Source organism: Amblyomma maculatum, chromosome 5, assembly GCF_055883805.1.
Source record: "Amblyomma maculatum isolate TAMU_Amacu chromosome 5, ASM5588380v1, whole genome shotgun sequence".
Classification (NCBI taxonomy): Eukaryota; Metazoa; Arthropoda; class Arachnida; order Ixodida; family Ixodidae; genus Amblyomma; species Amblyomma maculatum.
In genome coordinates this window covers 83190492-83262580 of record NC_139348.1, presented here as the reverse complement: position 1 = coordinate 83262580, position 72089 = coordinate 83190492, and the positions used below count along the sequence as shown (strand labels likewise).

Sequence of the window (72089 nt, the reverse complement as noted above, 5' to 3'; positions counted from 1 at the left end):
CTTGCTCAGTACTATATTTGCTCAACTAATGGCTTTTCCTTTTTTGCTCCTGGCAGTGCTATCCATATGGGATTGCACCGCAATGCCGACCCCGTTGTGCCTGCTATCCAGAATTTGGTAGACCCCATGTAGGAATGTGCTTTGACCCTTCGGTACCGCGACCTCAGGGCTACAGTCCATCTGTAGGAACAAGTTCAATTGGCCAAGTTGGGCATGGTGCTTACACAGCCCATCAACATTGAATAAATGAGTTCAATAAAACGTGTCTTCAGTGCATGCTTATTGAGCTGAGAAGTTTAATAAAAAAGTAAACTCACACTGGGCTATTCTGCGTGTCTCTCCTTTTAGCTGATATTTAAGCCAACTAATTTTGACAATGAGCTAAAATTGCTTGCGCCGAACACACATACTTACTCCGAATCGCCATGTGAGGGGTGTCGGTCGCAGCCACATCAACGATGGCGTATTTCATGACCTCTAAATAAGCCGACTAAAGCGTTCCTGATGACGTTGCTCATATATTATGAACTAAGGATGAGCCGTACGCTTGCCTCGGAACAGAGGATTGATCTATTTGACACGTTCTGAAAGAAACCTAATGCAGAAACAAGCTGGAAGGAAGAAAAAGAAGGGCTTCCCATTTTGTGTCGGCCCTGTGTTCTGCCTTGTTCCTTGTTTTTTGCCTCATATCATGAAACTGAGGAGATTGTCTGGTCGCGTCAGCATTATGTTTTTTGTTGTTCCAAACAGTTATTCTCGGTTTAGGACTCGTCCTCAGTCAACGTGACCGAATATCTAATGCATGTTCCAGGCTTTACGGCAAGAGCAGAAACAGGTTTCTGTTGCTGTTTTTTGTGGCGCTTGCGCAGACCCCTTTACTACTTTTCTACTATCTATACTTTTCTATACTTTTCTACTATCGGTTATCCTCCCTTCTCACTGCATCCCCTGCCCGTGCTCATTTTCTGTTCTTGATTTAGACTAGAGTGTCATGATTTCTAATAATTTTTAACCCACTATACACGCTCCATATCTCTTAAAGGATCCTAGAGCCTTATTTAAACACATTGTTCCATCTTTTCGTTGCATAGATTGAGTTTTTCGGACGCCATTGGCGGTGGACGTACAGTGCATATTGTGTTCATGCTAAAGGAGCGCGAAAAGACGAACACTGCAGCGAAGACAACACGACCCAAGCACTCACTAGCAGAAGAACGGTTTATTTGGGGAAAAACAGCTTAAGAACACAAGAAAGGGGAACAAAAATTGGGCATTGTATTTTGTTTGTATTTTTTTTTCTTCTTCTGATCTTAGGCTGTTTTTCCCTAAGTAAACCACTCAGTTGAAAGTGAACGCTTGTGTCGTGTTGTCGTCTTTGCCGTGTCCGGGTTTTATCTCTCGTATATCATGAATACTTACCAAATCACCCAACTCCTCATGTTAAAGCGTGTATTGTGGTATTTAATACTTTAAGTGCTCTAGAAAACTAGTTGATGGTACTGATGATGTCATTACGCAGTGGCCCTTTCGGCACCGGATGCGACTACATTGGTTGGGAGCTTGATGATTGGATCAACGATAAAATTATAGCTAAAGGGGGTCAAAAGTAAATATATGTTCCATCACGTATGAGAGCACCCCCCCCCCCCCCCCTCGCCCTGGTCGACTGTTCTCTCATATACTTGCGTTCTCTATTAAACCTGCAAAACGAGCATGTATGCTTCTTCATCAAAGCCCTTCAAAATATTACAAAATTGCACAGCTAGAGGATGCGGCTGTTGCTCCGCCTCGGAGAATTTAGCCCCTCTCAAGCACGGATGGCTTTGACACGTATAGCTAGCCTCTACAATGTGTAACATCCTGCCTGCGCCGTGGGTTTCTCTCTTGTGATATCTCGCGGATGTTTGTGCTGCCATGAGCACGAAAACTACGCGATACCATGCTACTCGAGCACGGCAAAGCGCTAGACTATTGTCCTTTCATATATTTCCCTCTCGGTATGAACGAAAAAGAATGTGGGTGGAAGTCCTGGATGTTCACGAGTAACACAAACTGGGGTTGTGAAACATGTCCTTTCATATTGCCGCCTGCATGCATATGACGCTGCGATACCTATTATCTTGCGACATCGAGGAAGCATTTCAAATGGCGGTCACTCTCGATGGGAAGAATTGCCCAATTCTGACTTCTATCGCATTTGTTTGTAATATGCGCCGCGGCTTAGGTACTAAAATTGTGTGAATGGCATCATATACATGCGTATTATTCACAGATGCATAAAACGACATTACATATAAGCAGCCTGTCATCGCCCCTTTAAGCAATTAGATTGAGAACATGTTGATAAATGCTTCCTAAATTCATTTCTAGATGCATTAAACTGATATGCAATTTTGCCGTAGTAAGATTTGTAACGTCATCGTTAAAGGCACGCAGAGGTAGAGGAGTGGGCATAGGAAATAAGTCATGTTTATATAGCAAGAATAAAAGGGGTCGAAGCATGGTGCCCTGTAGAACAGCGGAAATGATCACCTCGGTGGCTAATGTAGTATTTTACCAGTGAAACTCTTAATAACCTCCCTTAACCACCGGATACGATCATCCTCAAGTGTATCCTATAAAGTTCGACCCGAAAGGGTGTTTCTAATATCGTTGATAAACTAAAGGATCCATCCTGGGCGGGAACCGATTACATCATTGCTAAGGTGCTCAGAAACACTAAACATGTCTGCAGCTTAGTTTTATCGCTCATATTTCAGCAGTCGAAGCATCAATACCATTCTCTTGGACTAGACAATCGAGAATGTCACTCCTATCTTCAAAAAAGATAATTCCTCTTTCCCGAGCAACTACAGACCGATAACTCTCACAAGTGTTTGTTGAAAAAATATAAAGCGTCTTATTACCACTTTGCAACTTTCCTATCATATGTTGACTATTTCCATCCTTATCAGCACGACTTCCACCAATGATACAATTGTGAATACCACGAAACCTTTCGATACATATCCGCATCGCCACCTGCTGCGCAAATTGTCTAATTTAACCTTCATATAACCACGTGGATCACAAATTTCCTAACAAATCCCTGTTGTCACCTACTCCTATTCATTTACAACTTTCCACGTCCGATCATGTCTTCGCCAAGGTACTTCACTAGGCTACCTAATTTTCCTAATTTATATTCATGATTATTAAATTACATAACATCTAACATACGACTGTTTTATAAATAACCATTCTGACAATACTTTACTACAGGATGATGAACCAAAAGTGCAAGAATGGTGATATCTGGTTCATAAAAGTAAAGGTCAATAAACCTTTGATGCCTCCTTCGTAGATGTAACTGCTCACCTCCGAGCTACCACCTTTATGGTCCTCCAAAATCGACACTATTCAATACCTAACAAGGGAGGCCAAATTGCCATCATGTTAATCCTACACATCGTTTGTCAGCCCTAAGCAACGCTACGCCCATTCTGTATTAGATGCTTACCGAACTCATTTGACCAATTTAGTGGAACCTATTCAAATTGATCTTCACGACCGGATCTCTCAGATTACTTATATCGCTCCAGTATAGCCCCAAACTGGAAATTCTCATTCTAGATGTGCGCCGGAAACTGGCTCGCCTTTCGTTTAATCGCAAGGTTTACAACAGCTTTCCAACTGACAAACTTTTTCTAGCCCTTCCGTCATTTCACCGTCTACACACCAAAGCTGTCTACCTCCAGCGAGCAGATACCGCAACATTCCTCAAATCATTTTTCTCCCCACTGCCCTCGATTAGAAGGACCTTAACGGAGACATCGCCTCACAACCGACATTCAACGTTTCAAAACTGCCATCGATGGCCATTTTGTGAAATGTGCCGCACCTCAAGTCCACCCCTTATGTATAGCCCTCAAATAAGGCCGTTGAGGGATTCGGTAAATAATTCAATCTTCGATCGCTATGAGCCTGCGTTTATGGACGATTCGATGGTAATTCAAAATCTCTCTTAGAAAGTTCTGAAAAGCAAATTGAGTACGAAAATTCCTGAAACTGCGTTCTCTCAAGCCCTTAGAACATCAGGGGGACACCTCGGCTCCGCAGTTAAGAGTGTTGCGCGTGAGCGTTTCATGCGTTAGCATTTAACGCGTTAGCGTTAGCCAGGCGATATCCTGTAAACATGAAAAACGCTAAATAGCAAATTTTAGTTATTTTGGACACCCGCTAATGCTGCCGTCCCTGGTAAATCAGGCGGCTCACGAGCTAGCCCGAGCTCTCTACTTCCGGGTAGCCGTCGAGCCCCCCAAACACTGTGTATACGACGCGCGTCTGCAAAATTACGGGTAAATCATCAACGAATATAAATTGGCACGTAGACTGGTACCCCCGTCAGATGCTAGCCTAAATAATAGAGAAGCAGTCGTGTGAACCTACTGCCGTTCCCATAAAACTGCAGCAACGGAAGGGCCGGGTGCGTCACTCAAAACTAAAACACAAGCTTACGTGTTGAAAGACCATGAAGCGCAGTACGGAAACTGAAATGAAATATTAATAAACTAGTTTTTTGCAATAAAATTAGTAGCTATAAAGAGCGTAATACATTCGTGGTGTCCGTCGCGCCATCTTTGCGACATTAAATACATTAACTTGAAAAATCGGAGACGCGTAAATCCGTTTAAAAAGAGTTTAAAGCACGTTAAAAGGCGATTGCGGCTGACAGCTGTCTCTTTACGCAGCATAAAGGTAACATACACTCACTTAAGACTAAAATTGACTACCGTTAACGTAATTGTATAGTGTAACCGTTGTCAAACCGCCACATCCTTGCTGCTTTTGCGGCTGGTTGCTGCAGTTAAAAACAAAAAACATGGTATTATACAACCTAAAGGGTACGTACCCCAGAACATATGGTCGTAAATTATTTTATTGTTTTGAATTTCAAAAATAAAACCTTGTACCTACAAGATTCGAACACATGTCTTACAATTAGATACGTGGTGCGAATCTATTTCGCCCAGAACTCTTTTTTTCTTTATTTCTTGTTACCGATATTATTTACATTAGGGCAAAATCAGAGTCCAATACCGCAAAGAGCGCTATTAAAAGTAAGGGTTCACAAACAATACCGCAAAGAGCGCTATTAAAAGTAAGGGTTCACAAAGTTTCAAAAACGCTTTAGGTTAGTCAGTGCGATCTTTAAATGCGCTCTTATTGGTTCTGTGTCAATGTACTAAAGATGGTTCGACGGACGCAACTGGAATGTCTAGAGAATTACTGCAAGCAATTTCAATCCAGAAAACTATTTTATTGCGTATGCATTTTAGTTTATGCACTTCAAGTATACTAAAAAGCATAGAGCTTTATGAACTTCCTTTTTGTTGTGTTTTATTTTTAGTGGCACCCCCCGGTACCTCCGTTGCTGCAGTTTTCAGGGAATGGCAATACGCATCGCGTGGAGGTGGCTACGATCTAATACCTTTATGAATCCGGTTTGAATGTTTCACCCGCTACCATAACTTAGGGACAATAATCTGTGCAAACACAGGGGGGGGGGGGGGGGGGGACAGGGACCTGCGACCACATATTTTCGGAGTGCCCACAACCACACCCAGTCGAAAAAAAACTACAGAAAATTTCTGATGTTACGACAGAATTTCTGTGCGGTTTTTGACGGGAAACCTGTTGTGACAACAGAACATTCTGTCGTAACATCAGAAATTTCTGTAGTTACAACAGAAAAGTGCTACAGAACTACAGACAACAAAGATATACTACAGAAAAACTACAGAACTACAGAAAAGTACTACAGAACTACAGAAAAGTCTGATGGTTACGACAGAGCTACAGGACTTTTTGTCGTATTTTTGACACAGTTCTGTAGTTTTTTTCGACTGGGCAGGGATAGGACCAAATATACCATGTAGAGAAGCCTGGGATACCCCGCCGCGGAGCGCGGACCCTGCGATCCAGCACCACACCGTCCATCTGGCGGAAGAGGCAGCGACAAGCCAAAGGCTACCTGCCAGCCTCTAATCCGCGGGCGCACGACTCCCCGTCTTCCCCGGCACGCGTGCCGGGGGTGGGGACGAAGATACCATTTTTCGATGGAAATACAAATTCTGCAACCAACCAACCATATGTAAAGGCGACCGCATGGCGGCGTCTACAGGCGTCTACACGCATGGTCTGGGCCTGTCATGTCTAGAAAAATGAGAAACAGGACAGAAACAATGTGGCCACGAAGTGACCCTCAATCGCGTAATTTGGGAATGCGCTAGCTCCCCGAGGGCTAAGACAAAATAGATATTAAATAAGCCTGGAAAACCCTTCTGTGGAGCGAGGACCCAAATGTACAAAAGCATGCCACCCGCCTGTGGAAGAGGCCACGAGCAGGAAAAACCTCTTTGCCTGCCTCCAATCACGGAGGTCCCGGCCCCCGTCCCATAGGCCTGCGCGCGGGGCGAGGAGTATGGGCCTCCATTCTGGGGGAAATAAATTTGTTGTCAAACACACACACACACACACACACACACACGCACACACACACACACACACGCACGCACACACACACACACACACACACACACACACACACACACACACACACACACACACACACACACACACACACACACACACACACACACACAAACATGCATATACGAAGCTGGCTCCGCCCGGCGTACGATGCAGGCATCCGTGCGGCGCCTTTCATTTGCCGCTTCTTCGAAGACCGTACTACACACTAAACAGAAGTAGACCCGGATGTCTAGGAGGCGTTAGTACAGCAGACATCATCGGCGTTTCAAATTGATTTACACGATAGAAAAGGCGCAGTATCTGTCACAATTATCCGCGGATACAGGTACCACCTTAACCCCACTCGGGAGGACTGCGATGCGACCCTGCTCGGCTGCTGTGACCTACAGGCCCAAAGGGCCTTGGGCGAGGGCACCAGGGCAATGACCGATGCCACTGGGGTTCCTTACTATGGACCCCACCTAGTATTTAAAAGGGCCGGATCTAAAAAGATCCGGATCGTGCATACCTCAACCACTTTTGACTCGTCAAACGTGTTTAACCACTACCATGCTGTAAAAGAAGGGAGGAAAGATAGTGTGAAAGAAGAGAGGGAGATGGAGGTGCCGTATTAGAGGTTTTCGGTCTACGCGCCTTCTGCCAAGCAACCACTGTAGGATCAGACGAGCTAAGCTTTTCGGCTCTCCTACAACGTTCAGCAGTCGCTTTACTATCCTTCTTCATGGCTGACTGCTCACTGGCTGCTGCGCGCCGCTAGCCATATATATACACCACAAACCACGCAGATAGCGATGTTTTCTCTAGACAGCTCAACTGCGCCGTAAGGGAAGGGGGAAGGTGAGAGTGAAAGTGGAAAGAGAGAAAGAGGAGCCGTAGTGGAGGGCTATGGAATAATTTCGACCACCTGGGGATCTTTAACGTGCGCTGACATCGCAGATAGCGATTAGTAGTAGCCAATACACAATACCGATGTGTAATCGCTACTGCGCATCAGAGATGCGAGAAGAGAGCGAGGGAGACTGTCGGCGAAACGATGGAGAGCGCGAAGAGACGGCTCCAGCGCGCCAGCTGTGCGCCATGTGACGTCGCCTGTTCCTCGCGTATGCGCTGATTGGCCTTTCCAGAGCTTTGAGAAATGGCTCAGCAACTAGCGTAGTGTTGATTTCGCAAAAAAAATAACCAAAAAATGGCACTATCACAGGCACTAGAACCACAAAAGGTATTTTGCGTTAGTATAGGATATTTATCTACTCAGAAAAGTTGCAGTTTACCTTACGGAAATCCCATATCTGCTCCAGATATGGAACATGTGCTGCCAGATACAAATATATAGGCAGCAAATAAGACCTTATCTGGACCAGATAAGGTCATCATCATCATCATCATCAGCCTGACTATACCTACTGCAGGGCGAAGGCCTCTCCATATTTCTCCACTTAACCCGGTTCTGTGCTAGCTGCATCCACTTGACCCCTGCGAACTTCTTAATCTCATCCGCCCACCTAACTTTCTGCCGCCCCCTGCAACGCTTTCCTTCCCTTGGAATCCAGTTTGTTACCCTCAGTGACCATCGGTTATCCTCTATTCGCACTACATGTCCTGCCCATGTCCATTTCTTCTTAATTTCCACTAGAATGTCGGTAACTTGAGTTATTTCTCTGACCCACTGCACGCTTCCTATCTCTTAATGTTACCCCTGCCACTTTTCGTTCCATAGCCCTCTGGGTTGTCCTCAACTTAAGTAGAACTCTCTTGGTTAGCCTCCACGTTTCAGCGCCATAGGTGAGTACAGGTAAGATGGAACTGTTATATACTTTCCTCTTTAGCGTACCGGTAAGCTGCTAGACATAATCTGCGATTGCTTGCCAAATGCGCTCCATCCCAAGCTTATTTTTCTTGTTGTTTCCTTTTCATGATCCTGATCTGCGGTTACTACCTGTCTTAAGTAGGCGTATTCGCCTACTACTTCCAGTACTTCGCTACCTATTGTACACTGCTGTTCCTTCCCGAGGCTGTTAAACATTACCTTAGTCTTCTGCATATTGATTTTCAAGCCTACCTTTCTACTTTTCCTGTCTAGGTCATCAATCATTATTTGTAGTTCATCTCCCGAGTTGCTTAGCAAGGCAATGTCATCAGCAAATCGCAGATTACTGAGGTATTCTCCATCATCATCAGCCTGATTATACCCACTGCAGGGCGAAGGCCTCTCCCATATTTCTCCACTTAACCCGGTTCTGTGCTAGCTGCATCCACTTGACCCCTGCGAACTTCTTAATCTCATCCGCCCACCTAACTTTCTGCCGCCCCCTGCAACGCTTTCCTTCCCTTGGAATCCAGTTTGTTACCCTCAGTGACCATCGGTTATCCTCACTTCGCACTACATGTCCTGCCCATGTCCATTTCTTCTTCTTAATTTCCACTAGAATGTCGGTAACTTGAGTTATTTCTCTGACCCACTCTGCACGCTTTCTATCTCTTAATGTTACCCCTACCATTTTTCGTTCCATAGCCCTCTGGGTTGTCCTCAACTTAAGTAGAACTCTCTTGGTTAGCCTCCACGTTTCAGCCCCATAGGTGAATACAGGCAAGATGCAACTCTTGTATACTTTCCTTTTGAGCGATACCGGTAAGCTGCTAGTCATAATCTGCGAGTGCTTGCCAAATGCGCTCCATCCCAATCTTATTCTTCTTGTTATTTCCTTTTCATGGTCAGGATCTGCGGTTACTACCTGTCCTAAGTATACATATTCGCCTACTGCTTCCAGTATTTCGCTACCTAATGTAAACTGCTGTTCCTTCCCGAGGCTGTTGAACATTACCTTAGTCTACTGCATATTGATTTTCAAGCCTACATTTCTACTTTTACTGTCTAGGTCATCAATCATTATTTGCAGTTCATCCCCCGAGTTGCTTAGCAAGGCAATGTCATCAGCAAACCGCAGATTACTGAGGTATTCTCCATCTACCCTTATCCCTAACTGCTCCCATTCCAAGTCTCTGAATACTTCCTCTAAACAAGCTGTGAATAGTACTGGGGAGATTGTGTCTCCTTGCCTAACACCTCTCTTTATGGGAACTTTGTTACTTTCTTTATGCAGAACTATGGTTGCTGTGCAGCCACTATATATATCTTCCAGCACTTTCACGTACGGCTCGTCTACCCCCTGATTTCGCAATGCCTGCATCACCGCAGAGGTTTCAACTGAGTCAAATGCTTTTTCGTAATCAATGAATGCTATGTATAAGGGCTGGTTATATTCCGAGCATTTTTCTATCACCTGATTGATGGTATGGATATGATCGATAGTAGAGTACCGTTTCCGAAACCCTGCTTGATCCTTCGCTTGATTGCAGTCTAAGGTTGTCCTGATTCTATTAGCGATTACATTAGTAAATACTTTATACGTAACAGACAGTAAGCTGATTGGTCTGTAATTTTTAAGGTCTTTAGAGTCCCCTTTCTTGTGAATGAGGATAATGTTCGCATTCTTCCATGGTTCCGGTACCGTCGATGACACCAGGCACTGTGTATGCAGGGTGGCCAGTTTTTCTAGCACGATATCCCCCCGTCCTTTAGCAAATCTGTAGTTATCTGATCCTCTCCAGCTGATTTCCCCCTTTTCATAGTTTCTAGTGCTTTCTTGACCTCGTCCTTCGTCACTGGTGGAACGTCGGACTGTTTTTCCCTACCGCCAATCTCATTACGGTCCTGACCCTTATCCCTAACTGCTCCCATTCCAAGTCTCTGATTACTTCCTTTAAGCAAGCTGTGAATAGTACTGGGGAGATTGTGTCTCCTTGCCTAACACCTTTCTTTATGGGAATTTTGTAACTTTCTTTATGCAGAACTATGGTTGCTGTGCAGCCACTGTATATATCTTCCAACACTTTCACGTGCGGCTCGGCTACCCCCTGATTTCGCAATGCCTGCATCACCGCCGAGGTTTCAACTGAGTCAAATGCTTTTTCGTAATCAATGATTGCTATGTATAAGGGCTGGTTATATTCCGAGCATTTTTCTATCACCTGATTGATGGTACGGATATGATCGATAGTAGAGTACCGTTTCCGAAACCCTACTTGATCCTCTGCTTGATTGAAGTCTAAGGTTGTCCTGATTCTATTAGCGATTACCTCAGTAAATACTTTATACGTAACAGATAGTAAGCTGATTGGTCTGTAATTTTTAAGGTCCTTAGAGTCCTCTTTCTTATGAATGAGGATAATGTTTGCATTCTTCCATGGTTCCGGTACCGTCGATGACACCAAGCACTGCGTATAAAGGGTAACCAGATTTCTAACACGATATCCCCCCGTCCTTCTGCAAATACGTAGTTATCTGATCCTCTCCAGCTATGGATATGGATAAGGTCATATATGCGCAAAATGTTGCCCTTATATGGCTCAGATTTGGCCATATCGTGCAACATATAATCCATATCTGAACGGGTGATGGGACCATATAAGGCTTGATCAGGGGCATATATGGTATCCTCGCGACCTTATGTGGCCTGATAAAGGGCATATATGGCATCGTCATGACCTTATATAGACAGACCAGGGGCATCAACAGGACTCTATATGCCTGGCATCAACAGGACTTTATATAACCTCATCGGGGCCTTAATTATATACGCACCATAGTGATTGTACATTAGCAATATATGGCTTTCATCTACCTTTTGCAAATATTGGCATCATGTGGTCGAGCTTCAATGTTTCTACACTCAGCATGGCCTGCATGCATAGTGTTAATTGTATCCAATTTAGAAAATAGCTACGACTCCTAATATTTCAAATATTCTGCAGATTTCGCTGCACTATAATTATTACAGCATGTGTTCCTTAATCGAGGAGGGCGCTGGGTTATGGCTACATGCTCCTCTTTCCGTCTACTAACTCGCATTTTCATTTAAAATGCGGCGGCAGTCCGGTGCACAAATGCATGGTCGGTTAAGTTGAGCAATTCAAAATATCAAGAAAATGATGGCAGTTTAGTATACGGCCCCCTCCGAGCTGTCTAGATGGTGACACCCTCAGAGACAGCTGGCGGTTGCTACGTGGAGGGCCGCACTAGCTAGACAGCGACTCCTCTCCCGCGCTCCCCCCTCTTCCCTCTGAAACCGCGGCGGCCCCTGCGTCGCGGGCTCACATTTCTTCTCTCCTCCTCGCTGCCACGCTCTATACCGCGTAGGCCGCGAGCTCCCCGCCGTTTTGTGTGCGCTTGCTTCTCTTCCCTCCCCTTTCAACTCCATGCGCCTAAGCACTTGTCTCGTTCCTTTCGCGGTGGCAGGCATCCGAGTTCGGTGCGACTGGCGGGCGTGCTGCATGTTGTGTATGCTGGTGTGTGTGTGTGTGCCAGCGCCTGTGCGTTATTAGCTGTGTGCATGTAACAAAAATGTGACAGAACACCTACAAGAGCTTCAGTCTGACTGTCGGCACAGAGGAAATTAATTTGTCCCACTGTGGGTGGAAGCTGCCTCCCCAGCCTTGGCAGCGAACCTGATGGTCGATTGAGCTTTTCGAAGCTTCTGCACTGGGTGTCCCGGCCAAATCTTCACCATTGCGTCGGATCGCGCCCTCATCGTGCCGCCTCATCTTCACGCCCGATCACCAAAACCGTGAGCGTGAGACTTCTTGTCGGGAACTAGCACTTTCCAGCCTCAGGATATTGTTCACTTTATTATTTTGATGGAAAAATTTTTTCCAATGAGTAAATTGAATGGTAATTGCCAGTATGTGATATTTTTTCGTACATTTCGTTGCTAATTTTCTTTCGCTCCAGCAATTTTAACAAATTTCAGTGGGTGGATAGGGTCCTTTGTTTATTATTATTATTATTATTATTATTATTATTATTATTATTTGCAATTCCTAAGTAGCTTCATGTTTGATTTGGTTTAGAGGCAGAGCTGTTGCTGTCATGACAAATGCCATCGGACATGCTTTTTTCTTTGTTTTCTCTCTTAATTTCAAAAGCAACCACGAGTTATGCCCGTTTGCTCATTATTCACTGCAGTCTCTGCTTAAGGTAACATCACTGCTTCCTGACAGCCTATATGTACTTTGCTAAGGTTTAGGTATTATCAGCAGTCCCAGCAGTGTGTGTTTTATCGCCCTGCGGTTTAGCGGTATCTTTTCCGGGTATCGACAAACCTTTAAATTCCTTTTCAATAGGCTAGTTCGATTACTAGCCATTTTATTTATATTCGCAAGTAAACCAGCTCAAACTAAAAGCATTTACTGGTTAAAGCTCTGTGTGTAAAAGAGTAGAAAAATGTAGTATCTAATTTAATAGGTTAATGTCTTTCACTTTAGCTTCTCGTGTAGACATTACCCAGTCAAAATGCACTACAGGAATTTACGACAGATATTTTCTGTAGTGTGTCGTATTTTTGGCATGTCGTATTTGTGTTGTCTACCTTCTGTTGCAATTCTGTAGTCTGTCTTGTGTAGTGTGTCGCAGTTCTGTAGTCTGTCTTGTGTAGTGTGTCGCGATTCTGTAATCTGTCTTCTGCTGTGTCGCGATTCTGTAGTCTGTCTTGTTCCGCGTCGTATTTCTGTAGTCTGTCTTGTGTCGCGTCGTATTTCTGTAGTCTGTCTCCTGTAGTGTCGTATTTCTGTAGTCTATCCTGTGCTGTACTCGTTAGTCCTACCGTCCCTGTCAAGGACGCTGTTGTCAATTAACATGCAGCTGTAGAGCAGCAGTCTGGCTCCGAGCATTCCATTCACTCTCACGTACGGTCAGGGAAAAAACAACTTACTTGGAGCATTAATCGACTAGATTTATTTTCCCATATATACAACCAGGTTCCCTCCTTGCAGGTCCCTCTTCAATTCATCAGGTCCTTCTTGTACTGGGACTCCTTGTGCAGACAGTCCTAGCTGAAGAAAAAGTGACACTGTAAGCCCACAATAACCACATGTAAACTTTACAGAAGTCGCTAATTAGAGAAATATATACTTGTTAACTGTGGTTCATTGCATTGTTTAAGATGGACAACCATGAGGGTTAGCTATCAATGGATGCTTGGCAGTGCAACCCCCCTTGCCATAACGAAACTGAAACACTTGACACAGGAAATGTGACAATAGCTAATGAGTAAGGAACGGCTAGGTGTCACCTGACACCGCCCCGATGCAATATTGTACAGCCGAACGTCGTTATATCGAACCCGGATATATGGAATTTTGGTTATATCGAACTCACGAAATATCCCCTTGAAAATCCCATGTAAAAGTATAGGAAATCCGCGTCATATATCGAACTCAATTTCACCGATCGTTCTATATATTGAACCTTGCACCACACACCACACACCTTCCCCAAAGATGATCGCATCACCCTTGGCCTTTTGCTGCGTGACGTTTTCAAGCCACGCGCGGAAGGAATGAGAGGGGACAGTTCGGCGACGGCTGGTCTGGGCAGCGCCGCGCATCTGCAGTTGTCGTTTCCCGCGCACCAACACATGACGTTTGAAAGCCATGTGCGTGGGTGCGCCCATTCTTTTGCCGAGCTATCTCTATCCTTCAGCACGCGCAACGCATGCGCCAAGCCAGCTCAGCCCGTTTTCAGACAGACGTCAGATGCTTTCTCCAGCGTGTTGCGAACCCTCTGCGTGCAGCGGCGCGGCGGCAGATGCAGACGTGGCTATGACGCCTGCGGATGTTAAGCAGCAGCAGCTATCTGTTTTTTTTTCTTTCTTTTTTTCTTTTTCGACAGTCATCCTTTCTTATTGTTGTGCTGTACGCGCGGCGTAGCGTAAGATATGGCGGCTGCAGACGTTAAGAAGCGACAGGGGTTTTTTTTTGCGGGGATGTTTTATTTTATTTCTTACAGTTTATCCTTGCATGTATGAATCAGCGAAAGCAGGCGGTCAGCTGCTGCGATCATGATGCCTGCCCCAAGCGCAGCGTGATAAATCGAACCAGGCTTGTGCAATCAAGCCATCACGGGCACTCTGCCAAGTTCGCTCCCCGCCACCGCAGGAGCTATCAAAAGATAAACGCACCCTGACTTTATCGCTGCGCAGAATCTTGGCGCGCTGCCAATGAGCTGTGGATGAGACGACCGAAACGGACTGCCGCCGCGGCGACACAGAAACCTTGTTTTGAGCTGCCGCGGTGGCTGGAGTGGCGAGAGGGACGCAGTTTCAACAAGTTCGAAAATTTTCGCTCTGTCGCTGCCGCTTGTCGCTGAGATCGCTCAGTCGCTTGCATGTGGCCGAGCTGGCCTTTACGTTTTTTTTTTCTTCAACTTCTCGGGTGCAAAAGTGGAGGGTGGGTTCATTATGCAAGTGGATCGATTACGCGACAAATACTGTACGGGTTTTCGCATCGTAAGTGCTGTCACAAGCGATTTCTGTATATCGAACTATTTCGCCGATATATCTGGGTTCGACTGTATAAACGCATGTAAGGGCCACACCCGTGTGTGGGCCTCACCCCATATTTCCCGAAGCAAATATGGGTGAGTTGTCTCAGGCAGCATCTCTGGCGCTGTAGTAATTTCAAATGACAGAGTCCGTGAATAAAGGAAAGATAAAGCATTGCATGCTGTGATGCGCTGATCGAGATATGTTAAAGCCCTACCGTGCGTGGGGAAAAACAAATATCCGCTCTAACCAAGAGTGCCAATGACGCTAGTCAATGTGCAAGAATTCACTGCGTGGAAAGCACGTCTTCACACCTGCTAAAAAATTAATCCATGCCATCTCAACAGTCAAACTTGTTTGCTCTACTACGTTAAAGGAAGCTGGTGAACAGTGCCGCTTCCGCCGGCGCTATGCGAAAGACACTCAACATCTGCCAGGCTCCTGACAGTCATCGGCTCTTGCACAGGAATCCCATTACCCGTGCACTGGCTGCTTACATCTGACTGGTTGTGTGGTAGCTTCAGTATTTTTTTCCATAACAGCAGAAATGCTGCAACCGGTGTGCATCCTTATAGCAGTAAAGCAGCTCGCCAACTTCAATAACTCTGACTTGATGAAGTGCTTTATTGCCGAATGAGTGGGTCTCAAACCTTGCAGGAAGCTTATGCAGGCCCAGACTGAGGTGTATATTAAATAAATAAATGAACGCAATGCTAACGCGCGACTGAACTGCCTAGGAAAGCATAATATGGCAGCATTTCAATGTACGTCATCCTACTTACTTCGTCATATGGGCGCTTCGGAGAGGCAGCGCCACGGTATGTGCTCGCGCCCAATATCACTATACTAGGCAAAAGAAAAGAAATGACAGCGAAAACGTGCAGTGTATTCCAGGGCATGAGTATTCCATACAGATTGTAAGGAAATTTCATTTTAAACCAGCCAAAGGACGAGACACAGGGAAGAAGAGAACAGACAAGGCTGACTACCAACTGAATGTTCCAACTCGCCCACTCATCAACCTTAATTTGTTGCAAGGAAATGTAGCCACGCTTACAAGGTATGCGAGCACATGAGCTTACCCAATCTTTTCATGCACATAAGAATATTGCCTTGAATAGACACTTACCGGCGCAAGTCGCAGCACTTTTGTGCCAGATACCGGGTCACCTTCTTGTGCCGCTTCTCAAGCTCTTCACCCGAGCAGCCCCTCTTTTTTAAATAGTGCCAGAAGGAATCTGCAGACAGGACAATAAGTAACGTATGTCAGTGTGGCTGAGTATAAAAATTATTACTCTGGGCTAATAGCTCTTGAAACGAAGCCTCACACATTTGTGTATAACACTATATTTACAATACACCCAACAAAACAAGAGAGAAAGAGAAGCCCTGCAGCATTTAAAACCCACTGACTTGCTACTCTGCATAGGTTTGGGAATTTTGGAAAAATGGAAGGTGAAGTACAGCCAATTGTACATCATACAAAAAATTCAGCCCCCGAATTTGAGGTAACAGGCATCAAAGTCTTACGTGACAAATGGGATAAAAATTTTATCACAAGGACAGAGTGCAGTGATGAAGAATGATGAACAAGGTTGAGTGCTTTTCTAGAACACAACACCATATAAATAGTCTTAGTCAAATATTTAGGGGAATCCCCCAAGGTGGAGTAGATTTGTAATAAGGAAGTAATTACTGATTGCATCCACCCAAGTGCAGCCATACAGCTACAAAGGAAAGCTATACAGCTTTCTCAGAAACTTCGTAGTTAAAGAAAAATTCGTCCTGATGCGGAATCGAACCCAGCACCACCGTCTTTCCGGGGCAGTCGCTCTACCGACTGAGCTAACCAGGACAGTCAGCAGAGCAGACGGTAGGGCAAGAGCGAATTGATCTATAACTCGAAGTGGGAATAGTGTTGGTCAAAAATTTAGGGGTGGATGCAATGATTAATTACTTCCTTATTACACATAGTCAAATGAGCACACTGTGCGTCTATGCTGCCTTTAACAAGATAACTGCCAAATTCACCAACGTGCCTCGACTCGCCGCACTGCCTACACCCTGTGAAGTGGAGAAAACCGCTCCTACACTCAACTGAAATTCAAGAACGCGACTAAGCATTTCTTTTGGCAAGGAGCTCGTCAGGAACCTTTCTCCAAACATCACTTGAGGAAGTGTGAATGGTATATAAAGATTAGATTAGGGCAAAAAGTTAGGTGTGAAATAGCATGCCACTCTATTTAAATGTAAATTTTGTCAGGCTGTAACATTTCAAGAACCTCCACAAAGAACCACAGTGTTTGCAGTTTAGTAAAACATCTTTTACATGCTGCATGACAAAAGCAGCAGTGAAATACTGCAAGAAATGCTTACACATCTGGCCAGCTTTTCTGCCAGTGATGTAGTGTCTGTGTAGGTGTTGAGAATAGTATGAAAAACCACCATTCAGATTTCTTGCGAAATTTCTTGCTTGCAGAGGCCAGAGACAAAGCTGAAGATTGAAATTGCTGTCGGTTTATAGGGCCTGTAAGGTCGTCAACAGTGCATGGTTGCTTGGGTTTTTTTTTGTGTGTATTTGTTTCCTCCCGTTTCGGGGAGCCGGCCCATGCGTTGCGCGAGTGAAGCAGCACCCGTACCCACAGAGGGGGGACCTTTTTCTTATTTTTTGGTTACTGTGTGAAATGTCACTGCGTGTGCGCGTTGTCTGTTTTATGTCTTTCTTGAGGGGCAGGGGGTTCCACGCATTGAAAAGCGTTTGGCCGTTCTGTGTTCGGCCTGTTGGTGGACCTCATCGAGTGCCTATTGGGTGTTCGTACATTTTTTTCTTTGGTATGTGTAAGAGGCAGCCGTAAATCTCGTGTATGTCCTCGAGAGTGGCATGCCAGTGGTGGAAAGGCCAGGGTTGAGACACTTAGGCGAACTGTATCTCGGCTACGGATTCCATGAAACTGTGAACGGCGGCAGTGGGACGCCAAGGACGTTTTCGCAGAAAAGTGAGACTGCACGAGAACGGCGAGTTGCGGGGGTAGCCTGGGAGTTGCAGCCTGAGCGAGGGAGAAGACGGACGATCTCCCGTACGCTCACTTGGGACAATGGACTGTCCTAAGCCGGAGGGCGACCCAACTCTTTTGTCTCTTCTGCTCTTTTTCGATTGTGTTGTATGTGTTCATCTGGCCAACCTTTACATGTTAACTAAAGAAGTTTGTTCATTTAGTTCGGCCCATTGGAAAAACTGTCTCGGCAAAGCAAGGAGACGGCACTATCAGCAACGAGAAGAAAAAAACGGAACTTCAAGAAACAACTAAAGAAGTTTACTGGGCCTAAGGTTCCAAAGCAATTCAAGCTACAAGGAATGCTATATTGAAGGGTACAGGACAGTTTTCGACCATCTGGTGTTTTGTAGGTTATGCCGCTTCTAGCATTTTGCTTCCATTGAAACGCGACTGCTACGGCTGGGATCGATCCAGCTTCTTTCAGGTCAGCAGGCAAGTACCGTACCACTGAGACACTGCAGCAGCAATAGTGAAATAGACTGCCCAAAAGCAAACAGCCCACTATGGTTGGACATCAGCTGGGAGCTCTAACTTAAAATGCACTTGAAAAGCCCGCTTCTCTAAGGGGGGATGAGGGTCTTAAACCTAACTTTTTTAGTTATGGCTAGAATCTCACAAAACTCTGCACTCTGCAAACAGATGTGGTTCGCTCCACTGAGTTCAAAAATGCAATCATAACTGAGCTGGTTGCCGTAGATACAAAGTTCTCTAAACAAAACCCAGAGCATATTTACTGAATTTCAGCTTTATTGAACTTTCTCATTGCATTTTGTTGTTTTTAATTATATGGATTGATAGCTAAACGCCTCCCATACCCAATGACATCCTTCATTTTCCTCAAAGGCACGTCGTCCTCACATACCATACTAGCGTAATGAACCCACCTTTTTCAAGAAAAATTGGTGACAGTTTTGGGGGTAAGGTTCATTATGTGGGCATATTTTTTTTGCGAGTCGTCCACTCTCCAATTAATCGGTCATCAATAAAAGCATGCGGTCAGCTGCGATTATGACACCTCGATTTTTTGCTTCAAAAGGTGTTTGCTGCTTCATGCGTTCCAATGATTTGTGGCAGTGGACAGCGCCCACCGAGCCCGATCATGGCATGTACTGATACGGCCGGACTGAATGCAGCGGAGAGTGCAATTGCATTCAGTCCGGCCATACTCATGAAAACCAGCAGCTTGTGCAACCGCGAGTAGCTGCTAGCTTACCAGTCAAGGGCCCTGACACTGCCAAGCACCCCTCCCCCCCCCCCCTTTAGTACTAGAGCTTACTTCAAATGATATGCACTTAGATGATATCGCTGTGAAGCATCTTGGTACGTTGCCATGAAATGCTCTATGGGCTACGACGGCAGAAAACGAAGAGATGCGCACTATAACTTTTTTTTAAATTCCCAGCGGCAAAAGTCGGTGGTGGATTCATGATGCGAGTGGGTTCATTATGAGAGTATTTACGGTAAATATATTTGTGGGAGGGGAGGGTGGAGGCTGTTCGAGGAAAATCTGCCCCTTGTACAAGTGAGCCATGAGCACAAAAGAGCAAAGGAAATAAGGAAACGATGGTTTGGTAATAATAATAAAGAGGTCGGGAGGAGGGGGGGGGGGAGCATGTGTTAAGCTACGCTACCACACCGGTTGCCCTCTACACCCCGGGACACCACTGATAGCAATACAGCAGAGTGGTCAGTGAAAATATATGGATTGCGAGATCCAAGCAACACTTCACACTGCAGGTGTCGAAACTACATCAACCGTCTCGTTTTCAGAGTTCACAGATGTGGACCACAAGTTGGAACTGTGCGCTGGCCTCACAGATGCAGAAATTATTCACCAAGTGCTTGTGGAGTCTGAGAGAGATGACGACTCCCCTACAGCAGCGCAGCCGACACAAGCTGAGCTGATGCAAGCGGTCGCATCCGTTTCGTCGGCTTACGGTGACACTACGACTCTCGCCGAAATTCAGGCGGACTCGTTAGCACGGAAACGGAGCGTCGTGCGGAAAAGCATTTATGACTTTTTCAGGCCTCAAAGTCAATAATAGGCAAATAATTGAGCTTTTTTGGTGCACACTTGTTTTTTCGGACATTTTCGCGGTTTGTTGAGAGTCCGGAAAATCAGTCATCGACTATATAGCCCACAGGAAAGTTTTAAAAAATTAGTTTTTAAAAATAGAGTGAAAGTTACAAGCATTTTTTTTTCTGGAGGGGGGGGGGGGGGGGGAGGAGGAACAAGCGGTGGTCAACAATAACCCACATCCCAGAGCATAGTCTCTTTATTCTCCACGCCATTGGTCACGCTTTGCTTAGCCAGCGGCTGTTGCGCATTTGACAGGTGCTGTCTTACACTAGTCAACTCAGTTGCACAGTTGGCCTGCTTTGTGTTGGCACCATGAGTGCGATTCGGCAGCAGTCTTTCACATTGAAAGAGAAGCTAGAGATTATAGCCACTGCGGAAGAATCGGCAACAGAGCTGAAAAACAACATCGCCCATTTTTTAGCAGTTTAAGAACCGCGTCTCCCCTTAATAGCGTCATATAAAGCGCAGTGTGATGAACTAGAAAAAAAAAACTAGAATTAAGGCATCGATCAGCTACAACTAAGCTCAGCGGCAGTGGAAGGTGCGCACATCAGAGGCTATCCACAGTCATGCTCGCAGAACAATATCTTGCTATAAATTCCGTGCCGAATGAACTGAGGCCGTCACTTAGCCGTCGGCACACATTTCCCTGTATCCATAATGTTTACGGATTTATTTAATAGTTTTGTTTACAGATTGAACAAAATCCACACTGCTATGTCCAACAAATCTACAGGCAAACTGGTGGTCTAGATAGTGTTGCTGCAACTTCGAGGTTCTCAATGAAAACCTGACACTTTTCCTTAACTTGAGGAGTAACTCGAGTGGAGGCTGGCTTCTGAAGTACAAAACAGACCTCGAGAGCTACTCGGAGTAGAAGTTAGAGTACAGGTGTGTTTATATCAGCAGCATAGGACCTAATATACAAAGCAATGAATCGCATTGTAAACAAAACAAAAACTATAGGATACTTGGTACGAACTGATAATAAAATGCATGCAGTTGAAAGTAGATTTACTAGAATACACGGTGCACTATAGGCTAGACCAACTGTTTTTGGCTTACCTGACACTGAAGCCACCTTCATGGGGGAGAGTGGTGGGTACTTCTTCGTCGCCGCCTTAGAAATAGCGTTGTTGGACAGTGTGCCTGTGAGACTTCTCTCTGCCAGCACCTCACTGCCCCACAGGCAGACTGCCAACTGCTTACAGAAGGTGGAGTCCATGGGCGAATTTTGTAGTCGCTCCCATGTGCCACTGCTGAGGTAATTCCCATGACCCACATGGACCTGAAGAACAGATAAGAGCATAGTACAAATGGTTTGTAACATTGTCTTAAATGCCAGAACTCATCTGACCTACAACTCCTGTATAACGAGCATATCTGTGTTTGTGTCCTATAAGGTAAAGCGAAACAAGTGTAGAAATGTATGAAGATAGAAATTACAATTTTTATTGCGAAAGCAATACTACTCTAGGTTTCGAGCCTTCAGCGTAACACGCCGGTAGCCACGTCACACCCCACATGACACACGGGCTGGCAGGAGCTGCCAACTTGGGTCTCTCATTTCACATGGGACGGTTATGTCAGAATCAGCCTGCTAGGACCCTGGCATTCACGTTACCCCTATAGGCCACTAAGGCACGTTCATACGGCTTGGTTAGAGCGGGGCTTGAGGAAGAAGAAAAAGAGAACTCTCAGTCACCTGTAACTAATGCTTTCACTCAATATTTGATTCAGCAGCGTTGAATCCTTGTAATTTTTTATTCGATTTCTGAGTAACAGCAGAGTCCTTCAATGCTCACTGTCATGAAATTCGTCTGTAACGCTATGGGAGGGCTTGTCTCATGGCTGCTGCACCGCAATGCTGCTGGGCAGTGAAGGGCACCAGTAGAGCTGAACACTGTTGCAACCAAGGAGCAAGCCCATTAGCTGTTCATTTGACAACCAATTTGCTGTTTACTATACTTTCCATTCAGGTAATGTAACTGATGTACACATGAGACCACATCAAGCACATTTTTACGTATCTACATGCATAAGAGGAGCGACCGATGAAACTTTTGCTGGTCCCCTGCCCTCATGCAATGAAATGAAGCTGGTGAGGGAGACGAAGCGGGCATTAGTGGGGCATTAACAGGTGGGTTCCCCTTTGCCTTGAAATATGTGTGCATTTTTGGAGAACATTTAATATTATCAGACCCAAATAACCAGCACCAGCCCGCTTCCTTGATGCATAGACAAAAATAGTAGTACTATTTGCAAGTGATTTCAATGATTACGGGGATGGATTCAGAATTTCACACCTGGCGTTGGCTGCGGTAAGGTATAGCATATAACATAGTACTTGTGTACTATAGCCCACACGAAAGTTGAAAAAGTTAGTTCTTAAAAATGGAGTGCAGGTTATATGCAAATCTTTTTTTTTTGGGGGGGGGGGGGTGAAGAAGGCGATGGTCGACTATAACCCACATGGCGAAAGCAATGAACTACACTCTTTGCCTTGACATTAAAAATTTGAATGCTTCTGAAGGCTGACTTTATAGTATGCCCTAAGAAAGAATCTCTTTCTTCCCCTTCACAGACAACAAAGTAGAAGATGAAGAAACTGGCAATACTGCTTACCTCTCCTACATCAATCAGGTCCCCAACAGTTGTGTCGATTTCCCGTGCTGCAGGCCCAAGAGCTGCACAAAAATAGGAAAAATCATAAAAAATATTCTTTTATGGGCTGAAAAGACTGCATCATTAAGTGCTACATCATTTGATCCAGTATATAGCAGGCACTCATTTGCATCGGTTTATGCTTACATTCACATGGTGGTAATAGCGTCTGGAAGACAGTGAAAGGCTTTCAACAGAATTCTCTAGCAGGCTGAGTGTGCGCACAGTTAAAACGCACTAAAGAGCATTCTGGAAAACTTTGTTCTCGCTTTGATTTTTTGGGCTACCATGCATAAAAAACTTTCGTGACTGACAACAGCTAATTGAGCCCACGGAAATTAAAACACCTGAGGACTCTGCTTTCCATAAAGCTCTGGCCACAGGGGGATGTGCTCCACTGCCTGCTCCAGTGGAAGAGCAGGCTTCCCTTCTTTACTTGTGATGCATCACTCATCATGCTTCCCCTTTCTCAAAGTCCTATGTCTGCCCCACTTCCCAGTTTTGCAATTCCACCACATCCATGGATCGAGATTTTTTTGTGTGACCTGTGGGACACCATCGTGCTTTGTTGAAATGTTGTTTGGATTGCGAGAGCATATATTCCACATATTTTCACCGATCACTCAGCTGTATTGCTATCAGTGGTTTCCTGGGGTGTAAAGGGCGACCGGTGTGGTAGCGTAGCTTAACACAAGCCCCCCCCCCCCCCCCCCCCCCCCCTTCTTGACCCTCTTTATTATTATTATTACCAAACCATCGTTTCCTTATTTCCTTTGCTTCATTTGCTCTTTTGTGCTCATCGCTCACTTCTATCAGGGGGAGATTTTTCTCGGACAGCCTTCACCCTCCTCTCCCACAAATATATTTACCCTAAATACTCGCGTAATGAACCCACTCACATCAGGAACCCACGACCGACTTTTGCCGCTGAGAATTAAAAAAGAGGCTGTAGTGCGCATCTCTACTTTTCCCCACTCGCGGTTGCACAAGCTGCTGGTTTTCATGACCATGGCCGGTGCTGCGAACTGCTAAATGCTTCGCCAGCGCCACGTGTGCCCGCCTCCGCTCTGCTCGTCATCACTAAGCGTCACGGCAGCCTCTGCTTGCAGCTTTCCTTTCGTTCTTCTTTCTTCTTTGGCTTGGTATAAAAACCGAAGCCACGCAATAAACCGAGTTCTTTCTGCCCCAGCCATTAGTCTCGTTGGGCTCTAACGGGTTCGCCGCCGCCGACCCGTTGGCAGGCGAACGCCGGCCGCTGGCGTTTGCAACAGTGGCGACGAGGATTCCCATAACACAAGGGTCTGTCGATAGTATCCAGGCCTCGGACCTTCCTGCAGCCATGGGCCACCACGTGCCCGAGTTCGACGACGTGAAAGATAAGTGGCAATCGTACCTCGTCAAAGTTGAAGCCTATTTCGAAGCTAACCAAGTAACTGACGATGCCAAGAAAAGAGCCTTGCTAGTCGCCGCGCTTGGGTCAAGAACCATTGATATTCTTTGCGGACAAGTCGCCCCACAGAAGCCAAACTTTGAGCTATCAGTCAGTAGTAGACGAGTTAAGCAAGTACTACGACCCTACGCCGAACGAGATTTCCGAAAGCTTCAAGTTCTTTCACCGGCAACAGCACGAAGGGGAGTCAGTACAAGATTTTATTGTCGAAATACGACGAATTGCTCAGAACTGCAACTTTGCAACAATGCTCGACAGGATGTTGAGAGACCGCATCGTATGTGGCGTCCGTTCGAAGAACTTGCAAGAACAATTGCTAGCAAAAAAAAAGATCTTACCTTAGCTGAAGCGACAGCACTTGCGATAGCATACGAGCATGCAGAGCTTGATTCGCAGAAGATAAGCCACGAAGAAGCCTCCTCTGACTTGCTAGCATTAAAGATGCCGCGGCGTTGGCGCGCGAAGCGGAACGCGAGTGACAAGCAGTGCGAGCGTTGTGGAAACAGCGGTCATGATAATGCCGCCTGCTCGATGCGTCACCGACGCTGTTACAGTTGTGGCACACAAGGCCACTTGGCTCGAATGTGCCGAAAGGAAAGAAACCATTCGGTGAACGTCACAGCGCATACAGAGAGCGATAGCGAAACTAGTGCAGCCCAGCTATGGTCAGTGACTACAAACGAACTGTTGGTGCCACCAATTAGAAAAACTTTCAGCTGGAATGGCATCAAGCTGTTAATGGATATAGATACCGGATCGCCAGTGTGTGTCATTACTAGGACAACCTACGAAGCACACAGTAATCAATGGCCAGAGTTGCAGAAACCGACGATTAAATTGTCTTGCTATCTGGGGAGACTGCCGGTACTCTGAGTGTTGCCTATGCGGGTGCGCTATAAGACTGCAGCTGTCGATTGCAACCTCATCGTCTTAGATTGCGAAGGACCCCTACTTTGTGGCCGGGATTTGCTGCAGAAACTCGAAACCAAAGAAGCAGCTGTGCTGCATGTTCTGCGTTCGCCACAGGACCGCAACTTGACCCCTGCTGTACAGACTGCCGTTCTGGAGGACTACGCAGACTTATTCACGGAGGCCCTGGGAAGCATGACAGGTCCACCAGTGCACCTGCAGGTCAAGCCACAAGCACAGCCGAAGTTCTGCAAGGCAAGAAAAGTACCTTACGCTCTACGCGATAAAGTTTCAGAGGAATTGGACAGGCTTGTGGCAGCTGGCATAATATCACCGGTCACTTACGCAGAATGGGCCACACCTATTGTACCAGTTCTCAAGAAAGATGGGCGAGTGCGCATATGTGGAGATTTTAAGGTTACGCTGAACTTAGTGTGCTAAATGGAACAGTACCCGCTGCCAGTTATAGATGATATTTTTGCTCAGTTGGGAGGAGGGCAGCGATTCAGCGTATTGGACTTGAGGGATGCCTACAATCAGATTGAGCTAGACGAAGAATCCCGCCAGTTGGCCGTAATCAACACCCACAAAGGGTTGTTTTGTTTCAATCGCTTGCCTTTTGGAATTGCTTCTGCACCGGCCATATTCCAGAGGCGTATCGAAACTGTTCTGCAAGGCTTGCCCGGGGTACAAGCATACCTCGATGACGTTCTGATTGCGGAAAACCACGATGGCGAAAGCAATCACCTCAAGGCGGTTCTTCAGCGCTTTCGTGAGCATCGCATCAAGCTGCGTGCTGACAAGTGTCGATTTCACGAGACGTCTGTCACTTATCTCAGTCACCGTATTGATGCGGACGGACTGCATCCGACTGAAAAAGCTGTTGATGCCATCAAATCAGCCCCCTCCCCCCAAAATGTGAGCGAGCTGCGCTCGTTTCTGGGCATGGTAACGTTCTACAACAAGTTTTTGCCTGACATGGCTACGTTGCTAGCCCCCCTGTACCGGTTGCTCGAAAAGGGTGTTAAGTGGGTGTGGAGTTCTAAGGAAGATGCATTTTCCTTAGCGAAGGAGGCGCTGTCCACGGCCCCGGTGCTCACGCACTTCGACCCGAAACAAGAGCTATTTTTAGAATGCGATGCATCACCCTATGGTGTTGGGGCCACGCTTTCCCATTGCATAGATGGCGAACATCGTCCGATTGGATTTCGCTCGCGCTCGTTAAACGCCGCTGAAAGGAATTATTCTCACATTGAGCGGGAGGCCCTGGCTTTAGCTTTCGGTGTGCAGCGTTTTCGAGACTATCTACTCGGGCGGGAGTTCACGCTCATTACAGACCATAAGCCCTTGTTGGGTCTCCTAAAGCATGACAGGCAAACGTCCATCATGGCAGCTGCTCGAATACAGAGATGGGCCATTCTGCTTGGCGCATACAAGTATAAGTTACAGTACAAACCTGGTAAGCACATGTTCGTCGCGGATGCCTTAAGCCGCCTACCGCTACCATCTCAGCAGGTTCCCGAGGATTCGGAGGACGAGGCAGAGTACGTGTTGACCTTGGACGCCTGGGACCAGCCTGCCGTGCCCCTAAAGGAGTTGCAAGTGCTCACGCAAGCAGACGCAGTGCTCTCGAAGGTCTGTAGGTGTGTCTTGGAGGGTTGGCCGAGGCACTTGGTTATGGAAGGGAGGGAGATGGCGGACTACTCGAAAAGGCGACACGAGCTGTCCGTTAGTCAGAACCTGCTCTACTGGGGCCCCCGTGTTGTGATTCCGGTAGCAGCCAGAGGAAGATTTTTGAAGTTATTACACGCAGCACACCAAGGGGCATGAAGACCGTTGCGCGGTCTACTTTCTGGTGGCCCAGTCTCAACACAGATATTAAACGGGTGGCTGCTGGGTGTCAAACCTGCGTTCAAGCGCTTCCAATGCCGCCTACCCACACACCTGTTAGCTGGCCAGAGACGCAGGAAAGATGGTCGCGGTTGCACATTGATTTTACGGGGCCTATTCAAAACAAGATGATCCTGGTCATCGTAGACTCGCATAGCAAGTGGATTGAGGCCATACCCCTATCCAACGCCATTTCCTGCACCACAGTCAAGGCCCTCCGGGCAATTTTCAGTCAGTTTGGTCTACCCCGCACAGTTGTCTCTGACAATGGGACGCCTTTTATCGGTTGGGAATTTGCCCAATTTATGGAGCGGAACGGCATCACACACATTCGAACACCGCCGTATCACCCACAAAGCAATGGTTTGGCTGAACGCGCTGTACGAACCATTAAAGATGGACTTAAAAGGTGCTCAGAAGGGGATATAACGAAGGCCCTGGCAAGATTATTGTGCAGCTATAGAAGCACGCCGCTACCCTCAGGGTGCTCGCCATCCGAAATGTTGCTCGGGTACAGATTGCGCACGAGACTAGATATGTGCTTCCCGCCCAGGTGCAAGACAGTCGACCAGGCCCAGTCACGGGAAGACGCCGGCTGGAGCTTTGCCCCAGGAGATCCTGTATACATCCGCAACTATAGCAGCGGCGAGAAATGGACGCCGGGCAAGGTCAAGGAAACCACGGGCTCGCGTGTCGTGAAAGTGGAGACAGACAACGGGGTTGTTCACCGTCACATGGACCAGCTCCGCAGAAGAAGCACCGATGCACCCATTGCTGCTTCAACTCCCCCTGCTTGCCCTGGAGTACCTGCGGATCACTCAGACGTGGAGCTGGAGAGAACGGAGGCTCCCACAGCCAGCGACATCGAGGGTCCGGTGCTGCGGCGGTCAACACGTGTCAGGAGGCCCGTAGTAAGATATGGATTCCAAGAAAAGGGGGATGCTGCGAACTGCTAAATGCTTCGCCAGCGCCACGTGTGCCCGCCTCCGCTCTGCTCGTCATCACCAAGCGTCACGGCAGTCTCTGCTTGCAGCTTTCCTTTCGTTCTTCTTTTTTCTTTGGCTTGGTATAAAAACCCAAGCAACACAATAAACCGAGTTCTTTCTGCCCCAGCCATCAGTCTCGTTGGGCTCTAACGGGTTCGCCGCCGCCGACCCGTTGGCAGGCGAACGCCGGCCGCTGGCGTTTGCAACAGCCGGACTGAATGCAATGGCACTCTCCGCTGCATTCAGTCCGGCCGTGTCAGTACACGCCATGATCGGGCTCGGTGGGCGCTGTCCACTGCCATAAATCATTGGAACGCATGAAGCAGCAAACACCTTTTGAAGCGAAAAATCAATAATAATAATAAATCAAGGTGTTGTAATTGCAGCTGACTGCGTGCTTTCATTGATGACTGATAAAAGAGCGGACGACTCTCAAAAAAAAAAAAAATCCCACATAATGAACTCTACCCCCCAAATCTGTCATGAATTTTTCTTGACAAAGGTGGGTTGATTACGCTAGTAAATACGGTATATCTTGCACAAGCTGAAAAGGAGAGGGTATGATGCATATATTTTTGAAAGAGGCGCACTTGTGAAGAAATAAACTAAGCGGTTTTTGACGGACATGATGTTCTGGATTGCTGCGCTAAAATTAAAGGGGCGTATAAAAACCACAAAAAATGCAGATTTGAGTCTAGAAACACTTGGACAGATAGTCGCACAAATAGCTGAAATGTGCATTGAGCCGCCGCCAATGAGTACTCCTTCAGGCGAGCATAAATCGTTTGTGTCTGAATCATTTATCAGAAAGATGAATTGTGCCTTTTTTGAAACCTCCATGACACACGAAAGTTTTCGAATTTGACGAGCATTTTTGCACCGTGTATGAGAGCACATCAATAAGACAACCACAAATGATGCAGCGAAGACGTCCCTTGAATGCCCAAGAGGTCACCTTTCAAGTCGGAACATGTTCTGAAGGTTACCCACAAGACCACACATCCAATCAGAAGTAAACCTGCTTGCAGTCATTGATCTTGGTATTCAGAGAAACCACACTTCAAATTATATATTTGATTTCTATTTTCAAGGCATTAATACTGGTTTGGAAAGCATGGAATAAATTCACCCAAAAACAGCTGTTTAACATATTTCTAAGCTCTATTTCAAGTTTCCTTCAGCACATTATGAGCAGAAACATACCTTTCGACCGTCTTGCTCCCTGCTGTGGGCTGGACTTGGCAGCAAAAGGAGCTTCGCACCCCGGAATGTTAACTGTTCATGGAGCAAAAATGACACATTAGCCTGAGCACTGAAATATCTTGCACACAAAAGGACTTTTCAAATGAGGAGCAGTAGCACAGCATTCCTACACTTTGACAGAGTAATACGATAATCTTAAAAGTGACAGAACACTTCAAATGGCCTCAATTAACCCGCCAGTGTGGCAAGAATTATTCATGGCCTGTCAAGCCAACAAATGTTTTCACTATGAAAACAAGCCATCAATGTATATTGTGCACCTGACGCCCCTTAATAAAGACGCAGTGATGTGATTGGCTCAGATCACTTTGACGCAGCCAAAGGAGCCTTCTGGCACAGATATACAAAAACATTTTCCAGTGCATAAGTTGCATTTTTTAGACTTTTTGTCATGCGCAACTAATATAAAATGAAAAATGGCATGACACCATAAATCATATTTTGTTCCAAGTAGAGTGAGAATTGATTGATTGATAAACTTTATTGGGGGAAATTGGGGTTAGGGGCAGTGAGCTCATTATTTTGAACCTCATAAATTGAAATTTCTAGATAATCCGAACTGCATGACATGGTCTGTGCAAGCTTCAAAGGAGTCAATGCAAAGCATAGACCATTCATGTGAGCCTGAATGAATGAATTTGAAATGACCTATACACCCCTGAATCTGGGCTGCCTGCACATGAGGAAACCAAGGAATTTTGGCAATATGTGGGTGCAAACATAACGAGGCAAAAAGAAAAAGAAGACACTGGATGTGCACCATTCTTATAACTCGTTTACTGGAAAAGAGCACATTGGCTTAAATCTAGTGACGCAATCAAAGACAAAAATGATTTTATTATATTTAAACAAATGTGCTCTTTGTCAATAAACCAGCTGTGAGAACAGTGTATGTCCTGTGTTTTCTTTTCCTTTGCGCCTTGTTATGTTTGCACTCATATATTTCCATTATGAACAACTTCCACTAGCTCCACCTACCTTACTAAACCAAGAAATGCTCTCGCGAGGCTGTACTGTTACTTTGGAGGTATGGAGAGGGCAAATATGCCAGGGGGAGCTCGGAGCGAAAGACGAAGTGAATCGGCTCCTCACTCGCAGGACGTACCTGGAACTCGGACCGTGGAATTTCACCTCTACCGGCTCAGTTAAGCTAGCCCCAGTCACCAACATCCTGACAGATCTGGTGGAGGTGAGGTCCGATATCCCATACCCCTCCGCTAAGCAGGAGTGCTAGTCATATATTCGAGGAAATGCCTGCTCACCGCACCAGCCGCAAGCAACGAGTCCTACCACCCAAGCTTTCCCCATCGGCCATGACTACCGGCAGCCACGACATCGTTGCAATACAGACCGTTTACAGAGAGTAGTTCCACTCTCCCTAACAGGTGGAGCCACTGGGACAGCTGTCATTGCTGGCCTTCGGAACGCATCAGCGTGCAGTGCAAAGTGCTGCTGCGCATCTTGTGTAAGAATGCCGGCTGACTGTTAAACACCACTGCTTTGATGCAGGTGTCATCTGTATTGTCGAAGTATTCTGCGAGGAAGTAGAGATAATGACCCTGTTGTTTATTGGCGGAAGAACAGACTATACTTTCTACATAAGGTGCACATCATGGCCTAGACCACCGTTTTTCTCGGAGGTCTATCACGAGTTCATATTCCTTTCTGGGACAAGAAAGTGCCTGTGAATTGTAGAGAAAGACTATACCTGACGCACCAGCTCATTTTAGCACCAGCAGTACCCATAAGAATGCAAGACCGACCCTGAAGTTTTCTGAGTAGTTGTACATTGCGTCTTTGCACTGCTGCCACGATATTTTCGCAGGGCATTAAGAAGTACCTTGACGTGGCTACTAACATCTATGCATTTATAAGAATTGATTGTGCAGAGAAGGAAACTCAGTGTGGGCATATCAGTGAATCTGCTTACTTTAATTAAGTACTGTTCCCAGAGATTTGCGGGATCGAATCCCGGCCTCGGCAGCTGCTTTTCCCTGGAGCCAAAAACTCAGGAGCCCGTGTGCTGTGCAATATCAGTGCACATTAAAGAACCGCAGGGGATGAGAATTTCCGCAGTCCTCCACTCATAACCTGAGTCACTTTGGGTTATTAATGAAGAAAAAAAGCTAACAGTTGGCGAGGCCAAGGAAAGCATTGGGGATTCTACTTTACATCCTTTTTTTTTTACTTCGGTAATCGCATAAATTAGTAATGTAATCGGTTTAGGCGAAAAATAAACACAAAGTAGAAGGAAAAACAACATACCGATGGTGGGAACCGAGCCCACGACCTCCGAATATAGCGTCCGGTGCTCTTCCAACTGAGCTACATCGGCCGCTGTCCTACCTGCTACTTTCTTGGGTATTAATGTTGCCTGTATACGAACCTTGATAGTGTTCACCAGCGCCACCCTCAACCACAGCGGTGGACGTGGAACGTCCTGTGTTACCGCCAGCGTCACGTAGAACGTGATCTAGAGCGAGGGCGGAAGCTGTGCTAGAACCCTCTTACGCTACCTATGGCTTCAAGACTGCCAGAGCCGAGACCCCCCTAAGCTACAAGCAGATAAATGAAGGGGAAAGAAGGGTGCTCGTCATAATACATGAAGGAAAAAAACTAATAGTCGGCGAGGCCAAGGAAAGCATTGGGGATTGTACTTTACATCCTTTTTTTTTTTACTTCGGTAATCGCATAAATTAGTAATGTAATCGGTTTAGGCGAAAAATAAACACAAAGTAGAAGGAAAAACAACATACCGATGGTGGGAACCGAGTCCACGACCTCCGAATATAGCGTCCGGTGCTCTTCCAACTGAGCTACATCGGCCGCTGTCCCACCCGCTACTTTCTTGGGTATTAATGTTGCCTGTATACGAACCTTGAGAGTGTTCACCAGCGCCAGTCCTGTGTTACCGCCAGCGTCACGTATAACGTGATCTAGAGCGAGGGCGGAAACTGTGCTAGAACCCTCTTACGCTACCTATGGCTTCAAGACTGCCAGAGCCGAGACCCCCCTAAGCTACAATCAGATAAATGAAGGGGAAAGAAGGGTGCTCGTCATAATACATGAAGGAAAAAAAACTAATAGTCGGCGAGGCCAAGGAAAGCATTGGGGATTGTACTTTACATCCTTTTTTTTTTTTACTTCGGTAATCGCATAAATTAGTAATGTAATCGGTTTAGGCGAAAAATAAACACAAAGTAGAAGGAAAAACAACATACCGATGGTGGGAACCGAGCCCACGACCTCCAAATATAGCGTCCGGTGCTCTTCCAACTGAGCTACATCGGCCGCTGTCCCACCTGCTACTTTCTTGGGTATTAATGTTGCCTGTATACGAACCTTGAGAGCGTTCACCAGCGCCACCCTCAACCACAGCGGTGGACGTGGAACGTCCTGTGTTACCGCCAGCGTCACGTAGAACGTGATCTAGAGCGAGGGCGGAAGCTGTGCTAGAACCCTCTTACGCTACCTATGGCTTCAAGACTGCCAGAGCCGAGACCCCCCTAAGCTACAAGCAGATAAATGAAAGGGAAAGAAGGGTGCTCGTCATAATACATGAAGGAAAAAAACTAATAGTCGGCGAGGCCAAGGAAAGCATTGGGGATTGTACTTTACATCCTTTTTTTTTTTTACTTCGGTAATCGCATAAATTAGTAATGTAATCGGTTTAGGCGAAAAATAAACACAAAGTAGAAGGAAAAACAACATACCGATGATGGGAACCGAGCCCACGACCTCCGAATATAGCGTCCGGTTCTCTTCCAACTGAGCTACATCGGCCGCTGTCCCACCCGCTACTTTCTTGGGTATTAATGTTGCCTGTATACGAACCTTGAGAGTGTTCACCAGCGCCACCCTTAACCATAGCGGTGGACGTAGAACGTGATCTAGAGCGAGGGCGGAAGCTGTGCTAGAACCCTCTTACACTACCTATGGCTTCAAGACTGCCAGAGCCTCACAAACCAAACCAAGCTTAGACAAGCACTGCTGCAATACATGCAATAACTGCTGCTTGTATAAAACTAATGCATGGGTTAATGATAAATTTACCATAATAAGATTTTTTATATCCCCGCTTGCTTGGGCTGCCTACTGTGGGTTCTGAATTCCTGTGCAGTTTCCAGTCACTTTTGCCCGAGCACAGGTGAACACCACTGAGTGCAAAGCAGACGGCCGACGGGTTTGTCGAAACGTTCTAACCAATGCAGACAGTTAGGAGGACGCAGAAAGTGAACTACGTGGTTAAATTAAACATTTCTTAGCACCTACACATACTATTGGCATTCACATGAAATTTTTTGGCTGTCTACAAGCTCACTGCCCCCAGAGATAGCGGGTACGTCGCACCGTGCCGCTGAGTACCAGTGCTCCGGAAGCCATCAAACCAAAATGCCGGTGATGGCGAAAGGGTCACGTGATCAAATATGGCAGCGCCCATGCACTCGTACTGTAAAGGGTCTATACAAGCACAGTGATGTTTGAGGGTGGAAATCACATGCGTCGTAGCATCTTGCTGTGCCACAATGTAGATTTCCCCCGCATCTGTCCACGTAGCATTTTCATTCTTACAGCGTACCGAAACTTTCTGTATGTCACGCGCTGCTCCTTGTTTCTGCGGTAAAGCCTCCTCACATGCAATGCCACATGCGAGGAAGCACAAGTGGAACCATTTTGGACTATGAAAGAAGCCGTAGATAACTGCCATTGTGGAGGAGTTCTGTTTCCACCACTTCCAGTGGCTAGCACGAAATGAAACATTAAATAGAACTGTGAGAGACTGTTGTTGTGAAGTAGTGTTTGCCTTGAAAAGAGACAACAGTTGCCTAGGTCTCACAAAACAAATTGCTAATGTGTAAACAAATTTCAGCCGTCTTGTGGAGCCATTCAATAACTCAACATTCAGATGATTCAGATTTTTTTCCACTCGCTTGAAGACCTAATAAACAACATTTTACTCTGATTGCCTCTTCATTGCCCACCACTTTGATCAGAAGCGGATATACCAATCCTGAACAGCATTTTTTCCCCTGAATACTGCTTTCTGTTTCATGAATTGCTATTACGGATGACCTGCTTGATGGGTAATTTCGCCTGGGAACCAAGGTGTACAACAAACGAGGTACGATTGTATGAACAAATGCAGTAATTTCAATGAGAATATCTACCTGACAATAGTCAGTGACAAAACCATTCATTTCAAGAAAAATCAATCTGGCTTGGCTGCACTCCACTTAGTACAATAGCAGCGGCTGGATGGCAGTGAAGTGATGAAGTTATGTACATTTCACACTGCTTCAAAAGGACAATAAAGCATTAACATTAAAAATTAAATAGCAGCAAGGCTGCAGTTAAAAATTCTGCACTAAGGTGAACAGCACAATGTCTGACATGCAAAAAGCACAAAACGTTGATACCTGTTGGCTGTGGCAGTATCGCAGTTGGTCCAGCTTGCATGGGACTGCTGATTGTGGTCCCAGATGGATGGCTGGGAACTGAAAATTTGTTGAGTTCATAAAACATTTCATTTTTAGTGAAAGTAAAAACTTCATTCTATTCCTAAAAGCTTCGTTCAGTTTATGGAAAAACAATTTGGCTAGGCTGGACCCTGTTCAGAACAGCAGCAGTAATGTAGTCTTTGTCAAAAGGGTAGATAGAGCCCAAGAGGTCTGCTTCTGGGTCACTTCGTGCACCTTGTATGTACTTCAAGTGTTCTGAATCTCTAACGGTAAGAAGAGCTTTTGTCTTACTCTCTCTGATGAAGACCTCTACTAAAGCTATTTCAGTGCCACTATAAGCCTCAAAAGCCAAGCCCTTGGGCTCCACACTTTTGACAAAGGCTGTACATTTCAAGCTACTTAGTGTGGACAAGTTAGAGCTGTAACATAAAATTCTTAAAATTGCAGCAAGGCTACAGTTAATATCAATTCTGCACTAAGGTGAACAAAACAAGAGAATCTGAAATGCATACAAAGTTGATACCTGATGGTTCCAGCTCGAGTGCAGCAGATGGAGCATTAACATTAAAGCATTAACATTAAAAATAAAATAGCAGCAAGGCTTCAGTTAAAAATTCTGCACTAAGGTGAACAGCACAATGTCTGACATGCAAAAAGCACAAAAAGTTGATACCTGTTGGCTGTGGCAGTATCACAGTTGGTCCAGCTTGCATGGGACTGCTGATTGTGGTCCCAGATGGATGGCTGGGAACTGAAAATTTGTTGAGTTCATAAAACATTTCATTTTTAGTGAAAGTAAAAACTTCATTCTGTTCCTAAAAGCTTCGTTCAGTTTATGGAAAAACAATTTGGCTAGGCTGGACCCTGTTCAGAACAGCAGCAGTAATGTAGTCTTTGTCAAAAGGGTAGATAGAGCCCAAGAGGTCTGCTTCTGGGTCACTTCGTGCACCTTGTATGTACTTCAAGTGTTCTGAATCTCTAACGGTAAGAAGAGCTTTTGTCTTACTCTCTCTGATGAAGACCTCTACTAAAGCTATTTCAGTGCCACTATAAGCCTCAAAAGCCAAGCCCTTGGGCTCCACACTTTTGACAAAGGCTGTACATTTCAAGCTACTTAGTGTGGACAAGATAGAGCTGTAACATAAAATTCTTAAAATTGCAGCAAGGCTACAGTTAATATCAATTCTGCACTAAGGTGAACAAAAGAAGAGAATATGAAATGCATACAAAGTTGATACCTGATGGTTCCAGCTCGAGTGCAGCAGATGGAGCCTGCGGAAGATTGTCGCTGCTAGTGGTGCTTTCAGTTGTCCCAGAAGCATACCCGGGCACTGAAAATTTGATGCGCACATAAAGATTATTTCATTTCTAGTGAATATAACATCTTTTAAATGCTATTTATTTTAAAATAATTTTATGCAACTAGACTTCGTTTACTTCATGTTCTGCCTGGTTTAGCACTATCTGTATCTAAACTGTGCCTTCCATCCAACAGTGTTATTTAGCCCCCCCCCCTTCCTCCCTCCCTTTTCTGTATCAGTAAATTAAAATGGAACTGACAAATGTATTTTAAGTACCCAATTTTTCCAGTGGAATGGAAGACTTACACCTCTATTACAAGGTTCCTTGAACACCACTTTAGTTCACTGTCACTACTTCAACTGAATAGCAGTTAGTGGCATTAAACAGCAATGCCAACAGCCATTGCGATCTGAACTGCACACCAGTTTGAAGTCAATGGCCTGAGATAAACAGGTCAATTGATATTATTGAGGCCAATGAAGCCATCACACTGGCCACTGTTTTTTTTTAATTTAAAGGTGCAAAATCACAAGCTCACACGCAAGAAAAGAACCGGATAGAGCACCTTGTGTGTGTGCATGTGGTTTTGGTGCCTTTAAATTTAAAATGAACAGGCACCAACTAGCCCAACAGGAAGTTCTCTTTACTCTAACCAAATCAAGTGATAGGTCGCGACCATAACTAGTACAAATCCTAATCTACATCTTTCACTAATCGAATGAGCGCAAACACTCAATCTGGCACCTAAAGAATGGCAGCTGAGCAGTGTAGTTAAACATGCTTCTACTGGATCAACTTCACATTGTGTGATGTTCAGCCATGGCATACACCGAGCACAAAATTTAAGCATAAATCTCAATTGAATGAAATAAAGCATGGAATGAATATTTAAAGTAAACAATACCAGAGTTCGAGCATTTTTTCATAAATTGCCTGCACACAGCATAATCATGTGACCCAGAGGTTGAACAGTTTTGCTGACTGTGTAGAGCAACTGCAGAAAAATGATGTCCAGCCCAACAATTGGAAAGCAACTGCCAGTCAATTGCATGGTACCTAAAACTGCTTTCGTAACAGAGGTATCAATTGCATGGTACCTAAAACTGCTTTCGTAACAGAGGTATTAATTTTTAAGGCTCTAAATAATACAAAGAAGCACTGCAAAAGATTTAGCGATAAACTGTTCTTATGCATTGCAATTCTAGGAACCGCTCTCAGAAAGTGCAACTACAGCTTATCAGATTATAACTTCATTATAGCTATTATCAGATTATAGCTTCATCTCAGCTAATGCAGATTTTTCGTGCGCACTCCAACAACTTCAAGAGGATGCCACCAAGCTGTATGATTGGTTTCAATGTAACTTGATTGAAATAAATCCCCAAAAAACTCAACTAGTGTGCTTTCACAATGCACACAAACCAATCCCTAAAACGCAGCGGTTGTTTTGCACAGCTCCAGGTGCACTGCATGTTCTTGCTGCCCCATTACATGTGTTTCGACCGTGAAATATCTTGGCATTTACATGGACAGTGATTTATCCTGGAACACACATATGGCGCACCTCAGTAGGACGCTTAGAGGCGTCGCATGCTTGCTCTATGCTCTAAGGGCCTACCTGCCGTTTGCCATAAGACGTTTAATTGCACAGTCCTTGGGATATTCTTTGCTGAGATATGGCATGTGCTGTTTCTTTAACTGTTCTGAAACATGGAAAAATAGGATAAACCGTATTCTTAAGAATATGGCTAAGAGTGTAATCTATTCAACACCCCATAAACTGCAAAGTGTATTCCTTTCTTCAGGTCTGCCATCCTTTGACACTGTTTTCAAACAAATCACTGTACTTAGATATTTCTGGAACACCGAATTTAGGTTGCCTAATGTTAAACCTATTCCACTACGGAACATTCCTAGATATTTCGTGCCTACAGTGCGAACTCATTTTGGTATGTCTGTGAGGTCATTTTATATCCCATGTATATTCAATGAGCTGCCTGATGACGTTTTCAACTTGAACACTCGCAGGCAGTTACGGGGTGCTATTGCCGAGCTTGAGCAGCTCTAGTTCATGCTGTTTTCGTCCACAAAAAAAAATAATAATTCTGTGATTTGGTAACAGAGGTTGTTGCTGCTGCCGGACGGCGCCCTACAAGCCCAATTGCGGCTTTGGCGCGTCCGCGTCCTGTATTGTTTTTTTGAAGTGAATAAAGTATTATTATTATTATTATTAACTACACGCCAGCAAAATTTATGTGCTAAATTTAATGTGACCTGTCAGATAGTAATTAGATGGCTTTAGTAAAGAGCAACGTCCATTTGGGTACCCATGCTTGAAATTGTTATGGTACAGTGACGTATGCCTTAGTGGATCATGGGCACTGCTTTATCCAAATCACATAAAGAACTGCAATGCCACCTAGCCCAAAATCCTCAATTCATTGTTTTGACAATGTGAATAGACCACAGCTTTGCATTGAAATGTGCACTGGAGAAGCGGTAAACTATGACACAAGAAAATATTGAGTCTGCGGTGCACAAATCAGCAATATCTCGCAGAGCTGCGGCCACATGGCCCGGCACATCAATAATGCTAAGCATCCAGGTAGAACGAAAGGAAGAAGATGGTTTGCACGGTACGAAGAACTGAACAAGGGTAAATAGGGTACGCCTCAGTTCGCAGATGAGCCAATGTTTCGACAAGTGGACTTGTCTTCCTCTGGGCAAAGCGATCAACTGGCAGGCGTTTAAATACACTTTTGCTTCCGAAGAAGAAAAGCTGGGGAGGGGAAAGTGGGTGCGAAGAAAATGGGTCATGAAGTGAAAGAAAAAAGAAAAAAAAATCTTCAGTATGTATTTATCAGCCTGGAACCAGGGATTCTGTGGTCTGCAAAACAAGTACAAGCGGCAGTAACAGAAAACACTACAATACCAGGTAGATTATTAGTCACCACTTAAGCAGGTTTGGCGCAGATACACCTTACAAAGGGACAGGCTATGCAAAGGGCCCTGATAAGGCATATATCTAGGGGGACAATTCTTAAAAAGTAGGGGGGAAGGGGGGAGTACGAAGTCGCAGGGTAATAACCGCACAGTGAACCACAACTGACCAAAAAAAATCATCTTAATAATCATCACACTAGCATTAAATTCACTTGGCGCACGTCGCAATTAAAAGTCTACTTTCTCGACACCACGGTGTCAGTGGAAAATGAAAAACTTGAAACTTCTTTGTACAGAAAGCCAACGGATAAGTAACAATACCTAGAGTTCACGAGTGATCATTCGAGACATTGTAAGCAAGGAATATTTGTAGGACAGGTGACACGGCTTAGAAGACTATGTAGCGATGATAGTGACTACCTAAACGAACTACATTCATTGAAAGTAACACTAATCTAGATACTATCCCTGTAACTCTCTTAATATGGCCTTCGAGAAAGCAAGCACATTAAACCGCAGCAATGTGGTCACGAAACGACCAAAGGCCAACACTGAATGCCAGCCTTCTTTTGTAACTAAATGCTCCAATGCCCTCCCAAACATAAACAATATTCTGCGGAAATACCATTTCATGCTAACCTGTAATGAACGCCTCAAGAAAATATTTCCGGAAGCACCAAAGGTAACATACAAGCGTAACGCAAACCTCAGAGATATTCTAGTACATTCTAAACTCGACAACAAGCATCAAACACAACCACACCCTTGCTCTCGACCTAGATATAAGATGTGTAGTCATATACAAAAAGACACCACGGTTAAAAGTATTGCAAGCGATTTTACTTTTCACATAAAATCTGGCTGTAACTGCACATCTTCAAATGCTATCTACCTTTTAGACTGCTCCTTCTGTCATAAACAGTACATCGGAGAGACAGGGCAACCAATGAACATACGGCTTAATGGACACCGGGAGGTAGGCAAATACCTCCCGAAAGCAGTTTTCCAGCATTTCAATCAGAAAGATCATAAGTTCGAAGAAATTAAATTATTTATTCTCCAGTCAGGCCTTAAATCTGCAAGACCGAAAATACAGAGAGGCATATCTAATTCATAAATTTAGAACACTGGAACCAGCAGGAATAAATATATCTAAGGGAGCGTTAGAATCCCTTAGGTATATTCCCTCTGCATCATAACTATTCGGGAAAACAATCCCACATAGCGTTAATTGTACAGTTTATTCACAACGCATGCACACTCTATTCCCTTCCGCAATAGCATAACCTTACATATTCCTCTAAACACATTTCCCTCTTATTTGCTGCTTGCATTCGTCCTCAAACATTTTTTTTTCATGTCAGTTGCGGTTCTCTGTGCGGTTATTATCCTGTGACTTTGTACTCCCCGCCCCCTTTGCAGAAAGTTTTAAGAATTGTCCCCCTTAGATATATGCCTTATCAGGGCCCTTTGCATAGCCTGTCTCTTTGTAAGGTGTATCTGCACCAAACCTGGTTAAGTGGTGACTAATAATCTACCTGGTATTGTAGTGTTTCCTGTTACTGCCGCTTGTACTTGTTTTGCAGACCACAGAATCCCTGGTTCCAGGCTGATAAATATATACTGAAGATTTTTTTTTCTTTCACTTCATGACCCATTTTCTTCGCACCCACTTTCTCCTACCCAGCTTTTCTTCGGAAGAAAAAGCATATTTAAACCCCTGCCAGTGATGATCGCTTTGCCCAGACGAAGACAAGTCCACTTGTCGAAACGTTGGCTCATCTGCAAACTGAGGCGTACCCCATTTACCCTTGTTCAGTTCTTCATACAATAATGCTAAGGTTTCATGAATGCATAGCACCTCTGTTTATTTTATACTTTCTTTAGCAAATTAAAATTATACATCTTTGTTTTCCTGACACTGTAGTGTTAATTTTTGCAGCATGAGAAAATATTTTCATTACTGCCAGGATTTTTTTTAAACGCTTTTGGTCAATGTGGGTGCCTTGCATTGAAATTAAAACAGCCTGATCGAATTACAGTGAACATAATCAACAACTGGCCACTTTCATCCTAAACATGCACTATATGACACCACTGTTGCACAGTTTTGGCAGTATAGCATTGGCCTCACCCGGCCAATGACAATAATGTGCAACCAAGCTCAGCTCAAGTAACAAACCAATGCCTTGTAAACAAGTAACAGTTATTCCATATTTGTATTACCAACAATTGCTCAGATGCATCTGCTCACTTACTCGCTCTGTTGGCTCCATGCATGTTAGCTGGTGGCGCACCCTTAGGCAGCAGATGGGTGCTGACAACGCTTTCTCGGCAACATTCTGATATGAAAGCATTCAACGAGAAGTTAAAATGGAGGAAAAAAGAATGGAGGTTTTCAGAAAATGAAAGGTGCAGCAAATGTTTTACTCTTGGGCCAATACATTGATCTTGCTATTGAGGAGGAATGAGGGAGCTAGCAAAAGAAGGAAGATTAAAATGCACGAACATCACAGACACAGGTAACTGAAAGAGAAGCACGTTTACAGAACGTACTAGGCCCAACAAGCAAGAGATGCTATCTGTTGACCTCAAAAACTATGAAACAATTCTTGCTTTTCTCAGTTTTGCAGTAATGAACAGAATAAATGGCTATGATAGCACAATCTGATGTTGCACAGCAAATTTTCATGCGACCTAGATACATCTTGCAAGCAGCTTTTGAATGCAGTTCTTGCATAGTGCAGATCCTAGCAATGATAAGCAGTTGAGGCAGAAAATCAATTCCATTTCCGTTTTAGTTTCTCCAATACAAAAAAAAAACTTTTGCTTCTACAGAGCACTTAGTGACCCTAATGATAGCACACGTGAAGCAGCAGACAGAAACTAGAGGAAAAGTAATCAAAGACTTTTATAGGACGTTACCACACGCAAGCATTTGCAGCCTAAGTTATTGGTATACCTTTGTCAAAAATTTTTGAGCATAAAGCCCTTTGCAGGGCTTCATTCAGGCTTGACAGACGCTTGTTTTCCTGCTGAAGCGATTCAACTTCAGTCTGAAGTTTCTGCATCTCTATTTGATGCCTGGTGACCGTGCTGGTCTCCCCGCCATCCACACTTCTCTCCGACATTGCTCCTTTGAGTACTTCATCCTCGGCTGCTCTTTTTGCAGAAACTTTATGTTTGGAATTTAGTTTCGGCTGAAATAGAAAGAAGCTTGCAAATCAGATGTCAGTGGTCCCCTGAAATGGGGTCTGTTGGATTTGTCCCGCTGTTTCAGGAGTATGCTTCTCGAAACAGTTATTCTCAAGGCGATGCAAAATGAGAAGGGTAGGTGGCTGCCTGTCTGTTGGCTAAGCAATGATGTTCTTTAGCCATTAAATAAGATACCTATCTCACCTGCTTTTGACATTGCACAGTGATCGACAGAAGTTTGTGAGATGGCGCGTTAAGAAGAAGTTATAGCGGTGCTGTCAGGCACAGCATATGAATGAGATGAACAGACATGCATTTTACGTCTGCTTGAGTAATGCGATCTGACCGGCTGGTGAAGCAACATAGAAGCGAATTTTGTTTCTGTAAATCTGCATCCCGTAAATTTTCGTCCATGACTGCATATGCATGCAAAGTGATTGCTGCCTCTTTCTGCACTCTGCTTTGCCACATAGTGCTGTATCGCCAGTTGCTCGACATCCACATGATACTGTTATGAAATTTTAATGGCAACAGTGTGAAAGACAGAGGGAAGAAGAAGCACAGGATGAGCACTTATCCTGTGATTTCTCTTTTTCTGTTCACTTCTCTTATGCTGTTGCCTTTAAAATGTATCACCAACTCACCTGTTTAGTTTAACCAGTGTGAGTGAAGGTACCCAGAGGAGAAAAAGTGAAATAATGGGAAGACGACAACACTAAGTAATTGCTATAGATCGAGCTTACTGCAATTTAAAATGCTTGGCTGTATGGGAGCAAAACTAGTAGTTTTTCCACCTCACGTCTTCATGTGGCAGTCCCACTGCTGCTCTATAAGTTTATTCATAGTCAAAATATGACCATAATTTCCTTCCCTCACTTCCATACTTAACAGCATGATGTTGTACTCGCTAGTGAGGTACAACTCTCGTACTGGTTCACTTAATCGGCTTGACAAGCTTAATATGTTCCTCCTAACATTTGTTTTGTCATGTGCTACAGTCGAAAATACAAGACTGTGCCTTACTTCAATGCTAAGAACAAAACGAGTTTCACAATTATTCAGCTGCACACTCTGCATTGAACTGCGCTGCTTGAATTTTCTTATTGCATGAATTTTCATAGCAAGGGTGTTACCGTGTTTTCAAAGGATGGTTAACCCGTGCTTTTTGCCCGGTTCGATATATGTTTGTTAGTAGAACAGAATTATAACCTCACTACGGCCAATATCACACGTAAAGTATCAACGGACAAGGCGTGGACTACGTGCAGGCATATTTCCTTGCAATAGGATGCACACCTCAAAAGTTAATTATGACCTGTGAAATATGACCCCACTGTAACTGTTAAAAACTCCACAGGTTCGGCGATAATTGATTTACTGACTCCTGCAAGCTAAATGCATGAAGCTCCGTAAGAAATTAAAAAAAAATCAGACCTTCTTTTGTGGTGGGCCCGCGCTTCCCGAACTCTTGCGCGCTGCCATACGGCGGTTAGCGCGCCAGGTTTTCATTTCTTCTTCTGTCTCTGCGATTTTCAACATACAATAATAACTAAGGGGTGTTAAGACAATGTTCAGGAATGCTTCAAAGCATCGTACACTTACCCGTCATGTGAATTAGCCGCGCCTTGTAATATCCTCCTCGAGTGTGTTCGTCTCCTTCCCAGAACACATCGTACAGCTTCCCACGCTCGAAATCCTCAATATCATTCGGTTTAAAACCTCTGACATCGTCGTCTGTGACGACGTACTTTTTATCCTCTCCGTCGTATTGAATGAGAATGAGCATTTCCTTGACAAAAATTACCTCGCACGACAATAAAACAACAGCAAACTATGGCGGTGCCAGAAGTGCCCGAGGCGGTAAAAACATAAAACACGAAGACGGATTCAGGTACGGATATGTCTGTGGCTAGTTAGGGCTTGGTTATGGCAGAAAGCCAAAACAAGGAAAACCTCCCTACCTAGAGGGAAAACAAAACACTATGGAGACAAACTTATTCCATGCTTCTCAACCCACGAAACACATAACGTCTAATAAACTTCTTTAAACAGCTCTGGAAGGCTATAAACATCTTGTTCTAGAACAAAACCTCTCGCAGACGTCGACGGAAAGAAGTTTCCTGGAAAACTTCGTTAGCACGTTTATAATAAGACGCCTTTTCAAAGACGTCTCAGATATGTTTTTTTGGAGACATCAATTAGATATTTTTCCAAAGACCTCTCAGCGATGTTTATTCAGAAACGTTTCACAAATACTATAGCAGAAAGGGTTTACTAACTTCTAAAAGCCCACAAAAAATACTCCATGTTACCCCTGTTCAGAATGTTGAATCCCTATTCAAAGAATGTTCACGAATCACAGTGAACATTTTCTATGCATGGTTTATTGCAGCCGCGGAATTAAGCAATAATTACGGCCCAAATTGTTAGACAGCCTTGAATTACTCCAATGTCTCAACTTGATTATTTGATAATCAGGAACAGAAGGTAAGAGGCCGCTTTAAAATAACCTCGAACTTTGAAACTGCGGTTCGTTCTAGCGGGAACCAAAGCCCGTCATTTACGGTCCAGCTAACCTACCGCTCGTAAGGCTGCATTGGGTTGCACACCGGTCCTGAAAGACGGGGGGAGGCACGCGAATGACAACACTTTTTTATGCTACGAATGCCTCTTCATTCTAGCTTGCCTGGCCAACACCAGAAAACCACCGTATTGCCGCTCGTAAGGCCGCACTGGGGTAGCATACGGGTCCTGAAAGAAGACGGGAGGCACGCGAATGACATGCTTCTACCCTCGTACTCCGGCTTGCTTGGGAGCACGAGAAAACGAAAACCACCGCACTGCCGGAAATTTGTTGCTTGGGCAAGAGAACAATCAGCAGGAGAGCCGATCGTACGCTCAAACATCGTTCCGCACGCTGAAGCCTGCTGCGTGGTGGCGCTCTGCTCGATGCCGATGCAATTTGCAATTTTCAAGAATGCTTTATTAATTCAAGTTTTTTGTTTCTTTGCAAAGCATAAGGTTAAATTGAAAAACAAAATAAAATTAAACTCATAATTGTTCTTGTAATAGTTGGGTTTTAAAGCATTTATTGCTTTATTAGCATTTTGGCATTGCAGTCGCTAGCGACTGCTTGCTACCCGCGCGCACCGATCGTTCAACTCATCTTTTCTCGTCTTTCGACATGCTCAACGGTTGCTCAACGTGCTCTCAATGGTGTGTGTTCGGTGTGCTGTCTTTGTTTCCCGCGCTTGGACATTTACGCTGATTTTGCAGCTTTCCCGCGCTGTATTTTACAACCACTGCTGCGCTGTGATATGGAGCTCATATTTCTCAACAGTAAGTAACTTTCCACTTCTCTTGTATGGTGAATGCAGCGCGCCGAAATTGAACCGCAGATGCGCCTGACTAGCGCGCTAGAAACACGGGTAGATAGCAATGCGTGTTTGTCTTTCTATCTGTCCATGTTTCTAGCGCTGTTTTAACGTACTGTCCAACCAACTCGCCCAACAAGCAACTTAGCTGTATTGTATTGGCTTTGTTAACTTCACCGATGCGTGCTAAGTATGTGCGGTAGCAAACGTAGAACTGAAGTAATATATCTTGAGGAGTTATTTTGTTGCTAATGATCGTGTTGAAGTTGTGGAATTATATGAGTCTGAAAAAATTCCGGCACTTCACTGACATCAGATGTAGAATATTCGTGTTTTCTTCCAATAAATAGTTGGTTGTTGTGCGCATATGGTGCCCTATTCGTTTCTGTTGTCATCTTTGCACCGTAGCGTTTTCAAATCAGTAACCTCAGCTCACTTTAAGGTTTTCTGTGTATGTACAAGGTGAATAAAACTTTCTTCTCTTAAATCACACCAGAAAAAACTGTTCAGTTCACGGTAGGTCAATGCCCGAAGCATAAGGCCTCTGCCTCGACCTCGTTTTGTGGTGCGAGCCATGAGGGATTTTTTTTTCATGCATGGGGGGGGGGGGGGGGGGGGGGGCTACTGGGTGAATGATTTCAGTGGCGTTCATGGTAGATCCGGGCATTTTGCATAGATGCTAGTGGTATCGCCGTATTTTGGTGTTTCCTTTCTCCGTGCATATTTTCCTTTAAAAACCCCACAGAACTCAGGCACGCAGCTCAACTGCCACTGCCTTTGGCTCGTTTGATTATTTTGAGTTTTTTTTTGTCATTGCAGGTTGCTGGAATCTTGTCTGTCTTAAAGACCCCTGGAAAAGGCAGAACCTGGAGCTTACGATAAGCCATTGAATTTAGCTCATCGGCCAATGCCTTGAGTGTGCATTATGATTTTATATATCTATGCAAGTTATAAAAAAATATTTTTATGCAGAACCTTCTGGGCGGATGGTTCCCGTGAGTTTACACAAGTGCATTTGCATGCATGCCTGTAACTTAACTATTTTTTGCCAGTGCAGGTTGTTTGGAATTTACTTTTGCAGAAGAACCTTCAAAAAAAGGTTTCTCAAATCCATATTGTCAACAAGTTTATTTGCTGAGTGCTTTTACTTTTGTAGATGGAGTGCAATAAAAATTCGGACTGGAGAAGCATGTGTTCTTCATACATTCAGCATGTGCATTCACTATTGAGTGTAGCGATTTGTAGTTTGTGCTCATTGTTCTCAATTCAGCATGTGAGATCACACAATAGTCTGCTTTGAGAGCATTTTTTTCTCAATTTTAAATTACAGTTAACTGGGGAGAGGGTGAATTGTTGAAGGCTTGCATTTTCTACAGCACTATAAGAAACAGCTAGAGATGGCACATAATCGGTGGGGTGTTAAAGGAGTAAAATTGAAAATTCTATAAAAACATTTTGAATTCTCTTCAGCCCAACTGATTTTTCGCCATCTCTAGCTGTGTCTTATTGCGTTGTACAAAGTGCAAGCCTTCATCAATTCGCCTTCTTCCCAGTTAACTGTGTCATTTCATCAAATTTAGAAAAAAAATGCTCTCAAAGCAGAGCACTGTGACCTCACATGCAGAACTGATGACAATGAGCCCAAATTGCAAATCGTTACACATCTAAAACAAGAATAGAAACGTTCTAGCCAAGGGGGTTTAAAGATGTCTACTAGCACAGCTATAGCAGAGCTACAGCTGGAAGCAATGTCTAGAACAAGTATAAAAATTTTCTAGGCGAGAAGTTTTCAAGACTTCTACTGGCGTAGCGTTAGCAGAGCTAAATCGGAGCTACAGGAAGGCTTGTAGCTCTTGGGTCTACAGAACGTCTCAAATGAGTCTTCTTTTAGAAGTGCCCATTTCTTGGCCTTGACATATTCTAGATGTCAATTAGCTCTTTTTGTGTTTCGTGGGAAGCACTCTCAAGTAATGCGTTGGACATTTGACATGACTTTTTTCTTGTTTGGGCATTTTAGTTTGCTGCCTTGGAAACAGTACAAAAAACACGCAGCAGATAATCAGCAGTGTGCACTCAAGCAGTTCGCGAAATGCCCCAAATATCCGAACAGTTTAAACACTGAAAATGTTCTTCTATTCCAGCAAAAAAAAAGAAAAAACAAATAAATAAAAAGTCCAAAATATGTGGTTCCCACCTAGCAAGTTAAAGCTATTTGCGTAAAATGCTTTTGGCTCCTTTTACCCGCAATGCATAACGAACGGACACGGGGAACACAGGAAACAAGTTGGCTCACAGTATAGCTCGAGGTTATGTCAGCCGAGCAGTGAGCCAGGTTGATTCCCCCAATTTCTCGAGAGATGCACTAATCTTATTTTATGACTGCACTAATCACTTTAAACTAGAAAGGCGGATATATCCTCCACCAGACAAGAAACTAGACAAAAGGCAGGAAGTAATCTGGCGTCGGCTCCAGACGCGTGCCTTCTTCAGCCCTTCTAAATTAGCGCACATGTACCCAGCACAACACAATCCAAATTGTAAACACTGCGGTGAAATAGCAGGATACGATCATTATGGAGCTGCAAAAAAGCGCCGCCACCAGCAGACCTACTACCAGTCCCTTCTTTTGAGCGGTGGTAGGCTTATACTGGCCAGCTCAGACCCGTTAACGCAAGTTCGGGCTACTGAGGGGGCTCAAAAGGTCGCTGAAAGCAACGGACTTTTTTTTTTTTTTGAAAAGTTTGCCACAAGGCATAAGTTGAGAAAGGGGGAATGGGATGCAGGAGATAGAAAGTTAAAAGGAGTGAAGTCCAGTTGCGATTATGTATTCGAGAAGGTTGGCAGTGTAGCGATTGTCCATTGTCCATTTCTCATAATCACAATCGCGATTCCACCGCAGGCCCACCTTCATGATTATCCGTTGCCTAATGTGAGTCGTTGATGGACACGTCCAAAAGTGACGCACATCGCAGACGTCAGGTGGAGTGTCATTATGAGGGCACTTGTCAGTCACTCGTAGATCGTTTTCCCGCCCTCGATGTCGAACAGTTGGGGTCAGAGCCGCCCCTGCCCGGATCCGGCGCACTGTTACCTCCTTCTGCCGAGTAAGACTACGGGGGAGAGGGTGCGAACACGGAGGAATGAGAGCGCGTGTTCGCTGGCGCAGAACTTGCGAATCGGAAACGTGGGACAGGAACGGATCTGGGGGAAGAGGGGAAGGTGGTAGATCGCCTGATGTGTTTATGTGCGTCATAGCATCCGCTTGAATATTATGTGGATCGCGAGCATGGCCGCGAATCCAGTGTATGCACACAGGACATGGGCACTTCCCAGGTGGAAATTTTCTGCTGGTTTCTTGCTGGAAGCTGCTGGTTTGTGCTGGAACCAGCAGGTTGCCTGCTGGATTCTTGCTGGTTGTACTGGTTCCAGCAGGGTGCTTGCTGGTTTTCCACTGGTCCCAGCAGGCGACCTGCTGGTTTTTCACTGGTCCCAGTAGGCGACCTGCTGGCTGTGCTGGTTCCAGCAGTGTACGTCTACTGGTCTCAGCAGGCAACCTGCTGGCTTTGCTGGTTCCAGCAGGGTGCTTGCTGGTTTTCTTTGCTGGTTTTAGAATTTTGCTGGTTCCCTCCTGGAATGCTACTGGAACCAGCAAGTAACCCACCCAAGTTTACAAACGCATGTAATGAAGTTCATTTACGCACGTGAGAACTTGTTGCATTCCCCTATCGCGAGCTCATTCATTCTACAAAAACGCAGTACGGAAAGTATATGCCCGTTTTTACACCATGTTTCTGCTCCGTGATCAAAATATCACCGTAGCTGCGAAAGACACCTTTTTAAAGAGGCTAAGCTTTTTGTTTTTTTTCGGCCGTTAGCCGAAGCGGTATGCCGCTATGAGCTATTGCAAACATCAAAGATGCAAAAAATGTTATTTGATTTTTACAATTTTGTTTATCACGCCGTAATGCATGAGGCTGTTACCGCTGTCACCTTCATCATCTGCTAGCGTAGCAGACGACGCGCCTTCGAACGATCTGGTGCAACGATCAGAGCAGAGCAAATGCAATTACGTGTAAGAGGGTATACAAATAGTAATATTAGCACAATTTGAAATATTTCAGCAGTATTTGTTCGTAACGTTTGACAAACGCGCATTTTGAGCGCTTACGACACTGTCGTAACCAGTCTCCGGTTGACGCTCAACAAGCCAAAAGAAGCCGTTCCGAAGTTCAGACATTTACGTAGTGAGCTGTTTTGTGCTGGCTCGTGTTTGCGAATGGAGGAGTATTTTGTGCTTTTTACAATATTTAAACGTCGTCGTCAGTATGAATTATTTAAGACGTTTTATCTGAAACATCTACGTAAGTTTGAACCGGTCAAGGTGGTGTGACAACTTCTGTCAAGACTGAGAAGTGTGATGCGACATCTGCAAGGCCTAGGACCTGCGTGTGTTTGGTAAGTAAAAAAGTGCATCTCATTTCATTTTTTTTTTGGTAGTCCTCGCGTTGTGTAACGTCTAGTGGATTTGCGAGAGCTTATTATAGGCACGGAGGAAAAGAACAGTGACTCAAGCGCGCACCGCTGCCAGCGCAGTTCGGCAGTGAAGAGAGCCGCTTACTAGTCGAGTGACTATCGAAGTGAGCTGGCAATTTTGTCGTCCCTAGTTTAAAATAGGCCATATCATTTTGCCGAAGTATCATTGGTGCTATTTTCGGCAAGTAAAATGTCTTTGTCACCCGATTGTTTTTCGCTTTGTACGAAAAATGGTGAACAGCCATGGATTCAAAGAACGTCTAATCGCAAGTTAACACACTGTGCAAGCTAACACATATTCGATACGGTTCGTTGCAAATAGACTAACTAGACTATCTTTCCTTGTCAATCCATTTGCAGGGTATGGGTGTATGACTTGAGTGGCATACCAAACAAGATTAAAAGAATATGCCGCTAAACAGTCATGTCTGGCTAGCAATGGGTATACTTCTAACCTCTCTGATTTAATTTAAAGGAGCGAACAGTCTACGAGTCCAATGTAAACTTTGGGGATAATTTTTCTTTTTTTAGGTTTGTTGTTGATATTGACAAGAATGAGTCTTATGATGATATAGGGAGAAATAATATTAAATGAAAAGCGGCATTGTTTTTCCTTCCACTTTTCATTTAATATTCTTTCTCCCTAAATCATCTTAACACTCATTCTTGTCAACATCGACAACAAACCTAAAAAGACAAATTATCCCCAATATTTACCTTGGACTTCGCTTCTTTAAATTGTATCATAACGAGCCCCTCATTTCATCTAACCTTTCTGGTAATACCGCACCAGTTGTTACGTGGCATCTGCCTAAAGCAATGCAGACACTTTCCTAGGAGTGGCATTCTCATGGTTGAATGAATGAAACACCATGGGGGCGTGCGGGCATTGGTGCAGTCTGCACAGGCACATGCAAAAGCTAGCCACCCACACATTAGTAGAAGCGCTGTTCATTGAAAGTTTTCTCTAAACGTGGTTTGCATCACACTTGAACAGTTCTCTTGTGGATTTGCACCAAATATGTGGTTCTTAAGTAGATGCTTTCAATTTCCATTATTCATCTTTTATGTGCAGTAGCATGGTTTTGGTAGCATATTTTTCTGGTCTTTTTTTTTCATGCAGCTACCTTCATATGGCACCATCTGAGTTGGAGCTGGAGCACACCTGCTGCAGTACCACAGTCTCGAAGGGTAAATGGGTCCATGCAGATTGCAGAATGTATATGGGCATGGAAAATAAAATTAAACTATGAGTCATGACTGAAACCTTTGCTGTTGCCTTTATTTTCTTTGTGCAGTCCAAGGCAGTCACTGCACCAAATTCTCGTAGGCTGACAAGCCCCCGGAGAACCAATCCACCAAATTCTGACTATATGCAGCCCTCGGTTGAAACCTAGCAGCCAATGGTTCCAATACCCGCTGGTCCCAGCAGCTACTGGTCCCAGCAGCTGCTGGTTCCAGCAGCTGCTGGGAATGTGCTAATAAACCAGCACTGCTGGAACCAGCAGGATCCCAGCAGGAAACCAGCAGAATATTTTCACCTGGGTTTGAACAGAGCAAGTGTATATGGACTGTGTTATTGGAATGTGCGTCGAACGCCCTTAAGCTGTTTAAGGGCAGTGAGAGAGTCTGTGTAAAGATGAACTGCATTGAATGTAGGAACTGGCGGAAGGGAATGTATGGCATTGTAAATGGCTTGAAGTTCCAGTGCCAGACGAGTGCACGTATCCGCGGTATATGTCACGTGAGTGGTGAGATGCGGATGAGAGGGACTGTACACAGAAGTAACTCCTCGCTCTGCAGTATGTGATGCATCGGTATATAATATGCACCCTTCAGGCAGATGTGCGGATGATACCGACGGGAGCAGTGGGGCGATTGTCTGTGAGCTCGCAGTACGACCATGGATCGAGGTAGTGTCTTTAAATGGTGTAGCTGTAAAGACTGTTTGCGAGCTCTGTTTGCCATCCGCTGATCAACGAGTTCAGTGAGCGTATTTAGCTGGGCGTACTCCTGAAGTACTGGTATGGGTATAGTGCCTCTATAGTATGGGTGTTAGGCGGGGAAGATATGTTATTGCACGCATAGCCTCACGATTGATGGCCTCAAGGGAGTCCCACTGTCTGCGGGTGAGACGTTAAAACTGTGCCTGGTAGATTATACGCGGCTGGAGGACAGAGCGAACAAGCTGGCGGGCCGTGTGAGCACGCGCGCCGCCAGATCGCATAGCTATGCGACGAATCAGACCTAGAGTAGCGTGAGCGGTCTTACGGATATGACTCTCAGCCACGGGGTGCCAGTCCCAGAGGAATGAAGAAGACCAAGAATGCGAACGGTTTGTGCCCGAGGAATCGGGGTATTATCTATCATAAAATTTATAGTGGGAGCTTTCCGTAAGCCAGCTTTATTTCCAATGCGAATAAAACAGGATTTTGTATGCGAAAGAGTTACCTAAAGGACGGACTTGAAGCCGGACTTGAAGCGCCCACAAATCGCTCATTGCTGACAATAAATGTTTTTCAATCCAATCCAATCCAATACCTTCCTTTCTCTGCTCGCGCCTCTACTGATTTCTACTTCCCAGCTTTTTCCTCTTTGTTCCGAGCGGAGCCTGAGGTGCTGGGAATCTCGTGCACAATATATTTTAACGTTGCGTTTTCTGAAGTCATCGGGTTCATTGATGGAGTAGGTACTGTGATGAGTCCTCCTCGAGCTAAACGTTACCGCCGCTACCTGGAGCCTGGGCAGCTGGAAGATGTACCCAGGCAGACGCTGCGGTACCAAGAGCTAAAGCGAGCTGAAGCTAGCGATCTGAGTGGTAGTGTGTCAGGAGACGACGAGCCGGACGTTGCTCACTCTAGCAGAAGTTCGAACAGCCCTGCAAACGTTCACGAGTTAACCTCGCTGAGTGAGGGTGGCGAACACGGTCCTCCGAGCGGAGACGAGTCTGCGCCACACGGCGAGGATGGCGATGACGGCCCTTCGAGCGGAGACGAGTCGGCACCACATGGCGAGGATGGCGACGACGGCCCTTCGAGCGGAGACGAGTCTGCGCCACACGGCGAGGATGGCGACGACGGCCTTTCGAGCGGAGACGAGTCTGCGCCAGACGGCGAGGATGGCGACGACGGCCCTCCGAACGGCGGCGAGTCAGCATCTTTCAGTGAGCACGACGAAGATTATTTCGACTGCCAAGGCGAGGCGAACGAACATGAGACGAGGACGTTTTCTGAGGTAGGCGAAGACAGCGAAGACGGGCATCCCGGATACGAATCGTCATTCGTTAAGCATGACACGGGAAACAAAGACAGCCGTCCGTGCGAAGACGCGTCAGCATCATTCAGCAAGCGTGATGAGGAATTGAAAGAATACTTCGAAAAATGTTCAAGTGAATCCTTGCCGAACCTCTCCATCAATAAAGCACAGGCCATTCTTCTTGTTTTGACCTACATCGTGCATGCGGGTCTCTCCTGGGCACAGGTCGAAGGGCTCTTGAAGCTGATCAACACTCTTTGTGGGTGTGATGTTGTGCCCGACTCCACGCACATGTTTCGGAAGCTGTGGGATTGCTTCGAGTACTTTGGCAGAAAAAGTAGAAAAGAACGAACTGACACATTCACATGCAAGCGCTGCAGTGTTACGAGAACGGTGCGGTGGCTGACAGCGAAAGGCAGTTTCTTTCTTATTTTCGACCTGAAGGAACAAACCTACAATGCTGTGTCAAACTGCTTCATGGCACTATTCGAACGCTTGAAAGGGATGGCCTCAACTGCACCTGGAATGTTTGCAGACATTACAGACGGGCGGCTTTACCGGAGCATAAGAAACAGAGTAAAAGCGAAGTGGAGTGACATGACAGTCACCATAAATACCGATGGATCACCAGTGTTCAAATCAAGTAAAGCAAGCGTGTGGCCAGTTCAGCTACTTATTAATGAACTGCCATTTAATGCTCGCTTCCAGAATGTAATTGTAGGAGCACTGTGGTTTGCCAAAACTCATCCTCCTCAATATTTATTTATGAAAGCATTTGTGAAGGCATTCAACGAAATTGGCACCATAGTGTGGAGGCATGGCAACGAAACTGTGCAGTCTAGGGTGGCTGTGGCATGCTGCTGCGTCGACTCGCCTGCCAGAGCAACGCTGCTGAATATGAAGCAATTTAATGGATAATTCGGGTGCTCCTGGTGCCTTCACAAAGGAACAGCTGTTGATGGTAAGCCATTTTGCATGATGTTCACTTTGCATTGTAATTTATTTGCAAAATCCTGTGAAAGTAGACAACCTGCTGACTTCATTATTTTGTCCGATGCACATATGGACAAGATTTTTTTATTAGTACAGTGTATAAATGTGACAGGTATAATGCATGGAAGTTGGACACCTGCAATAAATTCATTGGCAGTCATTTCTGTTACTACGGACACACTGTTTGACACCATGGCACCTGGTTTTGTACTGTTCTCTTCACCACCTATATTGGTAGTGTTATGAGCCTGCATTTGGTTGTATGGCATGCGTCATCTGATAAACTTTCTTAGTAGCCTGGAAGTGTGAATGGATGCTCTAATAAACACACCATCATTCATGTCATGGCTTTTGGATGTCCTACCTTATTTCGTCATGCAAAGAAATGCTGGCACTGACCAGCATGGCAATCCAGGAATGGGATGAAGTAGATAGGCCTTTGTCAACAGTAACTACATTTATCCCATACTGGTACCTAATGTTCACTGTTGACATTTAATTGTATAAGTATAGCATTTTGAACCCCGATACGGTGCTGTATGACATTGCTGTTACTGCAATATCAGTTTTGCCCATAGTGTTTTTATTTTCATGTCCAAGGTTACTGAAAAGTCGCATGTGCTACATATGGTACAGCTTCATCAAATTAAACCCTCACAGACACTGGCTGCTCACAGTTCCTGTTCTGATATCCCACTGTGTGTACTTTACAAAACACCTCTAGGGCACTACATGACTTAAAGGAATTTGTTCCCCCATTGATTCTTAGCAGTTGCTTCATATAGGAAATCATCTATTAATTGCTGTTAGTGCATTTATTTGGATGTTTGAATGTGCATATTTCAATTTAGCAACTTTTACCGAAATATAACCTGGCTAAGGCTGGAAATCGGACTGGTTGCTGTGCATTTAAGTGTAGCACGGACATATAAAAATGAAAGCTAATTTGCCTTTATTTCTTTGTGGTTATTTTCACTATTTTTTCATCATAATATAACTATTGTAAAATACTCATGCTTTATCTTTCGCAGGAACTATTCGGTACCTTCCAGGCAGCCAGTCGGCATTGCCACGCACCCACACCAACATGGTTCAAGACATGCAGGATGCCCACAGTAAGCGCCAGCCTGTGCATGGGGTTAAAGGGCCTTCTCCTCTCATGGGCCTCCAATGATTTAACCTTGTGTGGAGTTTGCCACCCGACTATATGCATTGTGTGCTAGAGTGAGTTGCACAGCAGCTGACTGAGGTGTGGCTAACTGCTGTTGGTAAACCTTTTTACATTGGTAGACATATTCAGGAGCTTGAGAGCCGAATTCAGCAACTTAAGCCTCCAATTATATTCTGCCGCTTGCCTAGGCCAATTGGTGAGCGCAAGAATTGGAAGGCGACCGAATGGCTGTACTGGATGCTATATTATGCTCTTCCTTGTTTAAAGGATTTGATTCCTGACAAGTATCTGCATCATTTTTCTTTATTGTGCCAAGGCATTTTCCTTCTGATCCAGACATGTGTCAGTGATGTAGATTTAATTGAAGCAGACCAGCTTCTTTCATTGTTTGTTAATAGAGTAGTGGTACTGTATGGACAAAGCAGTGCAACATTCAATGTGCATCAGCTGTTACATCTTTCAAAAAGTGTTGAAATGTTGGGGCCTTTATGGGGGAACTCCACATTTTTATTTGAGAATGGAAATGGGCAGCTATTGAAGCATGTGACTGCTGCACAAGGTGTGCCTCTGCAGGTCGCAGAACGTTGTATAATGAAGACTTGGCTGAGGAATACAAACAGATTTGTGGAGCTCTCATTACATCTTTTAGAAAGAAAAAATAGAATGATAAAGACCCGTGCCATAAGAGGGACCGGTACCCATGTGCTCGGAGCTTCATTGAGGTCAGTTCCTCTAGAAGAGACTGTGGCTGAGATGTTTGTCTCTGAATATGGGCAAGTACCTGCTATGATGCATTATGCACGAGTGGAAATTAATGGCATTACAATTCACAGCACTCAATACACTCGAGCACAGAAAACTTCCTCTCATTGTCTGAAGATGCAGAGTGGTGTTTATTGCCTTGTAATAGACATATGTTCCTTCACTGTAGATGTCCGAAAGGTTGCACTTGTTTGCCAAGAATTGGTGATCTGTGAGCCAGTGTTCCAAAATGTCAAGTACATGCACCTTTGTAAGCGTCCTCCTCCAAATCGAAATCTTCAGCTATTCTCACCTGATGATGTCGTCACCCAGTGTGTGTTCCTTCAGATAGAGAATGTTTCATATGTTTGTGATATTGCAAATAATTATAAAATAGATTGAATGCCAGATGGATTTCAGTGCCGTGGTAATTATGGCAGCCTGAAGGGGCAAGTAGAGCTTAAAAATTCCTAGAGTAAAAGGAATTGCAGTCACTGACCAAGCCAACATGAAAAAAGATGTTTCGGAACCTCTACGGGTTCCTTGATCTCAATGAGGCGGAAAGGTGAGGGAATGGAAATTTTTTTTTTCATTCCCTCGCCTTGTCCGCCTCACTGTGATTAAGGAACCCGTAGGGGCTCCGAAACGTCTTCTCTATATTTTATGTCTCTTGCAGGTTTAAAGCCTGACTGGAGATCATATAATTTAATTTCTTCGAACTGATGGTCTTTCCGATTGAAATGCTTGGAAACTGCTTTCGGGAGGTTTTTGCCTGTATCTGCTCGATGTCCATTAAGCCTTATGTTCATTGGTTGCCCTGTCTCTCCGATGTACTGTTTATGACAGAAGGAGCATTCTAGAAGGTAGATAACGTTTGAAGATGTGCAGTTAAAGCCTGATTTTATGTGAAAAGTGAAATCACTTGCATTACTTTTAACCATGTGTCTTTTTGTATGTGACTGCATGTCTTACATCTAGGTCGAGAGCAAGGGTGTGCCTTTATTGAATGCTTGTTGTCGAGTTTAGAATGTACTAGAATATCTCTGAGGTTTGCGTTATGTTTGTATGTTACCCTTGGTGCCTCTGGAAATATTTTCTTCAGGTGTTCATTACACATTAGTATATGGGATGGTATTTCCGCAGAATATTGTTTATGTCTGGAAGGGCATTGAAGTATTTAGTTACAAAATAAGGCTGGCATTCAGTGTTGGTCTTTGGTCGTTTCAATAGCACATCGTTGTGGTTTAAAGTGCTTGCTTTTTCGAGGGCCATATTAAGAGAGTTGACGGGATTAGTGTTGCTTTGCTACCTAATGCAAACGGCTGTTCAACATTACCTTAGGTTAAAGATTAATCATTCGGGTTAAAGTACTTGTTTACTGATGTATATTTAACTTTTTTTAGAGCTCTTTATATTTTCTGCTGCATATATGAAACTATATTCCAGTTTACAGATGAACTGCTTCGTGCAAATGTGCTGCTGTTTTGTCCTGTTTGCTGTTTAGCAATGGATTATCGACTCTCCGATGTTCGGTGTTGCTGAAGATTCTGAAAGCAGCATTTGTGGAATTTGACATAGGCCATCTAATGATCAAGTGTGTTGCAGACCAACGAGGCCGTAATGATGAAACCACACCCATTTCAGCATATTATATTATTACTCCAATAATTGTGACTTAAACATACATTTTACTGTTTATAAGAAGTACATAACACTGCCATTGAGACAGTTTTTTTTCTTTCTTTTGTGAATGTGAGGTAACATACCTGCTGGAGAATTTCTCTCAAATCGTGCATACTTTTCTCTGAACTTGGAAGCATGCAGAGAGGTATGAGCAGCTCACCTGTTCATTTATGTCCAGCAGTACCAATGAAGTGTCCATGTTAAAGGACCTATTTCTCTTTTGTTTCCTTGTCTATTTTCTGTTGACGTCCTAGCTTTTCTCCAGACTTGCAAATTGTTGACTGCAGTAAATTCTTATCATTCCCTTCTCTCATTTATCTTCATATGTAATTGACATTTTGTACTGTTTCTTTATTAGTTTGTTATTTTGAAATATAAGTGCTTTTTATAATTTTTACTTATTGCTAATTTCTTGTGCTTTTTGCTACATGTATATATTGTTGAGTATGTATCACTTTGGTTTTGCAGTTTTATGTGAACTGTCATTTGTTGTTAACTAGAGTCATCTACTGATCAACAATCTGTCTACAAAGATGTGATCTAGCAGTGTACCCCAGTACAGGAATCTGTCCATGCCTTACTGTACACGTTACTTCAATTGCCTCGAAATATGATCACCCAGCGCTCTTATTATATGCTCAACACTATTTTCTTTTTTTTGCAATTGGGCTGTAGTTTGTATTACTGTACTACTCAATTTTTGTACTCCTCAATTTGGCTGCAGTGCATGCTTTCATTTTAGCGTGTTACTGAATAACCCCAATAAATAATTTCTGTGCCTACTTCTATGCTTCTCATTACTTCATAGTTAAGCTTCTCATTTTAAAAAGCATAGATTGCCATGGTGACATGGGTCTCTGATAATGGGAAGGCTATAGTTCATGCAAACTGACCTGTTTTCTCTTTTACTGTGTAATCTAGGATGTACAGCCATGAGCAAAAGTGGTATACAACACCTAACCAGTGGTGGAGCTCTGGAAACCTCCATCGAAAAGCCATCTAGCAACACCGACAGGCACAGAGAAAATGACACATGCATGTCGATGAAATGGGGCAGTGCCACAATTGTCCCTATCCCAGATAGCTATTGTAATATGTCATTGCAAGGTAGATTTATCGAGCTTCCCCACCAACTGAGTGTATACCACTTTTGCTCATTACTGCACATACATAAAGCATGTAGGCTGCTTTAATTTTCTTTAGCTAGCTATCTAGAAGCTCGCAAATTAAGCATGCAAGCAAAAAGAAATCTTTGACAGCAATATATATATGCCAAGGTACAACCTTTGTTATTGCATATATGTTATCCTGAATATGGTTACTTTAGGACAAAGACCTCCCATATTTGTCCAGGTAATGCCATCAGGTGCCAAGCAAATGCCACCTTGACCCTGCACACTTCTTAATCACAGCTGGCCCTTGATATTTCTTCTGCACCCTGTAGAACTTGCCTTAATTCTCTTATTGTAACAATCCATTATACTTATGGCATCTGTTATCTTGCTTTTGCATTACAATTAAGCCACATACAGGCCTGATTATTCATCAGTTTGACTATTAATTGTGTAAAATATTGTGCCAGTAATCAGCATTTGTTCTCAAAAGTTCCCTGCTCCCTTCCTATGGAATAATGTTGCGCTTAATGATTTCCTATCTATACAGCTTACTACATGGTCCCAGTAACTCTCTTTATTACCCACTTCCATGGGTTCCTGCCCCACAGCGGAACACCTGGTCTTGAGGGGTATATATTGTCATTCATATATGATCTCAGAAAACCTGTCAAATGCCGCCTTCTCATTCTATATAGTTATGACCCAGATCTTCAGTCATTACCTCCTGCCTTCCCTTACCACTTCACTGATCTCACTACCAATTGTAAACAGTATGTCATCGATTGGCTCTTAACTGTTGATTGTTAATCGCACAAATTTTAGGACCATTTGTTTTTAATATATAGTTTTTAAACTGAGACAATTTATTGATGAATTTGAGCTATATCGCGCAGTCCCGTTGAGGTGAAAGGAATCTGCCGCACCGCGGCAGAACGCACACGAAAAATCTGTCGCATGACTGCACCCATGAAAAACTTCTGTCGCGCGCAGGCGCGTGACTGCAATTCGCGACAGGCAGCTGAGCGGCACGACTCTGTCGCAGGATGGTATACCGTCCTGCGACAAAACGACGACAGGCACCTCTGTCGCGCGACTGAACCCACGACAGACAATTTGTCGAGGCATGCGCCTCTCTGTCGCGCGGCCCGACTCTCTCTGTCGCACGACAGTACTTGCGACAAAAGTCGGTCGTGCGACAAAGCCTGCGACAGGCGCCTTTGTCGCACGACAAAGGACATGGTATATGTATGTCGTGCGACACAACCCCCCAGACGTGTCTTTGTCGCGCGACTGAACTCGCGATAGAACCTTCTGTCGCGCGACTCAATGCACTACAAGAACTTTTGTCGCACGACAAAAAAATGTGTCGCGCGACATAAATACGACAGACAATTCTATCGTGCGTCTATCGTGCGTTTCGATCGGGGTTTCACTACAGACAATCGAAATACAGCAGATTGTTGTACGCGCTGGAGATGATAGCCACATCTCTATCCTGCTAATCCTTTCCATGTCCAAGTTGGTGACCCCTTAGCATTTTTGACAGTGTAGCGATCGTCTTGGCTTTACGGTAACCATGTGTTGTATGGACTGGCACAGTAAGGCTAAGAAAACAATGAAGAGCGAAGAAAAGCCCTATGAACGTCCTTATGTGGCCTAGGGTTAATGTGAATGCAAAGGTTCTGGCCGACAGAGTCTGACATCACTATCCCATGTGAAAGAAGAGACTGAACTTCGCAGCCCCTGTACAGCCTAATTTCAGACAAAGCTACGTCCTGTAGATGCTCGCCTAGGTTAGCTGCCAGCTACCGCCTAACATCTCCGAGTGAGAGCGTGCACCCAGGAGTCGCAGTTCGATTCAAGGGGCGCGAGGCTTTGACTACGGCTCTGCATTAGACTGTACTGGGCTGATTGGTTCGTTCGAAGACTTCTAAGGGTCAGCTGTACCATTGGAGAGCCCCTGTAGACAGTAGGGACGTACTTAGTGTTGCGTTAGAAAAAAACGTTAAGAGCCAACCACAGCATGGAATCTCAGCAGACCTTTCAGCAAGCTTGACAACACGTGCTATCCCCGAGAAAGTTCACCTCGGCCAAGGCCCGGCAACTTGCACTTTACAGTGGGATTTAGCCGCTCTTGACTGTTGGGAGACCGTTTAGTTTCTTCTCAATCCAGTTGATGTGCATATTCTTTCGTCCTAGTGCACTGGTCATCATTGACTTTCATAACATCTCCAGTTGTCCTTCTTTGGTACATTAAGCTTCCCATCTCTGAGCCTCGCTACTGATAAGGTGATCTAATGCAGCGCTGACTTCCTGGGATCCTATTCAAAATTGTAATGCAGCGTTTTGCTGTGTGAAGTAGAGAACTGAAAAATAAAATTCAGTTTATCGCGTATTGAAGGCTCGAATTCGAAGTGTGTATCAACTGCGGTGGCTAAGTGGTTAAAACTCTTGGCTACTGAACGGCAACTTCGCGGCTTGAACCCGACTGCGGCCGCTTCGTCTCGATAGAGGAGGAGCGCAAAGGCGTGCCTGTGCTGTGCAATGTCAGCACTAGTTAAAAGTCCCCAGGAAGCCAAATTATTGCGCAGCCATCCACTGCGGCAGCCCTTTCTTTTTTTAATCAAGGCATTCCACCCTTCACACACTGCGTGGTCCAGCTACTCAGCTGTCCACTCAAAAGTTTGTTACTGTGCCTGTATTTTCATGCAAATGGAACATATATTTCTCATTCAATAGCCTTTGCACTGGTACAGCACATTAGGCCTGAGCATTTTTCTTTTACCTAAAAAAGCGTTGCCTCGCCTACATCAGTGTGTTTGTTTACCTTTGTGATGCACGCAAATGTGGTAAAAAGCAATAATTGATCTACTCGGAAGGTTGATTTTAAGCAACACCTCTACAGCTCGTTCTGTATGAAACGCCGCTTTCGGAGTCGGCAAACCGTCGAAGAAAAAATCACGTGCTGCGTAGAAAATTGCAGCGTAGAAGTTTATTGCTGCATTAATTGAAGATTGGTTGGTGTTGTATTGGCAATAAAGAGGCAGTCAAATCATTGTAATTATTTTTTTATTTATATTGAATAAAATAATATAACGAGAAATTGTAGAAGGATATAGGAATTGTAAGAATACTCAGTATGAAAAGGTCATGATGTAAGATGGTGATACAAAATGTAGGGCGTGCACTTGATAAAATTTTAAGTGCAAGAATTGAATAAATGAAAAATTGGAAAAAAAGGTGGAATAAAGCGTAAAAAGACCCACGATAAAATGTCATTGCGTATGACGCCAAATAAGATCTAGAAGTTGCTGTCGAATCAGTTACTTAATGCAAATAATGAAAAAAATGATTCCTTCAACTGTTCCAAACTACTCTTACTCGACATGTAATGTTTTCTGGTGCTAAGCCTCGCTGTATAAAAAGGACAGCAATGAATAGAATAAACACTATAATGTAAAAACACCGTCCACGTGCATGTGAGACGTTCTCCTGTCAGAACCTTCACGGAGGAACCTAAATGTATCGCAATTTTTATTTTTTTTGTATTTCCCCCCAAAACAGTTCTCATTTTATGTCGTATTTCAGTTGCCATATTTCGTTTCGTGCTGATGATCGTAGTTGTCAAATGTATTGCACATGTGGGGCATATTACGTTCATTATTTGTAAGTGGTGTAATCCTAGCTATGCACGCAGAATTCTGAACACCATCATTTGCCTAGATGTTTGTAACTGGAGAAATGTGGTTCGTGAAGTGGCAAAACTATCCTCATGAGCTCGATGCCAAATGCCTCGCTTTGAAGAGGATAGAACAAATATCCAAGAAAGCCTTCAATGTGAGAATGTGGTCCACAAACCCGTACAGACAAAATCAGCTGTGAGTACCTGAAATTAAATAAGCCTCCGTGTATTTTATTTGTGAAACAACTTTATAAGCTGTTTTTCTCTTTATTTCGGTTTAACACAGGATGCACCATGACACGGTCTTCACTGCAAAAAAGACGGGAAGTCATAGAGTGGAAAATGCCGTCATGTATGCTCCAAAAGGTAGGCTGAAATATAAAGCGCACATGGAAAATAAAAGAAGATAGGAAATATTGGGAGTCTGCTCCTACTGGCATGGCGTCCGATGGCGCGAACATGACATTTAATCATCATCAATGTGAGCACCTAACCAGACCATGTTTTTGAACCAGAGCGCGCTTTGGAGTGCGTTGCAATAAATTCAACAACCCCGGCTGACATCGTTGTCACGAAATCGGCGCCCATTTTCATCAAGCCGGTACGGCGCGAGGCCCGCACGGCGTCGCGTGGAAGGCATGGAGAGAAAAGCCCCCTTCCCCGCGCGGGAGAGTGCGTAGCTTTGTACGCGTTGCCGTGACCCTCTTTCCCGTTGCCCGGGGAGGACGGTGGTTCATCGGCCTGGAATGTGCCAGGCCTTTCGAGAAAGTTCTATGGGACCTGGCCAATGACGACGCGCGGCTCGACGGGAGAAGAAGAGGGAGCTATAACCAGCGAAGCTATGTGTGTGTGCGCGCTAGCTTTGGCTCATGTTAACAAACAGACGCGGCGCGCCCTATTTAAAGCGACCGCGTCGCTTGTTGAGTCAGTCAGTCATTCAGTTCGTCAGCGTTTCGGCTGGACTCCCGGGGATCACCCGCTGCTGGCAAGCCCACGGACTTTCAAGGGAGCGGCGCTCGTCTCGTATGGCGGCCACATCGTGACTCTTGAGGCGTCGGACTGCAACAGTGCCCGGTGAACAATTTGGTGTTTGTTTATGTAACTCTCTCGTGTTTGATCTGTTGTGAAGCCTGTGTTATTGAATCATACTGTAGTTGCATGCTTAGCGTTTGTATTCTGTGAACCTCTCGTCTATGTATTTCAAGTGATATTGTGTATTCCTTTGTATCGTCTCTTGCTGTGCATAAATTGTGTTTTGTTTGTTACTTCTGACTCCGATCCTTTCTCTGGTTTGAACCGGCGACCGCTGAGCACCAAACGACCACCCTCTTCTGTCACCACAAGGTAGTTGAATTCCGGCTGAGCTTGCCACGCAGGTCGAGGGCATCTCCTTTGCGACCGGAACAGCTACCCCCACTCACTCAAAGGGTGTCTGGGAGTGTGCGCACCGTTAAGGGCGCATCGTTAATAATACCCCCCTAATTATTAACGGGTGACAATCATCTAAGGTACACCTAAGAAAATGTGGAACATTTACAAAATCTTGCTATGTCTATTACAGCGCTAGATAAGAAAGTTCACATTCCCTTGACTAATTTTTTTTTTACCACAGCGCTCCTCCTCACTCACCAACCAGTTCTCTTTGAATTTCGTTCTCGCACTAGAGTTCTGCATTTCTCTGCCTTCGCCATAACTTTCTTTCTCATATGTAACGAAGTTTAGCAGAGGTTATCGCCCTTCGTTTTTTTCTTCTACCATCTTCCTCATTTTGCAAATCATCCTGCTCACAAAGAGCATCTAATAGGGCTACGAGCCGCACTCTTGCAACGTACAAAACTGAAATATATCAGTTTAGTTAAAGACAGAGTGAATGTGAATGTATTTTGCGAGGCTGAAACATGTATGCATTTCTTTTTTGCACCATTTCACTCCTTAATCCTAAACTACGTCCTTCTTCTCTCGCCTTCATCCTCACCTCCTGCGGAACATTTTGCTGCTCGAAAGGCAGTCAAATTTGGCTTCTTGCAAAATGAATGTGAGGTTCCGCATTTTTCAAAGCTGCTAGTAAGCTCATTTCTGTTGTAGACCCTCACAAGATTATTATCGTGGTCGCGATTTTCCTGCTGTGCATTCATCAAAAAGAGCCACTCGTCTTGTCTGAGACTACTCTTTTCGTTATCTCTTATATATTCGAAGAGAATCGCTATGCTTGCACGCAGTCACGGACGAGCCAGCAAATATACTCCTTAATTCGGCAAGCAACAAAGGCAGCACTTAAATTACCGAAGACCACTAGCAACGAGAGAATACTTGAACTAGAAGTACATAACACAATGTATGAACTTCGAGAGGCCCACTTACAAGCACAATATTTCTGATTGGCCGCTACAACTACCGAACGACCCATACTCAATAAGCTAAGCATCACTATTCCCGTAAACAATGCATCCCTAATAACATTCCCTACCCACATTTACACTTCAGTCTATGCTAAACCATTACCACGGAACATACACCCCCACCATGACCAAGGCCACAGGAAGGCGCGTGCGGCCGAGCTCCACAAATGGCACGGGAACGAGACCGATGAAGTTAGTGTGGATGCCACCTGCAATGAGAACGGAGCCACAGCGGTTGTTCACAACCGCCGCATTTCCCCCCTAGCTTGCGAGCTTCTTCAGGCCCCCCCCCCCCCCCCCCCTGAGGAAGCCGAGGAAACCGCTATAGCTATTGCTCTGGCATACACAGATGCCAGTTATTTACTTAGTGATTCAAAAACTGCCATTCTAAATTCTGCCAGGGGCCGGGTTCATTTCCGGCGCACTGCCTAAGGCACATGTCCACCCCCCACTTCCCCCGAAGGGTTGAGATCATCCGGGTGCCTACGCACTCGGGAAATCCCGGTGACGAGGCTGCCGACTCCTTAGCCCGATGGTCTAGAAACCCGGCACACGCGGACCTCGTGGAGGATTTCTCGAATGAGTGCATGCACTCGTTTGCTTATTTCGCTGCAAACTCCCGCGCTGAGCGCCTCATCTATCCGTTACCCCACCTATCCCTCACAACCAGAGAACAGTCAATCTGGCGTCGCCTTCAGACACCAACACTGCAGACTCCAGCTCTACTTTCTAACTTTCAGCCGGTAGCCTTCATATGCACTTTGTGTACTCCACCCCAAGGTCACCCTTACCCATGTTCTTTCATCCTGCCCGGCGTGTCCTCCCCCGCCGGGCCGGTGCCTCTCCGATCCTGGGAGGACTGGGAGACCTCACTGAGATCAGCTAACCCGGCCAGGCAGAAGATCGTCGTCAGTCGGGCCGCATACGTCGTGGATCAACATCGCATGAAGTTTAGATCGCGAGTGGGGTCGTGCGGAGACCCACAAGGCCTGCGTGCCTTGAATTCATCATTAAAGTTTTTCTCCTCCTCCCGCTGGAATGTGGCCATTTAAATAAACAGCGCCGATACACTATTCTGACCACTATACATGCCAGAAAATCTAGGACAGGTGACAAAGTGCTTTATCAAACCTTTTACTGACAGAGAAAATATTAATTTTAACCGTTCGGACCATGGTTTAAGTCCAAGTGATGTGACCTCTCTGTCTCTAATCACTTTCTTGGTTTCCCGATTTTTTGTGGTGAGGTGATTGTAAATTAATAACGAGAAACCTCTATGCGAAGCATGACCTGCTATAAAGCCCCAGAACTTCATAACATAAAAAACACAGAAGCAGCATTTCTTGATTACCTCATTTACCAGCAGTAGTTAAGATGCCGGACTACTATCAAGGAGTGCCCGATTCGGACACGAACATTGGCGGCTGCGTTTTGATGGATGCGAAACGGGGAGGCGTTCGTATGCTTTGCGATGTAAGTCCCGTTAAAGATTTACAAGTGGTCTAAATTATTGCTCAGCCCCACTACGGCTCCCCTTTCGCTCTTTCCACTTTCACTCCCGCATTCCTCCCTTCCCTTACCTAATGGTTCATGTGTGTTGCAGAAAACGTGGCAGACACGGTGCATTTTCTTTTCTGCAAAGGAATTTATTTATTTATTTTTATTTTCTGATCGAAAAAGTATGTTATATCTGTTATGTAACGGCCTTGCAGATTCTGGTCCAATCCTCCAGAAGATAATGTACATCGACCAAGAAAGAACTTGCCTTGTTCTTCACTATGTCCTGCCGACCGGCTACAAAGGTGAGCAACTAATATCGGAACGATGGGCGATAATTTATTCTGCTTAGTTTACATGTATGTACATAAGTACACAGATTCTGGTCTGGGCCCAGATACTCATTGCCATACAGTCGTAAGCATAAATGTTATATGAAAGACCTCTCTATAGAGAGGTCTTTCATATAACTGATATAAATCTGTGCTCTAGGCAGCTATTAGAATCTGGCTTTCATGGCCTAGAATAAGTTTGTGAGATGTGACCCAACGAAGGATATGCTAAACTGCTTGGGGGACTGGAAACACCGAAGCTGCGGCTTTCGATCGCCGCCTTTTTTAGCCGAGCTGTTCGTCGCCTAGATTTTCGCCACCAGTGCCGCCAATTCCATGCGTTTTTGATAAAGAGGAAGCTGTCAAATATTTGGCTATAGTAATTTTAGCCCACACAAGTAATCAGCCCCAGCATAGCTTGCACTGCTCATCTTTCCCCAATGGTTGGTGCATTGGTCCTTTGGGGTAATTTAATGATCGTCAGTATATGATTTATGCTCTCCTTTGCTTCGCTTGATGTTTTGAGCCTAATTCTCTTTTGGACATTCGCTACAATGGGCGCATTTAGGCACCTATTAACAATTAGTTCAACATAATCACCAAAATATTTCTAGCTTGAAAAACATTTAATTTCTAATGCAGGAAGCAATTGTATTACACTGCGTGCGGGCATTTGGCACTAGAAATACCTGCGCTACTGCTAAAGCTCATTCACGCCGGCGAGAGTAGCCGCACTCACTGTAGGAGAATTTTCAACCCTGGCAGAGCTGCGTATTACTAAAAGAGGTTTAGCTACAACGTGCGATGCGTATCCGCTTTCTGACGTGGCTCCTGTGAAGCACTACAAGCCTCCTCAATTGGGTTTTGGAGTTCCAGTTTTGTTTTTTGTATTTCATAGCTGTGGTAATGCGGCGACATCCCGCAACAATAAAAAGTATCCTTGGCAGCCTGCAATAGATGTAGGCGCTTTGGCTGGCATAACTTACACGTGCCATAAATTACTGTGTAGATCACAGCAGATTGTGGCAAGCTCTCCAAGAGATGGGAGTTCTAGTTCACCTCACTGTCTCCTCAGAAACCTGTATGAAGGGCACGAGGCCACAGTCAGAACTGGACAGGGTCTTACTGATTGGTTTCCGATTGAGAAAGGAGTGAGGCAAGGCTACATACTGTCGCCCTGCCTATTTAACCTATATACATAGTGCATCATGAGAAAGGCTGGTCTGGACGAGTCTTCAGCTGGAGTGAAGATTGCTGGTAAACGTATCAACAACCTTAGATAAGTGGACGATACCACTTTAATTGCAGAAAGTGAAGCGGAACTCAAAAGACTTGTGATGCGCGTACAAGAAGAGAGTGAGAAGTTTGGGCTTAAACTCAACATTAAAAAGACAAAGATCATGGCGTCTTGCCCTATGAAGTCCTGGAGCATCAAGGGACAAGAAGTGGAAGCTGTGACAGATTTTCTCTTCTTGGGCTCCAAGATTACCCCGGAAGGAGACTGCAGCCATAAAATTAGGAGCCGCCTGCTTCTGGGCAAGAGAGCCATGGTTAGCCTTGACCGCCTAGTAAAGAGCAAAGACGTTAGTCTGCCAACCAAGATGCTTATAACTCGTGCTATGGTCTTTCCAGTTGTGATGTATGGATGCGAGAGTTGGACTGCGAAGAAGGCTGACCACCGAAGAATTGACGCGTTTGAATTGTGGGGCTGGTGGAGACACTTGAAAGTTCCTTGGACTGCCAGAAGATCAAATCAGTCAATATTGTCGACCATAAACCCCGACTGCTCATTGGAGGGTCAAATTCTAAAGTTAAAGCTCAGCTACTTTGGTCATCTGATCAGAAGAGAGGAGTCGCTAGAGAAAGATCTGATGTTGGTAAAGGTTGAGGATCGCCGGAGAATGGGTAGGCAGCGAATGCGATGATTAGATGGCATCATCGAGGCGCTGCAGATGAAGTTATGTGATGTTAGGAAGATAGTGAGAGACCGAAACGCGTGGCGTGACATGGTTTATAGGGTCACGAAGAGTCGGACACGACTGAACGACTGAACTTAACTGTGAATTTCCCAATGATATGTTGACATTCTCCAAATACTTTTGTCGCCACAGAAGTGAAACCGATTTCTGGTCATCACACACAAAGCCACCCGAAAACTGTGGAGCAGCGCGCGAATTCAATTTCACTGAACAAGTTCGTCGGGTAACATTATAACATGAGGTGTCATTTTTGGCAGTTTTTTTTTATAAAGAACTTGCGTTATATGCAAGAAAATACATTTATTACCTTGCCACTAAAGTAGCTGGATGGCATCCTTCAAATATTTTGTGGCTACAATAGTTCACATAAAAGGGGCCCCTCTGGGGTGGCGCAGTGGTTACGGTGCTCGACTACTGTTCCCAATTATGCGGGATCGAATCACGGCCTCGGCGGCTGCTGTTCGATGGGGCGAGAAGTGGGGTGCCCTTGTGTTGTGCGATATCAGTACACGTTAAAGAACTCCAGGTGGTGGAAATTTCCGGAGTCCTCCACTACGGCGTCTCTCATAACCCCACAAACCAGACCAAACCAGACCAGACAGTTCACATAAATGGAGTGACTGTGCCGCTCGCGTAAAGGTAATAGCATTGTATGACTTGAAGCATTTTCGAACTATTGGAACATTTCAAACACGTATCTCTAGTGAGATAAAAAGGTAAAATAACGCACTGCACATATGCTAAAAAAACATGGGGTGCGCAAAGCGCCCGCAGAAGCCTCGCAAAAAAGTTAACGTCGGAACCAAAGTTTTTGTACATCCGTTTATTAAATGACAAGTACGCACTTTATGTGCAAGCTATATTGTGACAATTACACATCTGAGGCGGACAGCATCCAGCACTTTGTGAGAACGCCTAGACTGGAGCTAATCTGAGCGCTTCAAATGATTTCTTTAGCTCGAACGCATTGAGTGCTTGCGGCCTCGATATTCAAGGCAATGGTAGTTCTTTTTTTTTTCCGCTGAATCACAAGATTGAGCATCAGTGGAGCATACTGGTAGAAATGTGCCGTTCAGTACATATTTAAATTCGATAGAGCTAATATTATCTGCAGGAGAGTTAAGAAAAACACAAAAATTGGCTTTCTTGCTCATAGATAACAGATTATAACGAGACTAAGCCGTACTGTCATTTTAACGTGTGTCGTCTGCAAAGCCTTGAAGAAAATCAGCTGAGCTATAAACAGAGTATCAGCGTTAGGGTTCTAGATTTACTTTATGGAATTAAACAATAAAAATAATCTAGGGAATTATACCTGTTCCCAACGTGCCTTATAGCATTCTGACTGAGGGGAAATCAAACCAGAAATTTTGACACGCGTTTCAATACCACGCAAAACACCGTCGAATCTTCTAACGCTTTCAGAGATTGTTTTTTACGACAAAGCCAGCAAATCAGGCATAACTTGTTGTCAGAGCAGTTCATGTCGGCTGAACTTGGCAGCTGCTGCAGGTCTGCAATGTAATGTGTTGTCTTGGTGAAACACGAATAGCTGACACGTGCGCAAGCATCTGGCAAGAGCGTCAGCCAGGAGGCTTCATTCCAGCCAAAGATGAACCACGGTAGTCAGCGATCTTTTGGTAACGAAATTAAAACTTTTGCATGATGACAAAATAAAGTTTTAGCCGGAACATTCACCATCTACACCCAAACAGTTTGCCTTGGTAAAGGGATTGATGTTTTTATATATCACGCTGTTTTGAGAAGTTATACTGTCTTCACAGCGCTATTACAAGTGTTATCGGGCTGGCCGTTGAGCAGGCCAGCTAAAACTTACGCTTGACCTCTACAGGACTTTGATCAAGATGGTATTAAACAACTTCATTCCTGAAGATTAACTTCATACCGCGCACACAAAATGAAACATTGTTTAGAAAGGCAACGCAAAACGCTATACGTTCTTGCCCACCATAAGGGAATGATGCGGCAGGTTTATATTGTTTATATATTAGGCTACAAATGTTGGAGGATTTCTTTTACTTCTGCTGCCAAATGACTTTGGAAGACAGGCCCCTGAAACACCGTACAACTGTTGTGGGTTTCTATCTGTATTCCTTAGTGTAAGCGCAAAGTATGGTTCAAGCACCGAACTTTTTATGTCAGAGAAACAGCATAATTTAAACGCAGCGATTGCTCTTATAGGCTTTCTTTTGTTTGGAATGAGTGTCGCACCTTTTTTGCTGCGACAGTAAGCAACGATGACAAAATATCACATCAACCAAGTCAAACATTACAAAATCGTGACAAGTGGTAGAAAATATTTTATAGATTGAGAGTTTTTGCGTAACAGCAGGTGTTTTTGTAATTATGTAGCGCTGTATTAAGCTCTCTAATATTTCTCAAGTACCCGTCCGTAGGACTATTTTGTCGTAACTGCTCAAAATTACTATATTTCAACTGAACTTTCTAGAGTCACCCCAGGCTTTAGGTCTCAGTTCATAAGCCTATTTTGTAAGGAAAAATATTTTGTACTTTTCTGAACAGCTGTTTGAAGTACCAATATTACTCATTGAAGCACTTAGCACCTTTGCATGTTCCTGTTCTTCTAAAACAGTTGGATTTGACATCAAACAACAAATACTGCGAACTAATGTATAAATTGAAGTCCACAGAAAACGAAGCTTTCACGTGCCACATTACTTGTTACAGGTTGTCAGCTTCTCCAGACTGAAGGCACGGTTGACAAACACGGTCCTTATGAATGTTTAACGGTCTACAGCAAGAACTGCCCTGGACCCCGGATCCAAATGTACGAGCCGAAATGTAAGGAGCTGTTTAGGACATGGTCACAAAGGCAACCAGAAGTGGATTCCCCTCCAGCAAAGAAAAAACGCTGCATGCCGCAATGGCTATGCAAATAAAAAGATATATTTCAAAACTAAACGTCTCTATTAGTAAGGCACAGCACGGCAGCTTGAAACTTCCAGTCTAGTTTTGCACTCGAAATAATGTCAACAATTTCTAATACCCCCGTGCTCAAGTTTCACTGTTTAATGTACAATAACAATGAGATGGCAAGTGTGGCAAAGATATACCGCTATGCTTAGCGTTATCTGCATTTTATGTTTTTTGAATTATTGGGCTCACTGTTAGTGATCGCATTGTGTAGCGGTGCGGAGTAAGGCGCCATCAATAAGCTAGATCTAATCCGCTGAGTAAACAATTG

At 44.7% G+C, this 72089-nt stretch overlaps 2 protein-coding genes and 1 pseudogene across 2 annotated transcripts; 1 reads left to right on the top strand and 2 right to left on the bottom strand.

Annotated features, from left to right (window-relative positions):
* Window positions 1-13286: 13286 nt before the first annotated feature.
* Window positions 13287-30546, bottom strand: LOC146188607 (BEN domain-containing protein 5-like). Its single transcript, XM_084605089.1, has 6 exons — window positions 30501-30546; window positions 29151-29222; window positions 22674-22735; window positions 21114-21336; window positions 16042-16150; window positions 13287-13422 (listed from the first exon to the last, which is right to left on the bottom strand). The coding sequence occupies exons 1-6, from the start codon at window positions 30544-30546 to the stop codon at window positions 13419-13421; spliced, it is 516 nt and encodes a 171-aa protein (XP_084461215.1). The 3' UTR covers window positions 13287-13418.
* Window positions 30547-35291: 4745 nt separating this feature from the next.
* Window positions 35292-44107, bottom strand: LOC146188606 (uncharacterized). Its single transcript, XM_084603860.1, has 5 exons — window positions 43712-44107; window positions 43544-43632; window positions 41173-41256; window positions 35908-36000; window positions 35292-35420 (listed from the first exon to the last, which is right to left on the bottom strand). Exons 1-5 carry the CDS (start codon window positions 43893-43895, stop codon window positions 35361-35363), a joined length of 510 nt encoding a protein of 169 aa, XP_084459986.1. The 5' UTR covers window positions 43896-44107; the 3' UTR covers window positions 35292-35360.
* An 11192-nt stretch (window positions 44108-55299) lies between these two features.
* Window positions 55300-56674, top strand: LOC146188605 (uncharacterized; annotated as a pseudogene).
* Window positions 56675-72089: the final 15415 nt, after the last annotated feature.

Bases quoted from the DNA above. Each gene is read 5' to 3' on its own strand.
- LOC146188606 (XM_084603860.1), bottom strand. From the start codon at position 43,895: ATGCTCATTCTCATTCAATACGACGGAGAGGATAAAAAGTACGTCGTC. The intron at 43,633-43,711 runs GTAAGTGTACGA...TGAAAATCGCAG, and splicing joins GCGGCTAATTCACATGACGG to AGACAGAAGAAGAAATGAAA. The intron at 35,421-35,907 runs GTATCAACTTTG...ACAAATTTTCAG, and splicing joins ACTCGAGCTGGAACCATCAG to TTCCCAGCCATCCATCTGGG.
- LOC146188607 (XM_084605089.1), bottom strand. From the start codon at position 30,546: ATGTCGTGGCTGCCGGTAGTCATGGCCGATGGGGAAAGCTTGGGTG. The intron at 21,337-22,673 runs GTAAGCAGTATT...TCTGTTCTTCAG, and splicing joins ACCTGATTGATGTAGGAGAG to GTCCATGTGGGTCATGGGAA. The intron at 16,151-21,113 runs GTAAGCCAAAAA...TCCTGTCTGCAG, and splicing joins GAAGGTGGCTTCAGTGTCAG to ATTCCTTCTGGCACTATTTA.